This window comes from Cavia porcellus, unplaced genomic scaffold, assembly GCF_034190915.1.
Source record: "Cavia porcellus strain 051 isolate PalLab524CR breed Dunkin Hartley unplaced genomic scaffold, mCavPor4.1 scaffold_27, whole genome shotgun sequence".
Taxonomy (NCBI): Eukaryota; Metazoa; Chordata; class Mammalia; order Rodentia; family Caviidae; genus Cavia; species Cavia porcellus.
In genome coordinates this window covers 52777205-52846183 of record NW_026947510.1, presented here as the reverse complement: position 1 = coordinate 52846183, position 68979 = coordinate 52777205, and the positions used below count along the sequence as shown (strand labels likewise).

The following is a 68979-nucleotide window of genomic DNA, read 5'->3' as shown; positions in this document are numbered from 1 at the left end:
CCCAAACAGAAATTCCAGTATTCATTGTAGGAGTAAAGCCACCTTTGGAGGAGAAGTACTAACAAATGGATTGATAGTCAGTTCCTATCCAAACTAGTTTAACCTCAACATTTGAAGACTCAGGCCCGTCCTGCAAATTTTTTCCAATCCCATTCCAAACCAGTATCCAGTTCTTTTGTCATATTTTCACCCACAGATGTAGATTCAATGGTTAACTTCATTTTCTATTCCTTTAATGAATCTCTCCCCCATAGATTAACAGGTATGGGTGCTATACATGGCAGGAAGGAACCAGTTTGGTAGGCTGACTCTGAATAAGATAAGAGACACACACTTTGTGAAGCCAGTTGTAGTGACCCAAACCCCACTAGTGAGGTTGAAGTTGTTTTTGTAGGCAACAGACAGCCCATTGATAAGTAGACATCACAAGGATGTCAGCACCTGTATCTACCAAGCTCCAAACATCTCTTCCGTTAATATTGAACTATATCTGTAACCTATATCTGTCTTTTAGATGTGTCTTTGAAACCTTTGGTTATTGTTCATGAATATCTATAGCTCAGATCATCAGCCTTAGGTGCAAGCAATATAATTAACTTGAGCTACCATAATCACTTGGCTCAAATACTCAAATATTCATGGACTGAACAGCAACCTGGTTTTCCCTCTTATGATCAGCATCTATTATCCCAGGTAGCACTGTGATATCTTTTAAATTTACATCTGCCTTTCCCACCACCAGTCTGACAGTGCCATCTGGTGGGAATCCCCAAGTTCCTGTAAGTTCATCTCCCACTATGAGGTGACCTTCTGAGCAGCAGGGAGGGAGATCTAGTCCTGCACTCCTTGGAGTTCCACAGGTGAGAGGAGTAATGTCCCTTCTGGGACCCAGGCCTGCTGGCAGGTCTGCACTGGATAATTTGAAGGTGTGGGGGTAGGGGGCTGTACGGAGACTCAAACTCAGGACCTTGCACCTGCCAGACAGACACTAAGTTAAATTCCCAGCCCCCATGTACTGGATAAATTTGGCTGAGGTTCTGACTAGAGCCAAGAGTCGCCCCTGTTATTTGGGGGCCCCATGGCTGGCCTCAACCCCTGTTTCCCACCAGAGGGGTCCCATCTTTATGGTATTTTAGCATCTCTATGATATTTTACCCAAGTGTGTTTCCCTTCTCAAGCAAGGGCATGACCCAGGAGGGGCTGCCTCTGTCCCTCCCCCCCCCATGCTAGTGTTTCCTGGAGGCACCCCATTTTCCCACAGTTGAAACATCTAACACCCTCAGTGTTGGTATCTCCGACTCTCATAGGGAGGTCAACATTGCTTGAGCTAACACAGCATCCCTGTGGCTCTCTGTGCCAACGTCCTTGCAAGTCTTAATATAACTGTCCAAATTCCTCGTAGCCTTAACCACAGCCAAAGCTCACTTGCAATCTTTGTGTAACATTATCTTAAGCAAGCTGGAGAATAAGACATGAGCTGCCCAGGGCACGAGGAACTCGACAAGAAACTGCCTCTTGCAACCGAGCCACAGAGTGAGATTAGGATTCTCTTGGATTTTATAAAATACTGAGGAAGGACTGGCCAATGCCCTCTCCTGGGGAACAGTAAGCCAAGCCTCCCTCAATAAATGGCCAGTTTGTTCAATACCTTACTGGTATTTTGTATTTGTTGAGCTGTATCAGCAAAACCCCCCAGTGCCCAACAGCATTTCAGCCGTGATATGTGCCCTAGCATTATCCTGCCTGCTCCTGGCAGCCTGACCCACTGTGATCTCTTGTGGCTGAACACTAAGATGTAAATATTGGCGAGGTGACAAACAGGATCAAGCCAAATGTCTCACATCAAGGGGAGTCAGATGGTAATTTCCTACGACCAAATCTAAAATTCCCAGAGTAAGTGTTCCCTGAGCTCCATTATTAACCACACTCTGTTTTAATTACTTTAATTACTGGAAATCAAATGCCTGATAATCCACAATAGCTTGATTTTAATTGTTAGGGTCTGGTTGGGTAGCATGGAAAACCACAAAGCTCCAGAACCTCTGGATGTGTAGCTTTGTCTTGGACTCAGCTTTGATACTTAGACATACAAGGCGCCACGCGTAGTTGTTTTGAGAAATCCGTGACACCGGCGTGGAGCCTGGAGATATTCCTCACCGGCCCTCCGATCTCCCGCGGTGCAGGGGGGGGGCGGGAGGCCACTCAGACCTCACCTACTTTTATTTCCCAAGGGATCACATCTCTATCATCCACACCCACCCTGCTGAGTCTTGTTCTCTTTTATTTTGTACAAAGACGCCCTCTGGACTCAATTATAATTTGTGGTTCCCCAACAATCAGCCCTTCCTGGATCGTTCCGATGGGTTCCTGTTATTCCACAAGCATTTCCTCCCTTTCCGGCGCAGCACGGGGATCCTGGGCTCAGGCCGTAGCTCAGCAGCAGAGAACTTGCTTAGACCGTGCGAGGCTCAGGGCTCCGCCTCAGCCCGGAAAACAAAACAGGCAAACAAATAAATGAAAACCAAACAAAAAGCCAGCAACAGCAACCGCAAAACAGCGGGGCTTGCGGTGCCCTTTTTCCATTCCTGCTCCCCTGACACCTAGACCTGCGGGCAGGGTCTATTCTTTGTCCTGGGCATTGCTTCCTCCTGCCACTCTCAGGGCACAGAGCTGGAGTGTGAGCGTGTGTACACTAGCATGTGCACGCGTGCGTGTGTACACACACACACACACACACACACACACACACCCCTCTGTCTCTGTGTCTACCTCTCCTGGAACTCCGAGTTCACCCTTCTCCAGCTCCAGTCTGGTATCACGAATTCTTTCTCCCCTCCTCTCTTCCTGAATTTGTTTTCCTCGCTTCCATAGAGAAGCAGTTGGTTCCCGGGCCCCTCAACGTGGTCAATTATTTGCTTGGCCCTGCTTTGTGACTGGTAATCTGTATCCTGTGAAAAGCAAATCTACCAGCAAGAGTTGATATCTTTTCCAATGTTCTGGTTCTGTTTTGTCTTTTGCCTGAGGGTACAAAGTGCAACCAGCCAAACACCACGTTTTAGAGCTCCTTGGATGGGCAGGTGGGGTGGAGGGTTATAGGGTGGACCTTCGCCTCCTCAGGGTGGGTGTGGTATCCATTTGAAAACCAGTTAGGTTCACGTCTCCCCGTTTGTGTTGTAGGCTTTTCTCATCATTGCTGATTGACTGATTGATTTTTTACTTACTATGTCAGAACTATGAAAGAAGCCCCGCCTACCTGTAGCTTCTTGGGTGCCCCCTCCCCAGATCCAACCCAAGGACAAGAGCCTTAGAGTGTGCTAGGCTGCAAGTGGCCATCCCTCTGCTTCTGCATGGTGAATCACACTGCCACTGCCATGTTGGGGGGGATGGTCACCTAGGAGCTCAGCATGCAAGTCCTAGGGTGTCACACTGCTCTTCCCTCTGTGCCTGCAGAGAAGGGCTGTGCTGGGCCACTCGCGGCCTCATGTGTTGAAATCCCATATTTCCGCAAGGATGAGAAGCCGTGAGAATTCTCAAACATTGCCCCAAGTTAGGAAATACTAAATCTCCGCCCGCTAGCAAGTGGGTGGCACTTTGGTACAATTATACTGTGGGAAACTGCTCCAGAAAGCGCCCATTTTGGGGTCCCTATAATAAATATTTCTCGTGGCTACTTTATTTAAAAGCAACAAAATCAGCGGGCACACCAGTGAGTGTGGCTCGACTCAGAGCTCAGTTATTGCAGCTACTGTTTGGACTCTGCTGTCACCACTGGCGGGCACGTGGCTTCCTCTAGTGACACTCTGGCTCATCCTCTATTGCCCAGCTCTGAACCTGCCAGCTGGCCCAACACACCCACACCCAGTGTACCCCCGGCGGGCCCTGGGATCCTCCAAATTCCCCCCTGCCAGGCTGCACCCTGCCCCTTCCTGCCCCCACCCTCCAGGCTGGCACTTGAAAGACCCCGTTCCAAAGCCACTTTCTAGCTCTTTCTGCTCCTGTTCACCCCAGATTGATTACTCAGCCCCGCCTCCCACCTGTGGGGCCCAGCCCAGGACAGCACCTCTGCTGACCACTGGAAGAGCCTCCCGTGGGGGCTCTTTGGCGTTTTCCCTTCTTGCCTGCTTTTTCGTGACTTTTGGCATAGACCGTGCTCTGGGGAAGGAGAAGAGCTGGCTCTCAGGGAGCTGACCTGCAGGTCTAGGTGGCAGCCAAGGTGGCCAGGGCGGATGAGTTCCTGGCTCATGCCAAGCGCCCTGAGTCAAGGCGGCAGAAGCTGGACATGAATACGGGGCCTGAGAAGGGCAGTCAGGCAGTGAGCAGCATCCCAGAGCTGGCAAGGTGGGGGGCATGCTGGGGTCCCGCGCAATCCTAGGGTGCTCTCCGGCTCTGCTCACAGAGGCCCCAGAGCAGCGCTCGCTGGCCAGGACCGTCCAGCTGGCCCACGGCTCTTGCCTCTAGTGGCCTCTGCTGTCCCTGACAGTTATGCTCCCTGCGTAGGCCACCGCGTGTGTGTGCCCAGCTGTCAGACGAGCAAGAGCAGCGCAGAACCGAGTTCCTGCCCGGCTCCCCTCACCATAGGGCCCCCCAAGGGAAGGCGGAAACAGGCAAACAGACTCAGTTCAACATGTTTTCTTGTTGCCTTTCTTCTAAAACCAACTTGGCAAATAAAAATGTCCCTGTCCTGTACGAGGCTCCTTTTTTGTTGGTCTGCACGTGTCACGTGAGCCCAGAGCCCCTGCCCTGCTCTCAAAACTCTAAGCCTCTCCTCGGCCCCTTTACCCTCCCAGAGCCACTTTCCTAATGGCCTTCCGATGGACCTTCAAGCTTTTCATGGACTGGAAATCAGAAGGGCCACACAGACAGCAGCCGGAGGGCGGGGAGGCTGGCGGGAAGGAGACACCAGCCAGCCACCGGGTACGTTAACCTCCCAGGCCCTGCCCGCCTGGTCTGGGTCCTGGAACTCTGCCGTTTAGCTGATTCTTGTGACTAGTTATAGCACCCGGGTTTTGGCACCCTGGCGATTGTCTGGTTGCTAACATTGTTCTCTACTGAGTGTGCTTGTGTTTCTGTTTGTTTGTCCACAGAGAAGAAAGGCATCTTTTCTTAAAGAGTCCTCGAGTAATGCTTCCAAGAGTATGCATCCAGCCAAACAGTGAATCAGCCCCTGGTTGCTTTATCTCTCATGTGAGAGCAAAGGTGTGGGCATGGATGTGTGTGCATGTGTGTGCACGCATGTGTGTTTGTAGGGGGCTTAGGAGCAGCCCCTGCCCCCAGGAACTATCCCTCTCCTCTCATTTCCTTCTCAGGCTTGTCCTGCAGCAGCTAGAAACCCTTTCATCATCACATCCATCCATCCCATAATTACCCCTTTCTACCCGCTGTCTTCCCGGATGCAGCACCGAATCTATTGCTTATGGGAGCCGCCTAACCTGTGCAGCTTACACTAATTTCCCAGGGCAGTTGCAGTAAGTGGATGCAAAGCACTTAGCATCCTTCCTGGTCCTTGGAGAGTGCTCCGTAGGTAGAGGGGTCACTCAGGCCTTCCAAGAGCACATTCAGGTACACATCGCACTTCCATTGGCCTCGTCCACACCAGCCACGGCCCCATGCCAGGAAGAGGACGTGAGTGAGTTATTTCACCCCGCAGGGGCTCACGGCCCAGCAGGGGAGGCGGGTGCCGAGAGCGTGGACAGTAGCCGGCAGGCCTTTGACTCACAGGGTGGGTCCTCAGCCAGCTCCTGTTCCTGGAGCTTTGTACGAAGCAGATGGTTCCCTCCCCACAGCAGCTCCCGCCTTCACATCACAGAGGAGGAAACCAAGGCACCTGCACACACTCACAGCCAAGGAGGCCGGGGGCTCTGGGCTGCAGTTTGAGTCCCTAATGCTTCCCTTGTGAGGTCTGTCTGTCTGTCTGTCTGTCCTTTCCTTCTGACCAGGCAGCGCTGCCTGTCTGGGGCCGGTGAGGATGGTTACTGGAATTTCCAGGTGAGACAGTCCCCAAGTGCTGGGGCGTGGAGAAGGTGGGTGACCTGGGCCAGGGCAGCAGGGAAACCGCTGGCTACCTCCAGGCGGTGGGGAAGGGAGGCTGTCTCCGCTGGGCCTGGTGCAGAAGACCCGTGAGCGGTGGCTGTGCGTGCTGAGGCAGAGAGGACGGGAGAGGCAGAGAGCTGCAGGGTTCTCAGATCAGGAGGCAGCAGGCCCAGACCAAGCTCAGTGGAGGAGGGTGAGCCACTGGCTTGGGGAGAGAGGGGAGGCCCTCCAGGAGCAGACGGAGGGTGTGTCAGGGACAGGACACTGGAGGACGGACCTTGAGTGGGAAGTAGGGCCAGCAAGGTCCAGGCACCAAGGACTCAGGTGCTGCGAAGTCCTAAGGGTTGGGGCCTTTGGGTGTAGGGCTGAGCAGCCCCTGGGAGTACCACAGTGCAGCCAAGCTGGAGATGGAGCCGCAATGGAGTCTGGGTAGTCCAGCTCCCCACAGGTCAGTATGTTAACACAACTTTGATTTAGCCTTGACATTTTATTTTCCCCCAGACGATGCATTCTCTGTGAATTACAGATAATAAAGCTCAGATAACATAGCCGTGGAGAATCGCCCACCATGGTCTTCAGCTTCTCCTGCCCTGTCACACCCACTCGGTTCTTGGCAGGACCAAGTTTGCTCCCACTTTTCAGATGAGAAGTCTGAGGCCCAGCAGGAAGGCCCTGGGAGGCAGGCCTCCCAAAGCCTGAAGCTAAGCTGATTCCATAGCCTTGGGGCCCAACCACTGCGCAGATGCATTATTCGGTGCCCAGGGGCTCTGGACCATGATCCCCCACAGCAGCACTGACTCAGCAGGGACAGGAAGTGCCCTTCACCCACCCCTCGGGCAGAGGGCCGCTCAGCAAATATTTGCCCAAACTTTCGCCATCCTCACTGCCTGGTGTGGCAATTCCCGGCTGAAATGCTCAGTGGCGGGGGTGGTGGGGCGCTGGCCCAGCTGGGGCCCCTGCGGAGGGTGGTTTACTATTCTGGAAGCTCAGGCTTGAGTGGGGTGGCTCTGGACAGCTCAGGGGCAGCCCTGGGTCCTTGCTGGGGAACTGCTGCCAGGTTAAAGCGAAGCCACAAGCACTCTGCAGGGCACAGTTAGCTCCCCTGCTCCCCTGAACTGTCCACACCTGTCCAGGACCGTCCCGGGGAGTAGTGAGTCACTGCCCCATCAGCCGTGGTCTCCATTTTGGAGGTTCGATGGGCTCTGGGAGGAGCTCCACCCAAACTGCCTGCTTAAATCCCCTTGCTCATGGGCTCTCTAAGAAGCTGGGGAAGCACCCCGCTATCTTCCACGGGCTTGTCACCTGTGTACCCAAATCTGGAAACCCTCACAGGCGAGACCCATCATCAGAAAGACTCACACGCTGAGAATTCTAAGTCCAGTTAGGCCCCTTCCAGCTGTGTGTCCTTAGGCAAATTGCTCAACCTCTCTGAGCTCATGTACGCTCCTGTAAAGACGGTCTGTTGTAAAATAGATCATTTCGCAGTGCTCTCTTTTCTCTGCAGATGTGATAGAGGGACTGGCTTCTCTTGGTTTGAAGGTTTTTCGAAAGCAGGGATACCATTCTGGTTTTTCTTTCTTTCTTCTTTTTTTTTTTTTTTTTGGTACTGGGAATTGAACACAGGACTTTGCACTTGCCAGGCAGGCGCTTACACTGCTGAGCTAAATCCCCAGTGAGGGATACAGTTCTTAGAACAATTCTCGTATGCATTGTTTTCTCTCCCTGTGCCCCAAGTGCAAAAAGCAGGCAAAATGCGAATTAGAAAAACATCCTTTAAAAATAACACCACTTGTCCACTCTGTGCTTAGCACCCGGTTAAACAGTTTCTGTGGATCACCTCGTGTAACCCTCACTGCCCAAGGAGGTACGATTGCACCATGCGGAAGATAGGAAACCGAGGCCCAGAGAGGGTCAGCAGCAAGTCCAGGTCGGGCAGCCCATGTGGCCTGGCCAGGGCGGGACGGCAGGAGGACAAAGGTGTCTCCGGCCGACAGGCGCGGTCTGGGGAGAGGAAGCAGGGTGCACCTGAGGTGCGGAGGGAGAGGGTCCCTAACCTGCTACCCCAGCGGAAGGGGCTCAGGATGAGAGTTAAGGAGCCCCCTCCGCGGTGGGTTCCCCGCCCACACACTCCTGGCTGCTGTGCTTAACTTCCATTCGCCCCTTGAGCAGTGGTTCTCAACTCGGGGTGATTTTGGCTCCTCAGGAGGACACTGGGCCAGGACGGGAGACGCTTCTGGTTGTCATATCTGAGCAGTGCTACTGACATCTAGTGGTAGAGGCCGGAAATGCTAAGGCCCACAGTGTACAGGAAACACCCCCCACCACCTCCACTGATGAGCTCCCAGCCTGATGTCTAGGTGGGGCTGAGGCTGGGTAATCCAGTCCAGGAAAAAGGGAGGCTGTGCGGGTCTCTGGGCCAGACTCTTGTATGACTTCCCTTTCTGAAGTAGACATATTCCCATTTTGTAGATGAGGAGACTGAGGCTCAGAGGGGTTGGCTCTGCCTTTAGGGCTCAGGCTGGTAAACCCAGGATTCTGTGCTGTTGGCTTCTCTTCTCTGTTCCTGAGGACTTAGGGACTGATTTGGCATCAAAGGGCAATGGAAGAGGGATCGAGTCAGGTCAGTGGGGAACCTGGACTGGCTCCCTGCTATGCTCTAATGCCCCCGGGTAAGTCATGGTCCTCTCTAGAAGGAGGAGAAAAGCCAACCAAGGTCCCTTCTAAGGTTTCTCCTGGTAATGGGGAAAGGTGTCCCGGGTCCACGAGGCGGCACGGGGATACAGACACCCGTGTCCACCTCTGCACAGAGGACACGTACAGAGGCAGAGCTGAGCCTGGGGTCCCTCAGCAGGAAGGATGGCGCTCCCTAGGCCTGCCCTGCCTCCACATGTGAGCTCCCAGATTTCGGGCCATATCCTCCTGCAGCTTGGCTACACTCAGCCCTTCCCCGGGACGTCCTGGCAGGGCGTGAGGAGGCTTCCGCAGGCCTCTGCCCGCCTCTGTCTTGCAGGGGACACAGCTGATCTGTGTGGAGGCCGCCAAGTCACAGCAGAATTCATCTAAAAGCCAGAGAGAGACCTGGAGGGTTAAGGGGCGGGCAGAGGACGTGCTAAGGAGCATTCCGGTCAAAGGCAGAGGGAGCTCTGGGCCCCAGCACCACTCAGGAAGTAAGGAAGGAACCCCCAAGACCCAAGGCATCTGAGGACAATCTTTGCCGGGTGTGTGGGAACACCGGCTTCCTAGGAAGACCAGGCAGCCCCACGGCTACAAGGATTCCACGCTGGGATGTTTTATTTCCTCAGTGGTAAGACGGAAGCGAAGCAGGGCCCCAGTTTAGCACCCTGGAGCAGTTCTGTGTCCTGATGTCCCTTCCTGTGCCTGTGTCACCTTTCTCCTGCCTCCTCTGGGAGCCCACGAATCACCAGTTTCTCAGATGCCGCCTGAACTGAATGATAGTAAACAGTCTGTCACACAAAGCAGAGTCAGGGCTACCAGGCTGCACGGTGCTGGTGGCTGAGTGTCACCTGAGCTGGCTGCGTCCGTCCCCAGCCTCAGTGCATCTTCCCTCGACCCTCTGAGATGATGTTCTCAGGCTGGGCACGCATGTACCACTCTACCCAGGAGCCATCATAGACAGGCACGTCGGGCTTGCCACAGAGGTAGGCCCCCAGCACCACCGTGCAGGCCGAGATGCCAGAGCCGCATGTGGCCACCAGGGGCTGGGACAGGTCCACCTTCTTCTGCTGGAACAGGTGTCGGATCTCCTCGGGGCTCTTCACCAGACCCTCCTCTGTCAGGAATTCCGTGAAGGGGATGTTCGCAGCACCAGGGATGTGGCCGGGCTCGATGCCTGGAGCAGAAGAAAGGTACCATGACCCCGTGTTTGTGGCACTGCGATGCCCAGAGATGCCACACAAGCAAACCCTCTGTCCACAGTGCCTTGTCTCATCCTTGCAACCACAAAACTTGGGCACCAGTGAGGGCCAGTCCCATGTCACTGCCGGTGACGCCGAGGGCCGGAACCACCTGAGGCCAGCACATCTAGTGAACTCCAGGCTGATGTCTGAGCTAAACATGAAGATGCCACCAGGCCCCCTGGGACCCAGGTGTTCTGACTGTGTGTCCTGGGGACAGAGGATACGTGCGGCCCCTGCCCAGCTAGGTTTGTGGTAACAGCTGAGAAGCCCTGGCTGGGAAGAGGCCGAGGGTTAAAGCCAGGGCTCTGGGAGTCTGTGCCGCTGACCACCGGCCAGCCTGCCTGGGCAGGAGCTGGGTGTCTCCAGGTGAGCAGGGGTCAGCCGGTGCCGGCTCAGGGCGGAAAGCATCCCAGGCAGAGGGACTCTGACAGGGCAGGGACTGCTCCGAGCTTGAAGAGGAAACAGGGCATCGTGCTGAAGGGCTGGACAGTGGGAATCAGAGGACCAGGGTTGTCTCAGGGGGATGCAGGGAGACTTTAGGGTCTAGTCTGACCCACAAGGAATATCAACTTTCTTTTTCTTTTTTTCCCCCTTCTTTCCTTCATCCTACTGAAGATCAAACTCTATTACTGAGCTACCTCCTCAGGCCTTTTAATTTTTTATTTTAAGATCACATCTTACTAAATTGCACAGGCTGGGTTGGAGCTTGCAATCCTCCTGCCTCAGTCTCCCAGAGTGCTGGGATTACAGGTGTGCACCACCACATCTGACTCGGATGTCATACTTAAAAGACTGTTTGGGTTGGGGGAGGGAGAAGAGAAGCGGGGTAAGGACAGAGAGCTATTAATTAAGGGGGTCACTCCTTTACCTATGAGTCCCAGTGCATTTTGTGTTCACCCCATTAAACAGGTGTTAATCCATTTTCACAGGCCGACTGAACCCTGAAGTGAAACAAACCCTCACTGTTGGTGACTCGAATCAGCCATCTGGACACTAGAGCAAGGGTTTTAGGGCAGCTTCTGCCTCAGTTTCCCTGCATGGTGGGGAGGCAGCCCTGAAGGAGCTGCTCATCTACACTGGCTCCCATCTTCAGATAGACAGGAGTGGGCCATGTGGTCCCCACACACCCAGTGCAGAAACTGTGTTTGGTTCATACATCACAGGGCCACAGCACAGCAGGGGTGAAGGGTGAGCCCTAAGCTAGCCACTTGGGGCTTCCCTGCACCTGGAGCCCCACCAGGAGGTCCCTGACCCGATGGACCCAGGTGGGAAACTGCAGGTGCGCCTGGCCAGGCCTGGGGCTGTGGGGCGGGCACCGTGATGACAGACAGGAGCCCTGGGTACTGGTGACTCAGGCTTACACCTGACGGCCTGGTTTGTCCAGACAGCAGGCTGGTGGGGAGTGGCGGGGTGAGGGAGGGGGCTCAGCTCCTTTCCTGGATAAGCAAGCCAGATGCAGGGAGCTTCATTCAATGTCTCCTAGAAGGGCCATTCCACAGACATTGTTAATGCTATCACTTCCCACCTCTGGGGCACAGCTTATCAGGATGCAAACAGAGCCAAGGCTTTACACTTCACTCTCTGCCACTCCCCTGTCCATGCGGCTTCCGGTTACTGCCCTCTTTGTAAACAGGCAGAGCTTTGGGTCATAGAGGGTGGGTGACCTCTTGCCAGGTACTAATCCCAGGTCTGGTGCACGGCTGCCTGATATTGCTCCGGGCTACACGGCTGCCTGACACTGCTCCGGGCTGTGGGGCTGAGCTGGGGATCAGACTGTGAGCATGGACTGTCCCTGCCCTGAGACCACCTACACATCTATCCCTACTCAGGATCAGGTGTCCCCAAGCACTCTGGAAGCACACAGTTCCCATGTGGTATCTGGGGCCCTAGATGGTAGCCCCTTGGGCCCTTGCAGGCTTAACAGGCAGAATCACTGGTTGCTCTGTGGTTAAGGGTTCATGTTTGAATTCCTGAGATCTTGGACAAGCTGGGCATCCTAGGCTCTTCCCCCTCTGTACAGTTGGTCCCTGTTACCTGTGCCAGCTGGTTCCAGGAACCCCCAAGGATAGCAAAATCCATGGACGCTCAAAATTTGCTATTTGCATCTATTTAACCCCACCCCCTATATCTACATGATCTCTAGTCTACTTTTAATGTGTCAATGGTTGTAAGCAGCTGGGAGTGGGGCACACCTGTGCCCGCAGCACTTTGGGAGGCTACGGCAGGAGGATTGCAAATCTGAGCTCAGTTTAGGCAACTTGTCTCAAAAGGACTGGGAGTAGGCTATATAGCTCAGAGCAAAGAGCAGGGTTCGACTCCCCCTCCTTGTACCACCACAAAACAAAACAAAACAACTGGCTGTTACATTGCATCATTTAGGGAACAGGAACAAGGAAAAGGTTTGCATATCTTCAGTGTAGACAAAATCCCCTGCACCAAACATTTTTGATTTGAGGCTGGTTAAAGCCACAGTCCAGAATCTGCAGGTACGGTGAGCAGGTGGGGAGGAGAGGGGACCTGGTCATTAAAGTCAGCTTTGTGAGGACCCCTCCCCGCCCTCTACCAGGCTTTCCTATGGTTCTTCCTGGGAAACCCAGCACCTAGGCAGAGGGCTCTGCTGGTGGGGGAAGCAACCACCCTGTTTGGTGCCCCCTTCCTTCCCTCTCCGTAACCCCTGCTCCTGAGATACCCCTGCCTCAGCCCAGGCTCCCCTCTCTCTGCCTTCATCACCTCAGGATCTGCGGGCCAGACCTGCTTGGATTTTTGGGATTGTCCCAAACTGAGGGCTGTCCCCATCGTTCTGCACAGACCGCATATAAGCACAGTAGTGAGAGGTGCTGTTTGGGTTTTCACACTTAGAAATGACATCCTGGTTCCCAATGCACTTGGGGTGGTCACCGCCCAAAGCCTGGGAGGGAAGGCACTGGGGGCACCATTGCCCCAGTCAGGAATGCAGTGACTGAGGCTCCAACCCCAACCCGCACCCCACCGCGACCTCCCACTCCTCTCCCCAGCCCAGTACCGTCTTGGGGCTCGGGCTCGGTGCCCTGGAAGCGGCCGGCGGCTCGGGCATCCACCATCTGGAAGCGATGGGTCTCCAGGTTGTCCTTGATGTCCTCATAGGTCTTGACAAAAGTGGGATCCAGCTGGGCGCGGAACTCGGTGGGCACAGGGTGGCTCTTGCCGGAGCTGAGCGGAAGATTCAGGTGCGACCAGTGGCGGAGGCCGCCGTCCAGCAGAGACACGGTGCGGTGGCCGAAGGCGCGGAACATCCACCAGACACGGGGCGCAGAGTAGAGGCCCTGGTCACTGGTGTCGTAGACCACGACGTGCGTGGTGGTGCCCACGCCCAGGTGGCCCGCGTACTCTGAGAAGTGCTCGGCGCTGGGCAGCATGTGGTCGTAGGGCGATGTGCGGTCGCTGCAGTGGTCCAGGTCGAAGAAAGTGGCACCTGGGATGTGGCGCTCTTCGAACTCTCGCCGGGTGTCCCGGCCTAGCTTGGCCATGTACCAGGACGCGTCCAGCAGCTGCAGGGGCTGCCCAGCCCGTGGGGCCCGCAGCGCTTCTGCTACCCACTGCGCTGACACCAGCGCGCGGAAGAGCTGTGCGGGGGCCATGCTGGCCGTGGCGAGGCCGGCCGCAGACCTGCGCACAGGGAAGATGTCAGGACGGGAGAGAGGGAGAGGAGGCTGGTCCCGGGCTTACGGCCAGCACAACAGCCCTGGGCTATGCCAGTGGAGAGGTGGAGGCTGCCAGGGCAAAGTCCTGGAAAGCAGACACCCCCGGGGGTGAGCCCAGGCGGACTTGGGTCACCCAGGCTCCCCCGGCCAGGCCAGTCCTGGAGTCTCAGTCTCTCTCTCTCTCTCTCTCTCTCTCTCTCTCTCTCTCTCTCTCTCTCCCTTCCTACTTACTTACCTATCTACCTATCTATATGTGCATTTGGGGGTCACCCTGGGTCCTAGAGAGGGTCTGGAGGCTCCTCGCAGACTCCAGCTGGCCCTTTAAGGTAAGCAGGGTCAAAGTCTCAGCCCCTCCCTAAAATACAGCCACCAAATCCCTGGTGGAGCTCATTACGTCCATAAGGCACCGGCCCTGCAGCAAGAGTGGCTAGAATTTACTGTCTTTTCTGTGTGCTATTTAATCTGCACCATACCCTAGGACAGTTCTGGACATGGAGGACTGGCAAGTGTGCAACCAGTCCTTTTAAGAGGGTGCGTCTTTCACTGGGAGAACTGAGGCTCCTAGAAGTGCCCAGAGTGGGCCTGGTGGTGCCGAGCTCTAAGCTAGGTGAGCTGATCCAGACGTTCAAAGGGTCAACACCATGTGCATCCTCAGTGGGCCCTGGGAATTTAGAGAAGCCAAGTTTACAACCAGCCTCAGCTTTCTCCTGGGCCATTTTACCAGCAGCAATGTGACCTAGTCTCTCCTTCCCCTCCCCTGCACAAGATGAACCAGCCCTCCACCTCCCAGGATGGGGACTTTGTGATCAGTGAGACCACTTCCGTCCCTGTGGGGGGTGGCTGATACTGCACAGGGCCTCATGCTTGTTAGAGAAAAGGGGCCTTTTACCAGGGCCCCCAGCAGGGCACATGGCTTTGCATCTGTGCCAGGCAGTCCTGCCGGGGAGGGGAGTGAAGGATTAGCTAAGAGCCATGTTGGTGGAGGCCGGGCCACATGCTAGGGCTACAGCCCTGGGCGGTGGGCACTAGACCGCCCCTTTTATGAACCAGGTAACTGGCAGCTCCGGCTCTGCCTTGGTCACACAGCCTGAACTCCTTCCCTAGCTCCACAGTGACCAGGGCTTAATGGGCTGCTGTGTGCCCATTCCCACCACAACTTTCTCACAGCTGGCTTTTAGGAAGCCCAGCGCTGGATTTCACCAGGCCCAAAGGAGCAGGACAGGCCTTCTCTGCACACTCAAGCAATTGAGGAAGTAATTTGATGGGGTGGGGCAGCAGGAACTTTGGCTGGACCTTCGGGGTAAGGAGGCAGTGGGTCAGGGGCAGGCCTATTATCTGTGGGTTACACCACAGCTAGGTAAGCCTGGGGGCTGCAGGCTCCCTCTTGGAGACCCCACTTAGGGGCCACAGCAACTTCTATAGCCCCCATCACCACTCGGGGTCCTCCCTTTTCCCACCCAAGGACCCATTTAGAATGGAAATAGCCCTGATTTGGGGTAACTCTAACCCTGCCACTTAACTGCCCCTGTGATGGTGGGCATGTCAGGGTTCCCGGGCAGTTCATTTCTTAGAATAGTACCTCCAACCTCTCCCTCTTAGAGAGACATTTAAATAATGAATGTAGAGAGGCCACTGGGATGTACGACATGTGGCTGGTTTTACTAATCTTTGAGAATGATTTAATGAAGTCCTGTTATTTCTTGCATTGTTCTTAGGTCACCCTAAGCAAAATAAGAATCTGAGAATTTCAGAGGCTGGAGGTCACCCTGCCCCAGCTCTGCTTGGTCAGCAGTTGTCACAGAGGCTGTGGGCTCTAGAGGGGGAGGGAGGGCAGGTTCTGCCTGTCTCACGGGTGGCAGAGATTAGGAAAAGGACCTGGTCCCTGTGTGCCCGGAGGGCCAGGCTCCCTACACGGGGTTCTCAGGGGTAACATTCTCCAGGATATAAGGGACAGTTCCAGGACATCTCAGAGGGCCACACAACTGCATCAAGTGTGAGTCCACCCTGTGCTGACCAGGTGGTCTTAGGCACACCAGGATGTGTCAAGTGTCCTGTCCCCCCTCCACCCTCCTTCATTATTTCCTCTCCCACTGCTGGGCTCCTAGCTTAGAGGATTCCCTGGAGGAATGCTCACCAATGATTGGACTTTGCAACATTTAACAAGTAACAAGTAACTGTAACATGTGTTTTGGACAAAACCAAGTTATAAAAAGGCAGTGTCAGCTCATTGGGGAAGGGCTACTGTTTCAAATTCAACTGCTGGGCCTGGGGGCACACAACAGTACTCCCAGCATTCTGGAGGCTAAGACAGGAGGTTTGCCGCAAATTCTAGGCCAGCCTGGACTGCATAGTGAGTTCAAGGCCAGCCTGAACTGCGTAGCAAGATCCCATCTCAAAGACCGTGTCTCAAACAAACAAAACAAAACACCACACGCTATATAACTGAACAAAAACGAAAGCAGTTTTAAAGAAGCCAAAGCCTTTCCAGATGAGCCAGGTGAACAAAAGGTTCCCGCCCACTACGTGGGCTTCAGATCCCTCGACCCGCTGTGGGCCTGGCGCCTCACACTGCCTGGTGCTCCCGAGTTGAAGGAAGTTTCTGGTCTACCCGGCAGGACTTTCAGGTTTAATGAACGCTCTCAGAGTGCTGGGCAGGGCGGCCCCGCAGGCGGCAAGCCTTACTGCCATCTCACCTTTCAAGTTCTCCGGGGCCCTCGGGGTCTCCCCTGCCTCTCCAAATGGCTTTACAGGTCCTCCTCCCGCCTTCCTACCCTCTCTGGTGACTCCAGGTCACCCCATCCCACCCCACCCCGCCCACTGCTTGCATTCACCCGCACCCCCAAATGTAGGTGGTCTCCAGCAGCTGCAGAGTCCCCCTGGGGTGAAGTTAGGGGCGCCCTTCTCTCCTGGCCTGTGACCCCTCCTCTGCACGCGTCCCGCGCTGCGTCCCGCCAGCGCCCTCTCTCTGTTGCTAGGCCCAGTGAGACGTGGGCGGCAGCAGTTGGGGCTCCCTGCTCCCCAGCTCAGCTATGGTGCCCCCGCCCCGCGCCCCGCGCCCACAGCAGTCCCTCCCTCCCCCAGCCACCCACCTGCTGCGGGCCAGCGAGAAGCCTTGGGCGCAACCCACAGACTTGGCCACTCCAGCCACTACTGCCCGCGCCTTCCACTGGCCCGGCCCGGGGGACGCCCGAGCCGCGCCGCCCAGTCCCGTTTGTCCCCTGCGCTGCCCGGCGTCCCCTGAGACCCCCCCGGGCCTCTGCGAGGCCCCCACGAGCTGAGCGGCCGCCGGGACGCTGAGCCGCGGTGCGGGGGGGTCAGCTCTGAGTCCTGGCGGATGGCGTGCGGTCCCCCCGCGGGTGGCGGGCGGTGGTGCAGGCCACCGGGACAGCTGCGGCTCGGGCTTCAGGTGTCCCGGCTTCTCCAGCGGGCAGGGCGAGCGCCAGTGAGTGCGGCGGGCCGCCCGGGACGGGGCTGCTGGACGGGCCGGGCCACTGCGGCCTAGGGGAGGGTGCCGGTGGCGACAGCGGGGCGGGGTGCCCGGGAACCCCGAGTCCAACTAGGGCAGTGGGCAGAGAGCTGGGGGCTGCACGCCGTGGCTGTCCAGAGACAGCAGCGGGGCTGGCGAGGGCGCAGGCCGGGGCGCGCTGGACCCCAGCGCAGCCCACCCTTCTGCGCCCCCAGGAAGAAGCATTCCAAGCCCTAGGTCGGTGTTGTCCCCTCCTGTGCACCCGATCGCCGCTCCCTTCCGGCCGGACCCGGAGAGCCGGTACTGTAGCTGTAGTTTAGAGTGCCTGACACCTTCCCCGCCTCCTCTCCAGACCGCGCGCTCCAAAACTTTTGTCCCCTTTCCTCCGCGCGGGGGGCGGGGCCAGGGCGGAGGGCGGGGCCAGGCGGAGGGGCGGGGCCTGCTTAAAGAGTCTGCAGAGCTGCCAGCCGGCTCGCCCCAGACCCGCTGGGTGCTGTTGACGCTGCTGGCTGGGTGAGCGCTTGGGGGAAAACATCGCCTCCTCCCAGCCCAGCTCACCGCACTCTCAGACTTCTTTCCTGGTTCTCACCTGCGCCAGGTTTCACCCGAGCTGCCACCATGGTTCATCAGGTGCTCTACCGGGCTCTGGTCTCCACCAAGTGGCTGGCGGAGTCCCTCCGGAGTGGCAAGCTGGGGCCCAACCTGCGGGTGCTGGACGCATCCTGGTACTCACCGGGCACCCGGGAGGCCCGCAAAGAGTACCAAGAGCGCCATGTGCCCGGCGCCTCCTTCTTTGATATAGAGGAGTGCAGGGACACTGCGTCGCCCTACGAGATGATGCTGCCCAGCGAGGAGCACTTTGGGAACTACGTGGGCCGCTTGGGCATCAGCAACGAGACGCACGTGGTGGTGTACGATGGTGACCACCTGGGCAGCTTCTATGCTCCCCGAGTCTGGTGGATGTTCCGCGTGTTTGGCCACCGCACGGTGTCCGTGCTCAATGGTGGTTTCCGTAACTGGCTGAAGGAGGGACACCCGGTGACATCCGAACCTTCAAACCCAGAGCCTGCTGTTTTCAAAGCTACGCTGGACCGCTCCTTGTTGAAGACCTATGAGCAGGTCCTAGAGAACCTCCAATCTAAAAGGTTCCAGATGGTGGATTCACGGGCCCAAGGCCGGTACCTGGGCACAGAGCCAGAGCCAGATGCAGTAGGTAGGTGTCCTGATGGGTAGGTGGCCCGTGGGGAGGATGGGAAGGGAATGCCTGGTGCCTCCACTGGGTTTTGCCCTCAGTCTTTGCATCTGTAAAATGAGAGGGTGGACCTAAGCCTAAAGGCTATTTCAGCTCTAGTGCGTGAGGACCTATGTATGTGTGACCATGACCATGTACTAACAAGTCACCAACAGTAGCAGAGGTGTCCACCAAAGCACACATCCAGGCTCCAGTTCCCCCATAAGCTCTAGGGCATCCCGTGCTTGAGCTGGTATTTGCATCACTACACAGAAGCCTCCCAAGAGGACCCTGCTTCTCGAGTCTCTAAGAAACGCTTGCATCCCCCAGCAGTTATCATTCCCCAGCTCCTGCCCTCCCCGCTCTCCTGGGACCCAGACTGGTGTTTGCCAAGGGCAGCCTGGTTGATAACCTTTCTGCGCAGCTGCAGTCTGTCTGTAGTTGTCCAAGCTGTTAATAGCAGCTTCCAGCTCATGCCAGACACTTGGCACTGCGTTATCCCATCCAACAAGGTGCAGATGCCAGGATATTAAGCCACTTGCTCAATGGCAGAGGCAGAATCTACACCAGGGACTTCCTTGTTTCGAAACAAGTACTCTTTTATTCCCTCCCCCCAAAACAAGGGCTTTAAACCTAGGTGTACCCACATTCTGTCCCATTCCACCTCCTGGGACTCCAAAGGAGTCTCCTCTGCCAGGCCTCCTGGAGAGATGGCTCTTGAGTCCCCTCTTGTGGAAGGGGAGGTCCGGAAGGGTGCACATTACTTGAAGGGCCTGGGGAGCCTCAGAAGGGGAAGTGCTCCTAATCGGAAGAGAACCTCAGGTTCTGTCCTTCCTGGGCCCAGGGCGCAGGACTAGTGGCTGTCGCTACCTGGATGGCTCTCCCCTAGTCAGAGCCCCTCTGCAGGACCTCACTCCGGTGCAAGGTTTTGCCTAACTTGTTGCAAAATGTGTTTCTTTGTGTGCATCTGAGGGAGAGAACAGAATGCTGGGAAAGCTGTTTTGTAGTCTTAGAGCTGCAGAATCTGTAATAAAGGGGAGATGGAGGCGCAGAGAGACAGGGGCAGTCAAGGCCACACAGACTATTAATGACAGAGCCAGCAGAGCAAGGACTCTGCCCTCCCTGCCCAGCCTTTTCCAGTCCCCTGCTTTCCTTGCCTGGCCTGTTCTCTGCGGGTCTGCCGTAGAAGGTTCAAGTTCATTTGGCACTGTCCAAAGTCTCCTGGCACCGGACACTCACGGCCTCCTCCTGGCCGTGGTTCAGGCGCCTTCTCTTCTTGGGACTCAGGCTGTCCTTGGGGATGAGCTGTGGGATTAGTTCTCTATTTCCCAACTTGCTTGGCAGCCAGCTGACAAGTAAGTGAGGCCAGGCCCAGCTAGAGCACACCCATTGCTTAGAGGGAGAAACTGAGGCTCAGAGAGGAGAAATAACCTGCTCCTGGTGATACCTCCTGAGCCCTGAATTCTGGTCTGAACCGTTCTCTGTGGTCCTGGCCACATTCCTCCAGTTTCCAGAGAACACTGATTCTCACTTCAGCCCAGAGCCTGCTTTGTGCTGTGATCTTAGTCCAGTTGCTCGGCTTTGGCCAGAGTTCTGTCACCCTGCCCACCTGGTCATGTATGCACATATTTATGTGTTTTTAATGCATTTATTTAAACGCGGCAGTGCGTGCAGTTCTGAGGAAGTAAACACTGTCCAGTGTCCGGGCCATCGAGAAGGACGTAGGGGGCCGGTACCTGCCTCCTTCACTCTAAGAGGATTTGCTGCTCCCGAATGAAATGACTGGGGGCACAAAGGCACATATGGCTCTGCAGGGTTTGTGGTCTGCAGTCTGGGGTGGGGTAGAGGAGGCAGCTGTGGGTTTAGTAGTTCAGAGGCAATAGGGTGGGAGGCCTTGGGGACAGGAGCGTCCTGCAGGGAGTGACCTGGAGGAGGAGCTGGGAGCAGGGGACAGCAGGCACTGACCTCTTGGGGACTTGGTGTTGTGCCCCTGGCTGTGCTCCTTTGGTAGCGAGTGCAGGGTGGGAATCAAGGGGACCTCCGTTTGCAGGCCGTTGTGGCATTTATCTGTGACCCAGGGCAGGTCCTTTCCCCTTGACAAAAGGAATCCTGCCGTGTCAGAGTGATGGGGACAAGAACATTGGCAGGAGTTTTTGTGAACACTGATCTTTGCCTGAGGCGGATGGGGGGGCTGACCCCTGATGGCCCTCAAGGGGAGGGCACGGGGCGGGGGTGGGGCTTGGTCCTGTTCTGCAGATGGGGTCAGGAGAAGGAGTTTCCCTTGGCAGGGATACATGGCCAAGCCTTGACCCCAGCTCGGCAGGCTTCAAAGCCCAGCCTGCTCTCCAAGGCCACTGCTGTGGTGGGGTGAGCAGTGGCAAACACTGGGCTGGGGGAAGGGGAAAGATGGTTGCGCCACCGCATTGCTGGTGTTGTTCATGGCACCCGGAAGGCTCCTGCTGGTCCCCCATCACAGGGCCAGGGGCCTGGCAGTCTGGGCTGTGTTCTGTAGCTTCCCTTACAGCGCTGGGTTCCCTAGTGACTTTATGAGGAAAGCCCAAAAGGCCAAGCAGGTTTTCTAGGCCTTGGATGCCCCCACCTCTCCTCAGCCTGTGGAATGTAAACTCACCAGCTTGACTTAATTTTAATATTCCTACACCTGAGCCATGGAGGAACAAGAGGTCAATTCATCCGCTCTCCTGCCTCAGCTTCCTTTTCTGTGGAGGCTTAGGGTGGCACAGAACCTTCGGAGCCTGACCCACTGGATTTCATAACTCTTGCTGTGCATCCTGGGGCAAGTTACCTCCCCTCGCTGAGCCTGGGTTCCCCACCCGGGATGGGAGGATAAAGAATGTCTGCAGCTTTGTGAGGACTGCAGAAGACACAGCTCCCAAGGACCCCCACTGACTGCTGGGGTGCCTGGTGCCAGAGTTGGCTAGAATGGGGGCACGGGGGTGGGCAGGAGGGGCTGCCAGGGGTGTGAAGGGGAAGACGGGTGTGGAAGGAGAGCGGTGGCAGGTGCTGCTTTCAGCTGCTGGACCATTTCTTCCTGCTGGCCGCTCTCCAGGACTCCGGCCAGGCTGAGCTGGGACTGCCCACCCCAACTGGCTGCTCATTGAAGTTACCCAGGCAGGCCCCAGCCCCGACCAGGACAGCGAGCCCGGCTCCCCGGCTGCAGCTCCAGTGCCACAGAAGCCCTGACTTCTCTCTCTGCAAAGCATTCAAATATTTGTGCTCCTAACCATGCTTTAACCCGGCCCCCTGGTACCCTGATTGCTGACCGCGTAAAGTTGGGTTTCTTTAGAAGGTTCTGGAAATTGGCCATCAGCTGCTCTGCACAGCAGGCCGAGTGCTCACTTGCGCTCAGGATAAAGTCTCCAAACAAAAAAGCTGAGGTTTAAACAGGAAGATACCGCTGCAATTTACGACTCAAACATCTGTTCAATCCGAGGGGCCCTTGTGGAATGTTCTTTGGAACTTGGGGCACACTCTGGCTTGAGTGCTCCTGTGGTGTGCCTGGGGTCACTTAGGGGCCTTTACTGCAGTGGGTACACATCCTCGTGTGCCTGTGAGGTTTGAGGGGTGCTCCCTCCCTGTTAAGCAGGCGGGTACACTGAGGCTCAGAGGGGCAGGGCCTGCCTGGCTCCATGCTGCTGGGGCAGCTCCAGGGTGCCTTGCCCCCCCGCCCCCCCACAGGTCCTTTCCCTCTGGTTCCTGTCACCTGGTCTTCTCTGCCCTGTCCTGTCCCACCACCTAGGCTTAATGTGGTGGTGGGATTGGGGGAGGGTAGCAGAGCCCAGAAAGATGGAGGCAAACCTGAGCCAGTGCCCTTCCAGTGCCCAGTGTCTGTGGGTACAGTGTGCCTGGCCATGTGGGGCACCTGGCCAAGGCCTGCACCCCGTGGGTGGCGCCAGCTCTGGCTGGGGCCATGCCCTCTGGTCCTCTTGCCAGCTTTTCTGAAGTCGATGTTAGCAGAGGGCCTCGCTGGGTCAGCCTAGGCCCAACCGGCTTGTGTCCAAGTCTCAGAGACCCTCAGGGGGACCTGAAGGGACCACACTCCTGTCCCTGCCCTGAGAGATGTGGCAATGGGGGGGGGCGGTCTGTGTTTTCCTTGTATCACTTTCTCCTTGCTCAGGAGTATATTCTTATTTCCCTGCCAGGGAAACTGAGGCTCAGAGAGGTGACATGACTTGACTAAGGTTACCCACTGGCAGAGCTAGGATTTGATAATATGTCTAACAGCAGGTCACACATACTTTCTACAACTGTGTACCTAACAGGAAAGCCAGGGGACTGGGTGTCCTCCTCTTTGTGGCCTTGGGTGAGCCATTTCTTTTTGTCAAGCTCTTTTTGCAAGATGGGGTGACATTATATTGGAATTGTGATGAAATTAGCATCTGTCTGCTTTGCTGAGTTCTAATCTCCCAGGCTCTGTCTGTCTCTCACCATGGTGTCCTCAGCCATCGCCACAGCACAGAGCACCTATGGCAGTTTGTCCCATTTGCTGTTTCCCATAATGCCATGAGACATGGCTAGACCACTGTGTCCATTTTACAGATGGCAAAACTGAGGCACAGAGAGGTAGGATGATTTGCCCAAGGTAAAGCTAGTGCAAAGGTTAGCTAGTTGGCTGAGCCAATGCTTATACATGGCCCTGTCCTCTTGAGCAGTATGATTTCAGACATCCCTCCTTCAAGACAGGCTTTAGGGGAGGGATGCAGGCATCTTAAATCACGGGCATCAACTATGGGGTGGGGAGGGGCAGCTGATAATAAGCTGAGTGCCAGAAAGAACAAATATGTTTCTTCTATTTGCAAAGCTCCTGTGCTGGCTGTGGCTTCCAGGTCCTATCGGTCCCCACCCTCCTCCTTCCCTCTCTAACCCTGGACTCTGTCCCTCCCCAGGACTGGGCTCGGGTCACATCCGGGGCTCGTTGAACATGCCCTTCATGGACTTCCTGACCAAGGATGGCTTCGAGAAGAGCCCTGAGGAGTTGCGCGCCATGTTCCAGGCCAAGCAGGTGGACCTCACGCAGCCCCTCATCGCCACCTGCCGCAAGGGCGTCACCGCCTGCCACATCGCCCTGGCTGCCTACCTCTGTGGCAAGCCTGACGTGGCCGTCTATGACGGCTCCTGGTCGGAGTGGTTCCGCCGGGCACCCCCGGAAACCCGTGTGTCCCAGGGGAAGGGCGGGAAGGCCTGAGCAGCCCTGTCCTCTGTGCACTGTGACACCCGCCCCGGTTTAGTGACCTGGCCTGAGCTGTGGCCTCCTTAGGCACAGGAGACTGATGCACTTTTTAGGGTTTCTATGCAGAGCTTGCCGATCCCCAAAACACTGGAATAAAGTGCCTTTTCTGGGGAGTGCGCCTGCCTGCCTCTTCTTCTGCACTGGCCCCCCGCATCTCTCCCCTTCGCTTTCCTTAGATTCCACCTAGGAAAGAAGCTCCCGGCACCTCGCCGGGACAGCCACCCCGAGGACACTGCTGTCTCCCCGCTTTGGCACAGGCCGCCTCCTCCTGCCCCCTGTGAGGTGCCTGGGGGCCCTGAAGGTACCAGGAAGCCAAACTGGTGACCCAGGGCTAATGGGTGCCACCTTCCCGCCCAGCCCCCAGGTGAGGGACAGCTCCTTAGAAAGCAGTGTCCAAAGAGCTGTCCTCTGCTTTAGAGGACACAGTGCTGAGGTCCTGACAGTGCAGGCAAAGGGGTGCCTCTGCCTTAGGCCCCCTTCCTGGCTCAGATAAGACCTGGGGAGGGTGGAGGGAAGGGCGTGGGAACACTAGGCCCAACAGTGTCTGCACCCCCAGAGGCTGTGTTTCCTGTCTCCCACAAACAGGCTCCTGGAACCCTCCTTCAGGGTGGCCGGACCTGTTATGTGTTTCATCTACTGGGGGTTCCTGGCTCCCCGCTCGTCAGTTCCCCGACGCCCCAGGGAGCACATCAGGGCTGCAGGAATACAGCCCTGAAGCTGGGATGTGGGCAAGAGGTGCTCCAGAACTGTGGGGAGACTGGCTTGGGCCGCAGGGCCAGGCTGGGGCATCCGCGGAGGCTGATGCGGGAGCTGCGGTGACAGCTCTTGGCTGCCTGGGTGCCTGGCCCCGCAGCTCCATGCGGCCCTTCCCGTGCCAGCCCAGGTCCCTTCTGGTGCCTTGGTGGGCCTATGAGCAGCTGCTGGGCGTGACGACACCTCTGTCCCCTGTCCTTCCTGAGGCTGAGTTGCCCGATCAGCACGCTTAGGAAGCACCTGCCAGGAGACAGGTGCAGGACCAGGTGCCAGGGACTGGGCAGGGGACCACACAGTCCTGCCCCCTTCTCACAGCCATAAGAGGCGTGTGCTGAGCGTGGCAGGAGGTGACGCAGAGCAGCACTGGGAAAGGGAAGGCACCAGGGTGTGAGGAAGGGCTAGGATGTTTCCAGAAGCATGCAACGTCCTGGCGGAGGTGGAGCAGAAAGCCCCGCAGGTGTCTGCGGAAAGGAGGCTGCGGCAGAGGGACCAGCTGTGCCTCGGCCCAGAGGCCAGTGCGCTTGGTGTCCAAGAAATGACTGAGGCAGCACAGCTGGGGCCCAGGGAGCACTGGTGGACAGGAAGGAGCCAGGGTCAGAGGAGAGAACGGGGACGGGTGGGGTCTCGTGGCTTTGGTAGACTCAGTGCATGTTGGGGGCCCATACTGCAAGGAATCGAAGTTGGCTTCTGGGTGACCAGCAGGATACGGAGACCCTCAGTCCAACAGACCGTGAGGACTGTGACCTGCCAGTGACCACGTGAGTTTGGAGGCATATTTGTCCCCTGGGGAGCCTCAGATGAGACTGCAGCCCGGCCAATACCTTGACTGTGACCTTCTAAAACCCTAAAGCAGAGAATGCAGCAGCTGTGCGCAAACCCCTGCCCCCCAGAAGCCGGGGTCACCATGACGGTTAACTGGCAGGCTTGTGGGAGGATCACTGGACAGTGACACATAATTCATTCAGGGGACAAAAGGAAAAAGGAGACGGGTGATGAGGGGACCAGGACCAGGCCTGGGGGAGAGGTGGATGGAAGAATTGAAGCCTGGCGACCGTGGGGGGTTTGTGGGCGGGTGCCTCGTGCCATGAGCTTGGCGGTGTTTGTGACATCTCTCTGGGCCAGGGACAGTGCTGGGCAGTTCACAGACATGACACCGCTCACCTGTTCCCATTCTCACCCCTGCCCCTGTCATGCTGAGGGATGTGGAGCCAGCCAGCATGAGTGCCAATGCCCGGTGCTTCCTCTCCCAGTCTGCAGAAAAGGAATCAGTGTACTGCGTTCCCTCCACCTGCAGCCCTGTGATTCAGGGGCTGGGAGGACACTTGCTGGCCCGTCCTACTTTCATTTCACTGTGCTGGTCTCTGATCCCTGTGCATCAGCCCTGATAGTGAGGGTCTCACTCCTCCGCTCTCCCCCTGACCTATAGATCTGCTCTTAAACACATCCACATCTTTGAGAGTCTAGTCTGTTCTAAACTGCTGAGCTCCTATGCATCCTCCAAGATCCTGCCCAAATGGCCCATTTATGAACAGTGCTCTTTTTCCCTAGACAGTCTTTATAATCCCTCAAATTTCCTTTGCGTGTGGTGGCATCTGAGCCCTCTATGTCTGGAATACAACCTGGCACTTAGTGGACCTCAGTGGATATTTTTGAGTGGGTGAGAGAGTAAATGACAGGGGAAGACACCCTCAGTTCCCCGAGTCTTCCCTTTGTCCTGGGCCATCTCCCCTCAGGATGAGTCCACCAGCCCTTTGAGGTAACAGAGCCCTGTGAATAGTGGTTACCATGGCAACTCCAATCAACAGCAGGGGAAGGGTGCTCCCTAGCAACCACCCATTGCTGCCTCCAGTCATTGGGCAGCTCCAGATTGTGCTCCTGGACTTCAGCACCTCCTGAAGAGGTTCCCGCGCTTTCTGTCGTTATGAAAGTCATAGAGAAGGTGAGGCAGGGTCCTGGAGGTGATGAGGACCCCCCAGGACCTGGGACCTCACCCGCTTTCTCCCCACTCAGGGTGGCTTGTGAGAGACACGTGCTGGGCTGCAGCTGGACCCACCACCCCGCCTTGACAGAGGTCTTTTGAGATCTTTCTCCCAAGTCAGAAACGACAGTGAGTCCACCCTTCCGACAGACTGGCTTTGGGACAGAGAGGGAGCTCTGTGGTCAAGGGGTGGCCAGGGGCAGGGATGAGCCCGGAGAAAGCCAACTTGGACTTAGCTAACCTGCGGGTGTTTGGCTTTTAGTGGCCCCTGTGCCAACCCCACCCCCCTATTTGATTCCCGTTTTTGGGTTTTCAGACAGGCTCTCACTCTGCAGTTTTCGGGCCGGCAGGCAGCCCAGGCTGACCTCCAGCTCCTCCTGCCTAGGTCCGCGCCCACCACTCACCCCTACTTTTCTGACCCGCACTTTCACCATCGCAGTTACTCTGCACACCTCACCAGGTCCGCAGGGAGCCTTGCTTGTCCCTCTGCCAGCTGAGGGAGCGCCTGACCTGGGCATTGTATTGGTCACGCCCTCGGCTAGGTAAGAAGTCACGCTGGAAGGCCACCGCTTAAAATGGCATCACTCATCGTTTCCTGATCCCGAGGGTCTGGGACGATTCTGGGACTCCCCTCAGGATCCCTCCTGGGCTGCAGTCCTGGGGATGCCTGGGGTTTCCAGCTCATGGGCCAACAGGAAAAAAATCCCCTTCCGGGGTAGCTCACACAGCAGGACTCGGCTGCTCACATGCTGGTGGCCACGGCCCCCTTCCCTTTTTGTCACGTGGGCTTCTCTGCAGGGACCCCGGGTCCCATTGGAGTGCAGAGCAAGCAGCATCTCGAGACAGTGTGCGGAGACAGCAGTCTCTCTCATGTAGTTTGGTGGTGACTTTGCTTAACTGGGCCTGTGCTGCTGGTGAGAAGCAAATCTCCAGGTCAGCGCACACCCAGGGGAAGGAATTACACTGTGACACCGGGGACATTAGGGACGGTCAGTGCCCGCCACTGTGCATCCTCTGGCCCCCAGTATTCTACATCCTCCCATGTGCAATGCATACCCATACACTCTTGGGATCTCTGAGGTTCCATCTGATGACGGTGCTCATTACGCTTGAGAATCCAAGAGATAAATGCTCAGGGGAGCTTAGGGGCCCCGTGCTGCCCGCAGGAGACCTTCCTGTCCTGAGCTGGTGGCTTGGGTGTCTTCCCCCAGCCACACTCAGGGGCCATGTGAGGCGTGGCTTTCAACAGTGATGAAGGAAGAGACCTGAAGGGTCTCCCATATCCGCAGCTTTTGAACTCCAGCCCGGCAGATGCCAGGTCTCTGTCACTGTCAGCTCTGCCCTGGGGGATTTTGCATCTATGCTGAGTGTCTTTTCTTTATATCTGATTTTGTCCCATGTCTGTTTCTCATGCTGCTGGCAGTACTTTTGCTAATACAGTTTCCTCAAAAGCTGTGATGCATGGCATTCACCCCGCTGGATGGAAGCCATGCCCCTCTGTATTGGGGTGCCCTTACATTGTCAGAGGCCCCCAGATTCCCCTGGGATGGATGTGAGGTGCAGCCTTAGTCTCCTTCAAGGACCTGTGTGTGGCTGTAAACCCCCGTCCTTTGCTCTTTCTAAGGGTTAAAGGTTGTCCTGTTACCTAACTCGAGGTGGGAAGCTCATGAGCCCAAAAAAACAAAACCCAGGGCACAAGTGTCGTGGTCAAAGAAAGCAGGCTTCCCTGAGGTGCAAGCATCCTGGAAGGAGCTCACATTTGCACGGCTCATGTTCCACTCTCCCAGTCTCTGGAGAGGTGGAGATATTTGACACGAGGACCTGCCAGGGGCTTCCTTCGGAAATCAGCCTTTCCCAGGAGCTGGAGTCCGGCCGGGAGGGTGGCGAGCTCTTATCTCCGGGGTGGACATTCCTGTTTGGCATCAGGTTTGTGGTCAACAGCTGCTTCCTGGAGTCCATGCAAGAAAAACAAGCAGGGTCACAGGAGTGCAGAGTGGAGGCCGTAGTCAGAGATGGGACAGAGGACAGGCAGGAAACCAGGGGAGCCACCGAGGACGGCAGCCTGCCACACTCATGTCCTGGGGGTGGCCTGACAAGATCCACACAGATGACAGGAAAGCTGTGTTTGCACATCAAGGACCAACACATGGAGGGTCCAGTTCCAGGGTCACACAGAGGCGGGATTCACCAGATCTTCAGGACACGGGCCTGAGTCCCTCGTGTGTAGCTGGCCCGAGGCCACTACCCTCAGCTCCACGTGGTCCCCTTGTAGTGCAGCTGCCCCTCAGGCTGAGCGACCAAGGGGAGCCAAGGCCAGTGCCACTAATCTCATCCCAGAGGGGTGCTCCATCACTTTCACTATAGTAAGCCACTGGGTCCAGCCACGTTCAAGGGCCTGCACAGGCGAGAGCAGCACGGAGCAGGCTCTCTGGGCAACGCATCAGAATCTGCATGACCCCTGGATTATTAATAATAAAGAGTTATTTTTGGTGCTGGAAATTGAGCTGAGGGCTTCTCGAATACTAAGCAATGCTCTGTCTCCAGCTCCAAATAATTATAATGCCAAAATTAATAGATTTGTTTTGCTGGGAAAGTTTTTAAGGGAATAAAATTGACCTGGTTTTTACCTGCTATCAACTTACTGGCAATTCTCAAAGATCCCTTCCAGTGTTCTCCTATTACAAAGACTGCTAGCTGGAAGGGACTGGTTTTATTTTGTTCATACTCTGACATGGGGGAAAAATCAGGAGAAAAGCCAGGCACGGCGGCTCCTGCTCCCAGCACCTGGGAGGCTGAGCTGTGCGAATTGCTTGGAATTCAAGGTTACATTAGCTTGTAGTGATTGCAAGGCCAGCCTTAAATGCAGAGTGAGACCTAGTCTCAAAAGATCAAAGCAAAACCCATAACACCAATCAACCAACCGAACAAATAAAAATCCCGTATGTTATAAAGTAAGGGAACACAAAGATTCTCCTAGGAAAAAGGAACTCAAATTTGAAATCTGCAGAGGGGCTCCCCAGGTCCTGCTCTGAGGCTCCCTTCCCAGCCCCGGGATGAGTAGCCGCAGTGGACAGCAGCCTATTTTCAGGAAGGCCAAGGTTATCGGGGAGGAGGGCGAGCTGCCCCTGGCCCTGGTGCAGGCTGTGGAGACCATAACCATTTAGAGAAGGGCAGCCCGGGGGGCCTGGTGATGGGTGGAGGGTTCCAGCCATGGCTGAGGGCACAGCAGTGGAGAACGGGCAGGGGCAGGGCGGTGGACCTCTGTGGCCTCCCTGTGGGCTGGGCTTGTCCTGGTCCAGGAGGGCCTGTCATCTGAGAGGGGACAGAAGTGCATCCTTTGTCTACAGGACTGAGCTTGGCATCACCTGTCTCAGCAAGAGGCAATGGAGCCGGGCCATCGAGAAGGTAGGCCAGGGCGGCTGGGATACAGCCGGGAAAGGGGACAGGACCTGAGGACGGGGACGTATCCCCGTATCCTGTCACCCTGAGGAAAAGATCCCCTCCCATTCTTCCAGGCCTGGGGGCTCAGACCCCACACAGTCCCCGGGGCTCAGGTGCTTCCTGTCACCAAGAAGGAGTCACTCCTCATGTTCCCAGCAGGGCAGCCCCAAGGGACAGCAGAGTGTGCACCCTGGTTGCAGGGTTTGGGGTGGCCGCAGGGCCCACGGCCCATCGTGGGAGGCACAAGGTGCTGGCCCAGACTGGCGGAGGGAAGGAGCTGGCTCTGGTGGACGCTGGCAGACACGGCTGGGGTGGGCTGGCTTGGGGAAGGGTCCCTGGTGGGTGAAGGTGTCAGAGCTGCAGGTCCGGTGGGGGCACGGCAGTCCACTGAGGCAGGGACCACTCCTTCTGGAAACTTCTTCCACTGCCTGGAGCAACCCTGGGACTTTATCTTTAGATTTCTGGCTTTCAGCAGATCTGAGACAGCTGCTCTGGGAGGGGCCCAGTGATCTGTATCATCCTCACTAGGAGGAGGGAGGATGATGTTCCTTCCTTCCTTCCTTCCTTCCTTCCTTCCTTCCTTCCTTCCTTCTTTCCCTGTTCCCTGCCTGCGTGTATTCATTCAACAAGCATTGTGCTCCCAGAGGACAGGGATTGTACCCAGCCCCTGGCTTGAAGTAGGTGTTTACTCAGGGGTGAACTGGTGACCATCTTGGCTCTCTGAGCGGAGGATGCAGGACACACTGGGGTCGCTGAAATGCTCCTAACTTCAAATGGTGGCAGTGGACGAGCAGGGGTCCCAGGATCGTGTGGCCATAGAGCAGTCACTGGGAGCTCAGGCCAGGCCCTGCCCCAGCGGCGCTGAGCCCTGAATCTGTGGAGGGGCATCGAGGGGAACCCACCCTGCGATGGGCTTCAGTTTCCCCAGGAGCAGGCCAAGGGCAGAGGGAGGCCAGGCAGGTGCTGAGCATGCTCGCTCTCTGCCGTCGGCCTGCTCCCCTTTGAGAAGGGGGCCCTGGACCTCCTGCTGGCCTCTGGATCCCCACAGACCCCTTCTGCAGAGCCCAGCGGGAGAGACAGAATCCACTTGGCCTTGGAAAGGTTTTCCCTCCGCCTTTTGTAGGTGACAGGGGACAAAGGACAAAGGCTGAGCAGGAGAGCACAGAGCCTCCCCTGTGCCCAGCACCCTGCAGTGACCTCTGGTCAGTGCCTCTCGGTGACAGCACAGCGGGGGCCTGGATCTGTGCTCACAGCTGCCTTTTTTTTTTTTTTGAAAAATTAAACTGGACCAAGCAGCAGGTCCAGAAACCAGAGCCAGGAACAGCAGTGATGCTGGACTGGGAAGGGAAGTTCAGCTTCCATCGCTACGGGACGGAGGCCCCAGGCTCTGGCTCAGTTTTTTAACAGCAACACATGGGCTCTGACCTCATTTGCAGACAGAAGTGAAGCAAAATGAGGCATCTTTTAAGAGCAGGATCAGAGGACCCTTCAGGAGTGGTTGGGAGGGATGCTCACCCAACAGTTTACAACTGTGACCCTGGACGAAGGTGGCCGCAGGCTGAGTGGCCTCTGTTTTTTGCACAGAGATAGAATGTGCAAGCTGCTTAGTGTTATGTCACACATCTGTCCTGGCCAGGTGGAGCACACTTGTAATTCTAGCACTTTGTGAGCCTGAGATAAGAGGATTGTGAGTTTAACTTGAACCTGGACGCTTTAGCAAGATCCTGTTTCAAAAAATAGAGCTGAGGACGGTGGTGCGTGCCTGTGATCCCAGCACTCAGGAGGCTGAGGCAGGAGGATCACTATGAGTTCAAGCCTACATAAATGAGTTCAGTGTCAGTGTGGCATACACAGTGAGACCCTGTGTCAATACATACATACATACATGATACATACATGCATACATAAGGCTGAGGATGCCACTCAGTGTGAAGGCTCTGGGTTCGATTTCCAAGACCCCAACACCAAACAAAAAACACGCCCTAAGTCATTGTGCAGTGGCTGTAAGATGTACCATTTCTGGGGTGTCTCGAAGAGAAGACACTGCTGTTGGACCACAAGACTGGGCCTTAAGGCTGGCAGGCTGGGGCTGTGGCGCTGAGTGTCAGAAGCAGAGTGAGCAGCCCGGCTGTTGACCTCACTTCCCTGTCTGTCTCCTGTCTCACTGTGTGTCCTCCTGGTGCTGGCTCCCTGTCTGTCTGTCCCTGTCTGTCATTCCCCGCTCTACCCGCCTTGCTGCGCCCTCCCTGGCTCCACCTCCTGCATCTCTCTGAGAGTCTCCCCCTCTCCCTCCTTCTGTGCCTCTCTCTCCCGTGTCCAGGAGCAACCCCTTTGACCAGGAGCCCCCGGAGGAGCAGCAGGGACACAGACACCTCCAAGTTCAAACACAAGACCCTGGCCTCCTCCAGCTCCGGAGGCAGCTCTGGAGGACAGGGTTACCGAGAGGAAGCCCGGCCTCCGCCCCCAAGCCCTGCCAGCAGGGATTCTCTAGGGCCTGGGGCTCTGAAGAAGAGGGGCTCCAGGGCCTCCTTGAGGGAGAGTCGCACTTCCCTCCACGAGGGGCCTCCGCAGGACAAAAGCCCCAACGAGAGGACCCAGGAGCTGAGAGGTTTGCCTCCCAGCCAGAAGGACAGCATCATTCCTGACAACATTCGCCACAAATTTGGGAGCAAAGTGGTAGACCAGCTGGTCTCCGAGGAGCAGGTGTCTGTGCAGGGGCCCGGAGGCTAAGGGTGGTGGAGGGGCCCTTGTGAGATGTGAGGCTACAGAAGAGATTTGGATCAGTCCCTGTGATAACAGCATCAGGATGCGGTACTCAGTGACACCCCCTGTGCGCCAGGGACCCTGCGTTGCTTAAATCCCTGCCCTGTAACCACACACTCCATCTTTCCAGCAGCCCTATGAGGAAAGTCGTATTATTATCCCTGTTTTACGTGGATAAAGAACAAAAGGCTAACATGGTTTAAGCTAACCAAGTTCATTCAGTGGTGTGGGACAAGAATCCAAACAGGGTGGGAAGTTTGGTGCTTTCACCAAGATCGCTTTGCAGTACAAACCTTTTGTTTGAATTGGATGCTTTCGATTTGAATGTATTTCCCAAGATAGGCGACACTCCATGGACAGATAACATTTGTTGGGAATCAGAAGACGTAAGTTTGAATCCTGGTTCTGACCCTGAATTCTGGGTGACTTTGGATAAGTTACTCTCTCTCCTGGATGTCAGTATCTACATCTATAAAATGAAGCAGAGAGATTAGACAGATTCATGGCACACAGACTACAACTGGCCCATCTTGCTTGTGTGGCAGACATAACTAATTGATAATGACATTCTTTCCCACATGATGTACCATTTCTGGCAGCCAGTTCTAGTCAATTGAAACTGGAGATAAAATTCAGCTTCCATTTCTGATCAAATGCAAAGCATCTTTCTTGTTCTGGCGTTCTGAGACATATCTGAGCCAGCATTTCAATCCTCATAGCAACTACATGGTACTGTTAGCCAGACAGGAGTTAGCATTTTGTAAAACATGGTAAAACCAAGGCCCGAAGCCAGGAGCTGTTATACAGCAGAACTGGAGCTCAAACCCAGATTTCCTGCTTCCTAGGCCTGAGCTTGACTTCTCGGGCCTTGTTTTTCCTATCACTACAAGGAAGGATTTGGCTTTGGTGAATGCTAAGAACTTTGATTCGTGTGAGGCTGTGGTTGTGGGGAGCAAACCAGGGCTCTTGCTCCCCCATGACTGATGGGGCAGGTGAGCCTGGCCTCTGCTGCAGGACCAGTTTCCTAGGTTATAAAGTGGTGGGAATAGTGTCACGCTGTGAAGGCCGTCCTGTGCAGCGGGGGCCTTTAGGATCATCGTCCACGCAGGAGGGAAGAGGCACAGGGCGGGGCACAGAGGGGCTGCAGCCGGTGGACGGGTGAAGGGTGGGGTGGGGTCAGAGAGAGAGGGGACTTAGGGGCCGCGGTGGGACTTACCCCACCTTTCCACCCTTTGCTACTTGTCCCCACTCTCCACCAGGCTCAAAGGGTCATCAGTGAAGTCTTGGAGGAAAAGAAAAAGAGAAGCTTGTGGTCCAGTGGAACCCGGAGTCCTGTGAAAATCTCCTCCATCTTTTCAGACTACTATGACCTGGGTTACAACATGAGGTCAAACTTATTTCAAGGTCAGACAGAGGGCAACAGCCGGGGTCTCCAGGGCACTGAGTGGTGGAGGGGGAGAGCCTTTGGGGTATCCATCCTCTAAGCAATCTGGGGCCCCAAGGCATAGTGCCAAGGACACCCACTTCGTGTCCCCAAGGGCATCCTCCATGCCCCCAAGGGCCGGTCCGGCATGGGTGCTGGTCATGCCCAAGCCCGGCCAGTCTGTCCTCGATGTGTGGATGACACAGCCAGGAGGTAGCTGCTTCTGGAAGCTTCTGGACACTTCTAGCTTCTTAATCTGCCAGTGGGGGGCCCAGCCTCTCTGGCCTGACATTGGAAATACTGGGTTTCTTGAGCTCAAAGCTCAGCTCAGTCCCTCCTTGGCTGGGTGTCCTTTACTTCTGAGCCTCAGCGGCCTTCCGAGGGCGCTGGGACACTGATAACACCTGATGACCCCTGGGATGTGGGCAGGAGTCTCTGAAGACATGGAGGCACTCGGCCTGTGGCACTAGAGAGCCCTCAGTAGCTGCCAGGCCATTATGTCCCTTACCTAGAGCTGGGGAAAAGGCAGGATGTCGGGAGGCCATGTTGTCTAGAAGTTTCCTTTGGGTCTGAGTGGCCTAACCTGGCTGGGGGCAGGTGGTGGCAGCAGCCAGAAGGTCCATTTTACAGGTGGATTTGAGGTCCACTACCTGAGACTTGTTAGTAACCTGAAGGGGGTCTGGGACTGAGATCTAAGGTCTCCTTCTGATCCGTGGTCTGTCCTCAGCACCAGACCCAGTCACCTCCCCACCGTGACACGACAGACCACCAGAAGGAGGGCTTTGCACAGTGCTCACACAGGGGCCAGCACACGGGGCGTCCCTTGGGCCCATGCTCCCATGTGGCCTTGCCATAGATGCTCAGTCTTCCGTGGGCCTGCTCCTCCCGAGCTGCAGGGCCTGGCCGACCTCCCTCGCCTGGCTGGGCTCCCGGTCACCCGAGGAACCAGACAGCCACTGGAAGCCTTTCTGAGTTTTTCTTTGAGTTTGGAGAAGATCAGTGCTGGGGGAGAGTGAGAACACAGCTCACATTGTCCCGTCCTGGGCCTCATGATCCCATCTCCCCCCACTTTCAGGGTGATCACCTACAGTTCTCACCTACAGTTCTTACAGGGCCTCCCAGCACCCGCCCCGTCACCCAGCCTTGCCAGGAAAACGGTGCCCAGAGTGCGCTGGCCGGCTCACACCTGCTCACAGGGTCTATTGTCCCATTTCCTAGACCTGATTGGCATTTAAATGCTATTCTAAGACTGCCGCAGTAGCAGTGTTTACACACCAGAAGCGGGCAAACACTGGGACAGGGCTTTGCCCGGGGGGAGTGGCACACAGCTGTCACCAGCCTGTCCACGTGAGTCCCTCTCAGGCTCCACCTGCCTGGCCTGGCCTGGGCACTGGCTATCAAGGCAGGCGTGGCCACATGGACCTGTGGGAGGGGAAGTCAGGGGAAGCAGGCAAGGTCTGAAGACCCCAGGGTGGCTTGTGAGAGACACGTGCTGGGCTGCAGCTGGACCCACCACCCAGCTGCGCTGGGTGCTGTGAGCAGAAAGAGCCTGCCAGGCTTGGGGAAAGGACCCTCCAGGTGCTGTGTTGGAACAGATATATGCAAAGGACCTGGGGCAGAATGGGAAGCCAGTGGAGAGCGGACTACGGAAATCCCGAAGTGATAGGCCAGGTGGCTTGGTGGTGTTGGTCAGTTTGTTATTACTGTAACAAATGCCCAGGAGGATCAGCTTATACAGACAAAAAGGTTATTCTGACTTGCGGTTGTGGGGGTTTCATTGCTTTGGGCCCGAGGGAGGCATCGCATCATGGTGGGGAGAGAGGCAAGAAGGCTGCTCACCTCACGACCTGGGAGTGACAGAGAGAGAGAAGCTGGGCTCCCTCAGTCCCCTTTGAGGGAATAGGACAGTGGTCTTAAACCGCCCACTCCCATTCGTCTGGGTATTAGACGCAGCTGGATATCGCGTTGGGCAACAGCTCCCACCCCATCACCAGGCGACCTCTTGGGTTTCTAGTCTCTCACACTTCCCTGTACGTTTTAGAATCTGTTCCTCCATGTCCCCGAAAACCCTGCTGCAATTAGATTGGATGCACATTAAATCTACGGCACAGTGTAGGGACGGTTATCAGCTTTGTGATGGTACATTTGACAATTGATAAATATGATATATAATTCCACTGATTTAATGCTTCTTTCAACGTCTGTCAGTAACAATCTACAATTTTTTTCTACAGATCAATTGTTAAATTTATTTTCTCTAAAGGTCATTTGTTAAATTTATTCAGGAAAATAAATACACTTGCCACTGATTATAAATGGTATCATTTTAAAAATTACATTTTCTGGGGCTGGGATCCCAGTGGTAGAAAGCATGCCTAGCGTGTACTCAATCCCATCACCAAATCTAAATTAAGTTAAATTATACTATTTTCTAATTTTGCTTCTGCTAGTATATTTATAAGCTATTATTTTTTAATTAACAATTTTAAATTATTATTTTTAAATTGCTTTGAAGCCAGAGAGCATGTGCTTCATTCTCATCTATTTTAATTTTCTTATTTTGAGACAAATTCTTCCAAGTTTCCCAGGCTGGGCTCAGATTCTCCATCCTCCTGCCTCAGCCTCTCAAGTAACTGAGATTGCATGTATGTGCCATTGCACGCTGCACGGTTTTCATTTTTGTATATTAGGTTTATATCCAGAAACCTTGCTCAGGTCGCCTCAGTTCTAAGCACGGGCGTGTGGCCCTTTTCTGCACACTAAGAGCGACCTTCACCTACAGCAAGGAAGAGATGCCGGCCACGGCTCTGAGCCCCTCCTCACAGTTTACACAAGAGCCTCGTGTGGGTGCCCTACCATTCCCATTCTTTTTTTTCAGATAGAAAAAAAAAAAAAATAGAGGCATAGACAAGTTAAATACTTTGCCAAAGGTCACACTGGTAGGAGCAGGCACAGGTGGAATTTGAACCTTGGCAGCCGAGTTCATGCTCTCAGCTGCCAGGTTCTCCTGCCTCTGCCTCGGCACCTGCCTTGTGCAGCTTGATGGTGCAGCTGAGCGGGAAGAGCAGGTGTCTTTCTACCTCCCCTGATTGTTACCATTGCATACAATCGTTCATTTGTCATAGCCCTGAATGCACTTTTTGGAAGAGGGCCATTCAGAACTGAACCCAGGGCCTTTGCACTAGCTGCATATGCATTTCAGCCCTTTTTATTTTAAGACAGGCTCTTGCAAAGTAATACACTGTTTTTACAGAGAAGTTTGAAAGATACATTTTATTGCATTGTGGAGCCTTCCCTTTATTTCTGAGTTTGTCTCTGAACTTTTTAAAAAAATATGAATGGATGTTGATTGATTCACTATTGTCCTGCAGCTTCTCAGGATTTTCCCTTTGATCTGTTAGTGCAGTAATAAATCATATTTATGAGCTGAGTTCCTAAAACTAAAGCAAACTTGTACTCCTGCATGTAAATCAGGGTAGATGTGCAGGACCTGTTTGAATTGTGAAAACTACCACCCCCACAGAAGTGTGCACAAAACCCACTGTGCCACCGACCGCATGGTCCTGGCCCACACTCCAGCCCCCCAGGGTGAGGGTGGTGGCAGGGGTGGTGGGGTCCCAGGGGGACCTTGGAGGCTCCTCCTGGACTTTTGGCCACATCTGCTTCCTTCCCAGATGTGACTTTTGACTTGATTTTGCCTGGTGATTAATGCCATACTTGTCCCTGTCAAAAAATATGTGCTTTATTATAAAATTGAGCACAGTAAAAAGAGGGCTCTCAGAAGCCTGCTAACAGTGTGCTTTGAGCGCCTGTGCGTGCCTGGCGTTGTAATTGGTGCAGAGGTAAAGAGAGGGTGTGGGAGGCGGACACAGGAATGGGAGCGCCCTAGGAGCCTAGATGGGCCCACAGTCTGTCGGGCAGATGAATAGTTATTACGGATAAGGGAGAGCAGTGAGTGTGTTCGGCAGGGGGCCCCAGGTCCTGTGGTTTCACTGCGCCAGGGTGAATTACAGAGAGGGGAGGAGGGAAGGGAAGAGAGCGGGAGGAAGCGAGCAAGCTCTGGATGAGTCCTGCACCAGGCCGGCCAAAGGCAGCCGGACAGGCCTGCTCACCAGCGTCACTGCAGTGTTTCTTTAGCGTGAGATCCCTGGGTGGGAACCCTGAAGTGAACGGTCCAGGGACCAGCTTGGGGAGCTCACGGGCCAGGTGGCTTGGGGCAAAGGCTTGGAGGCCAGCCCTGGGGTTCTGGGGGAGGGGAGGTCAGGCAGGGCCCTGGGCTGCCTCTTCACTGAGCCGGCAGGATGTGGCACAGAGCAGAGACCTTTGTTTATAAAACACTTGGCTGTTGGGTGGAGACCAGACAGAGCCCTGAGGTGAGAGTGGAAGCCTGAGACCTCCCAGGAGCCCAGGCGCTCCGGGGTGAGAGAAATGGCTGAGTTTGCACACCTGCAGGAGGCGGAGCAGATGCCTTTCTTGATGGTTTTGGGAGCTTGGAGGGGTGGTGGAGGGGTGTTGGGGGGAGAAGTCAAAGATGACCCCAGGGTGCGAGGGACAGAGCAGGCGGGGCAGGTGCGGAACTGGGTGGAGGCGTGTGTGCCACCCGGCACAGGGACAAGGAACCAACTTAGAGCCCCTGAGCTGCTGCTTGAATCCCAGCTCTGCCCAGGGCCGGTTCCTCTGCCTCTTTTACCTGTTTCCTCTTTTGTAAAACGTGGTTAATAACCAAAGTTGCCCTATCGGTATTATTTTAACAGAATTATGTAATAATGTATAGTGGCTAGATCTCGGCACTAAGAGAGCAAACACAGGAAATTCCGAGTGGCAGTGTGGGGAAGGAACCATTGGAGCGGGGATCCAGAGGCCACGGGACACTCTAGTCCTGGGCCTGCGTGGGGCTGTTCAGTCCTGTCCCTTGCTATGCTGCAACGCCCAGGTTCCGGGGCTGGCTGCGGAGGCTGCGGCCCTGGGGTTCACAGGGGTTTCGTGTGAGGTTGGTTTCACTGTGAAGATGGGCATTTCCTCCGGTTGTGTGGAGCTCTGTCTGTGGGTCCCTATGTGCATGCATGAGTTTTTTGTCCTGCCGTCAAGGGCCCAGGCTCCCTGCTGTTTTGATGGCCTGGTGCTCCCCAGTACCTCCCCACTGCGGCCCATTGGGCTCTAGAAGCTCTGGGGGTGCGGTTAACCTGGCCTCGGGTTGATCTGTTTTTCACTGCCCACTCCGGCCTGCAGACCCTGGGTGCCCACCGCGTGTGTGTAGAGGGATCGCTGGCCACGTGCGTGTGCTCTGCAACTCAGGCCACAGCCTGCTGCCCTTACGCCCTCCAGCCTGCAGTGCTATCTACCAGATCCCCAAGGGACCCGTGAAGCCCCTCTATTTAGATGCAACGTGACAGGGAAGTGGGTACCTCCATCCTGGGAAGGATGACTCAGAACTCTCAGAAAAAGAAACGCCTTTAGGATTATCCTAGCCGTTTCCCTCAAATCCAGCCATTTCCAGCCGAGTCGGGCTGAGTTCCCTGGCAGGTTTTGGCCACTTCTTCCCACATCCACCCAAGAGGCTGCTTCTCAGCTGCTTTGATGTCTGATCTCCATCAAAACAGAGGACTCTGGTCCCAACTTGTAACTTAATGTGTTGCATAAGCATTTCAAGCCATAAATACCGACCTCTAAAAATGGCTTTTTCTGGCTCGATAGCATCGTCCTCAGAGGACACAGCTGTCATGACTTTAGTCCTTTGAAGCTGGCGAGATTGCTCTGTGACCAGCTGGTGGGCAGTTTTGTGGATGACTCACGTGTGCCTGAAATGACTCCTCGGATGCTGGACTTGGTGTCAGTCAAATAGAACAGGCTTGTTAATTATGTCTCTATAGAGCTTGCTGCCACTCCTTGTTAAGATTCCTTCTGGATCTATTAATTACTAAAAGATGGCTTTCTTTCTATTTTTTAATTTCTTGGTGTGATTACTGGGAATCAAACTCAGGACCTCACGAGTGCAGGGCGGCAATGTGCCACTGAGCTTTACGCCAGCAAAGACGGATCTTGAAATCTGCTATCGCAGCAGATGTGTCTGTGTCTTTTATTTCTGATGATTTCGCCTCATCTATTTTGAGACTCTTTCTCAGTGCGGCAAACTGAGAATTATCTCGGCACCTTAATTAACTGAGCCGAGATTTATGTCTCCCGGTGTCTCTGCTCTGTGGTCTGTTTTATCTGCTATAAATACAGCGAGTCCAGACTGCTTGTGGTTAGTATTTACTGGGTCTGTCTTTTTCTAGCTTTCCGCATTTATCTTCTCTTCCTATCTTTTTTAAAGTATGCCTTAAATAATTTTTACCTGGAAAACGTCAGGCATACACTGATAATCTGTTGCTGGATCAGTAGGCTTAGTCCATTTAGGTTTATCTGAGTTACTGACATATTGGATATATTTCCATGATCTTGTGTTTTTTTCTATCTTTCTTTCGTCTCCTTTTTTTGGATTTGCTTGAGTTTTTTTTTATACATTTTTTTTTTTTTTTCAGAATTGAGGATGCAGCCTGGGGCTTTTGTATGCTAATAAGCACGGACTTTTCCATTGTAGCAACCCAGCTCAGCTCAATCTGTGTGCTTTTTTATTTTCCTCTTTCTTCTTTCTTCTTTCTTTCTTCCTTCCTTCCTTCCTTCCTTCCTTCCTTCCTTCCTTCCAGACAATGTCTTGATTTGTGATTCAGGCTGGCCTTGAACTCACTATGTAGCCCAGGCAGGCCTCAAACCCACAGGATCCTCCCGTCTCTGCCTGCTTAGTGCTGGGGTCATAGGTGTGCCCCGCTATGGCCAGGTTTTCCTGCTCGCTTCATGGCTACCTTGGGCATTTTAATGTGCAGAGTTAAATTCTCAAGTTAATCGTGGTATTCAAGTTTTCCTGCAGTTTGTGTTGGAGGTTTATCTTTCCTTTCTTCATCTCTCTCGTGCTTGTATGCTGTTATTTTATAAAGTTATCCACGCAAAGTAGTTTAAGTTTATCCCGGGGCCATAGGATCTGAGTCAGAGGCCTAGATCATCACGAACTGTGTGATTTGGGACAAGTGCCTTAACCTGTCTGTGCTTTAGTGATTTTATCAGGAAAAACTGGGAAGAAGTTAAAGGTTATCATCTTCACTATTTGGCCTCATAATTTACACACGGGCACTGCTGTCCTAATGAATACCTGGCTAGATTTGCTCCTTTGACCTTTCTGTGTCTGCCATTTCTCTCATGCCACAGTCTTTCTTCCCGGGACATTTCTTTTCTTCCTGAACTATGATGGTCATAAGGTCACTGTAGTGAGGTTTTGTTTTTGATCAGTTTTAGGCTCTTAAAAACACATTTTTGGGTCAATCCTAGGGGATGGTTGTAAGCCAGGCACGGTGGAGCACTCCTGTCATCCCAGCACTTGGGAGGCTGAGGCAGGAGAATCACCACGAGTTTGAGGCCAGCATGGACTACACAGTGAGACCCTGTCTAAAAAAATTGTATTATAGACAGATCTAGAATAATGATTATTTTCTATTAGTACACTGATATTCATCTACTTTTTAACTTTACTTTGATGGTTAACAAATCAATTATTATTTACTAGTGAACCGCCTTTTATCTCTCTCTGTCTTATTTTAAAGATACTGGGGGGGGGGCTGGGGATTTAGCTCAGTGGCATAAGCGCTTGCCTTGCAAGCAGGCAGTCATGAGTTCAATCCCTGGTACTGATAAAAACGAAAAAGACAAAAAAAAAAAAAAAAAAAGATATTGGGATTGAACTCAGGGCTTCTCTTGTGCTAGACTGATCTATATTCTCCAGCTCCTCTAACACTTTTCAAATTTTATTTCTGAGATAGCATCTTAAACTTGTTGTCTGGAACTCGCTTGCAATCCTCCTGCCTCAGCCTCCTGGGTAGCTAGGATTACAGGTGCATGCTCCAGTAAAGGCCTCTGTCTACTTCTAAGAGTTCCTTGTTTCTGCTGTTCTAAATTGCACCTGGGTGCATCTAGCCTAGGAGTTCCTGTCCTGTGATGTAGCTTGGTGACAGCGTGCTCAGGCATGAGGCCCTGAGTTCAACCCCAGCATCACGACCCTCGGCCCCTCCACTGTATCATTTAAATTCTTGATGTCCTTCAGAATTTGGTCCACTCTGCTGTGATTCTGATGATTCTTTGTCACAGTAACTTATTTCTTTTGTTTGTGCTTAAATCTGGGGCACTGAGATAAATTTTCTGAAGATACAAACACTGTCCCACCCAGATGCTCAGACAAATGCTTCATCGTTCAATTTTTGCCACATTGCAAGGAAATCTGATGATGAAGAAACTAAAACTCAGAGAGGTTGGAAACTTACCAGAGTCCACGCTGCCCATAAATATCTGATCTGGGATTTGAATCCAGACCTACTGTACCCTGAAACCCTCTTCAGCCCTTCTCTCCCTCCATAGAGGAAACTATAGCCTGTTACAATCCATCAAGCACCCCAACTCCACTGACTTGGGCCTCTGGGGGGTTTCTTCCTGGTGTCCCACAGGACCACCCCAAGAGACCAAGAGCCTCATGAAAGCTTCCTACACGGCAGAGGTGCTGGAGAAATCGGTGCGGGACTTGGAACATTGGCACGGGAGGAAGACAGATGACCTGGGTAGGTGTGGCTGTAGGTGATGGGAGGTGCATCTGCTCCTCCGAGGGCAGAGTGTGGTAGCTCTGAGGCCCAGACAGAAGCCAGAGCTGGAGGGGGAGCCCTGGTGGGCTTGGAGAGCTGCGGGTTACCTCTGGGGTCTAGGCCCTTCTGAGGCTGCTGGGTGACCTGTGCTGGTTCCTCTTCCACTCTGTAGGACGGTGGCACCAGAAAAATGCCATGAACATGAATTTGCAGAAAGCACTGGAGGAGAAACTTGCAGAAAAGAGCAAATCCAGGGCCTCAAAGTATTAGCTACGGCACAGAAGAGACACCCTCTGCTCAAAGAATGTGCTAACAATAAAGAGACAGAAAGCACAAATCAGAGTCCTGCTCCTCTGCTCCATGACTTGCTCCGTGCTGGAATGAGGACCAGGGAGGGGGTGCTGTTGGAGAGATCTTGGGGAGCAGACAAAGCCCTGAAGGACCAGATGATCCCTAGATTTCTCTACACTCCATTCTCTGTCATCAGAAAGAATGCACAGGGTCAGGCTAGTAAAAATACCGTTCTCCCTCTAGATCTTGGTGGAGGTGTCTCTGTACAGGGGACAGTGCTGGACCGTGCTCTGCCACACTGTCTCTAGAACACTCCAATTATTTCCAGATAGCCTTTTCCCCACCATGAGTCCTTGGACTTAGAGGGATTGGCTGCACACATGCCTTGTAGTCTGTGGGTGGATTTGATTGGTTCATGGCAATTCTCCCCACCTGTCCCCCACACAAGTGATTGGTTCGGCAATGGGCATGTGATGCAGTGTGGGCCAATGACATGTAGGGAAAAGTGTGTGGTGCCTTCTGGGAAATTCTTTTCTGTGCTGGGCTGCTGGGCCCTTGAAGAAGCCTTAGGACCAGAGGTACTAAGGAAAATGCTGCACAAGCCCACCAGCTGCACCATGAACTTGGCAGAAGCTGCCCACTTCTTGGCATCTTATACCATGAGCCTGGGCATCTCCTTGTTTGAGCAGTCAAAACATCTTTTGTTAATGATGATCCCTGGTAGCAGGGGAGGGACTTGGGGGCTGGAACCCCAGGGAAGAATCCACCAGAGAAGGGGTTCCAGGGCAACTGGGCTTACCAGTTGATACTGGAGTTTTTCACCTGGTGGGTTTCTAAGCCAGTGCTGCTCACTGACTTGGCCTCTGAAGACATTCTATCCATGAGCATTTTTTATTTGCTGTGTCCTCAACCTCATTGAAGACTAATGGCTTAAAGGTTTGCTTCCGATGGTGCAAACAGGAAGGGCTCAGCAGGTCTGGCTCATTCCTGCTCTCTGTGTCATCTGTGACGCGCGTGCTTGGTGCCTCAGCTGGGGTGGGTCCTACAGCTTGGGTAGATACCTTCCAGGTGGCGTGGGTAACACACTTGGGCTGTGTACCTTGCAGCCAGCATGGGTGCTGCAGGTTGGGCTCTCCGGGCAGTGTTATTCTCCCAGGGCTGGCTTGGGGATCTTCACGGTGTGGTGAGAGGGTTCTAAGAAGGGGCATTTCAAAGTGACAAGATTCAGCTTGTAAGGATTTTACCCAGCTTTACTTTTCAATTGTTAACGTCTCTGTGGGCAAAGAGCACTGTGGTTCAAACCCAGACTTTGTGAGAGGAGACCTCTGGAGGGCATTGCTAATGGGCAGAAGGGGCTCGATGGAGACTGCCTGAAGAGTCTACCATGGACAGCATCTTGCTTTGGAAAAATCAGAGCAAAGGAAAGAAACAAAAATCACTTCCCAGAGAAGAGAAGCCGTGTTCCCAAATTTTTCCCAAACACTCTCCTTCCATGACTTCAAGATGGGATCGGGCCTGGATGCAATGCAGGGAAGAAAGTATGACCAGGTATTTACTGAGTAAGTGTGTGACAGGTCAAGGTGTCGACTTCTTTCTGGGGTACCTACCTTCTGCAAGAAACTATTCTGGGTGCTGGGAGAGCAGAACTTTATATCTTTCTCAAGCAGATACTCTGTGCCCAGCACAAGACACATTTGAGTCACCCACGATTCGTGGCTCAAGCACGCTGTACACTGTTGGGACACAGAAATGAGCACGTACCAGATGCTTTACACACACAGCCGTATTTCATCTTGATGTCATCTTCAAAGCTGTTACTGTCCCCTTTATTAAGGGGAGGACAAGTTTGCACAAGCCAACTAAATTGCAGAGAACTGCACCAGTAAGAAGCTGGGATCCAAGCCCAGCAATCTGTGACAAAGTCCACTTTGCCAGGTGAATCTACTGAAATACATGCTGATGGTCAAGGGTTCAGCCTGTTTGCTGAGGCAGGGACAGCAGTATGAACTTGGTGCAGCCTTTGTCCCCGGGACTTTACCAGTGCAGAGAAGCAATTCGGAAAAAGGCGGCTGTGAAGTTCTCCCACCTGTGTGGCTCACAGGACACCCATCTGCCCAGGACGCTGGGACTGAGCGAATGAGACATGCACTGGTCCTCGGAGACTTCTGTCTCCTGGGGACAGAGCTGACTCAGAAGAAAAGGTTTATGCATGAAGTGGGAAGTGACATGGGGCCAACGGAGAACCGGAGGAGCACAGGTGTCACCAGGGATGTGCTAGAGCCCTGGTTAGATCACAGGCTGCATGGAGGAGGCACCTCCTGGAATCAATGCTGGACCTGAGCAGGTGCATTCAGGGCTGGGAAGGACACAGCATTCCAGACGGAGGGTGCAGCGTGAGCAAAACCCAGCAGCTCTGTGAGGAATGACCAAGAATTACGGTGTTTAAAAGTAAGTTATTCCTGTAAAAAAAAACAAAAAACAAAAAAACACCGCCATTAAATACTCAAAATACCCCCTTCCCTAAATTGCGTGATAATCCGTCATTCCTCTTTGAAGCAGCTCCTGAAGTCATCTTTGGTGTGTTTATGAGGGGCAATTCAAAACTAGGGTGCATGCGGCTGCTGAGGGCCATCGGAGGAAAAGCAGGCCCATGGAAACCCTACCGCGTGCCCTCGTCCTCCTCATTCGCCAGACCTGGCACCAGGCGACTTCTGGCTTTTCCTCGAAGTCAAAATGACTGTGAAAGGTCAACACTGATTTCAGACATCAAGGCAGCCATGACAGTGTACCTCGGTATCCTCTGAAGAGGGGGCTCCCAGACCTGCTCCGGAAAGTGGGGAGTGTGTTGAAAGTGACGAGGAGGATTTTGAGGGGGATTCGTGGCCATGTATCTTTTACTGTAATATTTTTAAACACTTGCTGTAGTTTTGATCATACCTAATATTTGGGGAGCTCAGACCCCCAGATTGGGAGGGAGTCAGGGAGACACAGTCTGGGCCCAGGTCGGGCAGGAATCTGTCAGTCATGAGAGATTCAGTCTTTCTTTCCCCAAGCTTACATCTGGCTGAACACAAAAAATTATTCCGGCTGGAGAAGCCACACATGTAAAACTGAAAATATGCTCAACATTCTCAGTAACCAGAAATGCGAATTAAAACACATAACTCATCAGGCAGGCAAAAATTAAAATGCAAATGTGGGTGAGAATTAAGGAAGTGAAGACTCTCACGCATTCTGTGAATTAACATGCAAAGAGCAACCAGGGAATATTTAGTGAAGTTGAAATCATGTACTATAACCAAGAATTTCCAGCTCTGCCCAGCCGCGGAGACTCACGCATGCGCAGAAGGAGCCCCATGCAGGAAGCTCCTCTGCAGAGTCGTCCATAATGTAAACCGGTGCACGTGTCTTTCAGCTGCACGGTGGACAATCCTGATAATCCGGGGCAAGGGGAAGCAAGGGGCCCCGTCTGTGGATATTATCACGGAGCTGTCTCACGCAGCACAGTGGGTGGGGATGCTGATGGGCAGAGTGGACCCCACAGCAGGAAATGTACTGATTATGTCACCTTCCAAGCACACATGCGCACATATGACTGGTTTGTTGTTTGCTGTATTTATAAGAATACAGAAAAAAAGAATGTGGGAGCCAGGTGTGGTGGTGCAGGTTTGTAAACCCAGCTACTCAAGGGGCTGAGGCAAGAGGATCACAAGTTCAAGATCAGCCTGGGAAATTCAGTGAGGCCCTGTCTCAAAATTAAAAGGGGCCAGGGACGTAGCTTAATGCAAAGGAGGTGGTGCCATCCCCGGTACCACACACACACACACACACACACACACACACACACACACCACACAAGTGTGGAAGGCAGCTTGGAACAATATTGCTGAAATCCATCTTCTAATTACATTTAGCTTGGCACTTACCAGAGGCAGCCTTGCAAGAGAGAGCTGCCAAGTAGCATTCTGACCAACGACTTAGCGGGAAAAATGACCCAGTGACAGTATGGGTGAACTGATTTAAAGACTTGTCGGGGAGTCACAGAGGATCATCGTCCCTCGCTGTAAGGGTCGCCTGGGAAAATGCTATGCCTCTGGGACTACTCAGCCAGGCATGGGGGTGGAATCAGTGTTGATTCTCTTCCTTTACCTGGGCCTCGTTTCCTGTAGATGTTTCCATGCTGAGAGATGTGGTGTGAAGAATTACCCTGTTGTCGAAAGAATTTGAGTTTAACACTATGTGGAATTCATTCATTCAGGACTTATCAGAACTTTAAATATCCTCCAGTTCATCTCGTCACCCCAAACTATTACGCCCGGTTTTCAGTTTCCTCCTGGGCCAGCACAGACAGAGCAAACTGTGGCAACGGCTGTGTTTATAGTAATTTTTTCAAGCTGCAGGTTCCGAAGTCTCTGGAAATGAGTTATGGTGAAGACTTACATAAAACAGACAAGCAGTTTGGCTTACGGGAAATCCAGGAAGGTCAACACTCTCTTAAGAACTAAGACAAAGACTTCTCTGGACAGCCAGTATTTATTGGGTTTCCAAAAAGGAGGGGGGATAGCTGAGGTAAAGGTGGCCAACTTCACTGGCTTGGGACGTGTAGACCAGAGACTTTTCCCCGCCATAAATTCTGCCAATTAAGAGAGCCATTCTTTTTCTAAGGTTGACATTTACAGCAGGAGCCAAGTGGCTGCAGCTGCAGTCTTAGCTTAAGCACAGGAATGAGAGCCAGGTGTCCTCAGCTGTGGCTTTCTCTTGCCCTCCAAGGTGTCACAGTGTCACAGAACAATACGCATCTCTGCTGTGGCCGCTGGTATGGAGTTACACTTCACTGCATGCCAGCCATCCCGCACTCTGAGCAAGTCACCTCGCCTGGGACAGACTCGTGCATAGACACAGTCAGCCAATTGATTACCTTTAAGTCCTGCTCACAGCCGCTTGATAACAGCAGCCTGTACTGAGCACAGGGAAGGGTAGGCTGGGTTTGGGGGACGTCCTGATGCGATAGAGTGGATGTAGACTGTCTCCCAGGGCCATGTGTTAAAGGCTGCTCCTGGGGCGGCTTGAAGGGTTTTGTGGGACCCCAGTCTCTTCCTCTTGCTTCTTTGCTGCCTGGCCATGAGGTGGGCACTTTGTTTCCTTCTGCTGCAGGTCTCCCAGTGACATCTGAGCATCCACCAGAAGCTCACAGCACGGGTCACCTGGTCATGAACTGGAACTTCAAAAACTGTGACCCAAGATGAAACTTTTCTCTTTCCAAGTTACTTGCCTCAAGTATTTCCTTACAGCAATGCAAGGCTGATTAACACAGATGTAGCCAGGACGCCCTTAGTGGGAAATGAAACAGGCTCTGACCGCAGAGTCAATCCACTACCCATCAAAACTAGGAAAGAAATGCACCTGTCTTGAACATATACAGACTTTTCCCTTGTCGCTGTCCTTGAAACAATAAATGTAACAATGGGTTTTATGTGATGGCTATGCATTTGATAAAAGAACCACAAGCTTGGCACCTGCAGGGAAGGGAGGCTGGACCCATTTCCCGAGGATGGGAGGGCTCACTGTCACCAGAGAAGCTGCGCCCACACAGGACGAAGGGTTTGCACCGCAGGCATCAGGCGGAGGCAGAGCCCTGCCCTGAGGAGCTGTCCAATGCAATGGCGGAAGTTGGCCCTGGACTCTCCCGGTCCAGATAACTTTCCAGGGCTCCAGAGTTTCTGTGCACTTGCTCTGTGCTGAGAGCTATGGGGGGGGGGGACTGGGATGAGAGCTCTGAGGTTAGGAGGTGACCCTGGGGACACTCATGAGGTCCGTGGGGGAAGTGAAAGGGTCAGAACTGCGGGCGTGGCCTGGAGGCTGGGAATCAGCACCCGGGGAATGGGGATTGGCAGGAGTTTAGAGCTCCTGGAAGCTGGCAGCCTTGCCCCACATCCTGGCCCTGTGTGATCAGTGTCTCTGGAGCTGGGGTCCCGTGTAGCCTCCACAGGGTAGAACATTCTGGGCCTCCTGGGGGAGGGTGCTGGTGAGTGGGGCCCTGGGGAGGTCAGAAGGGAAGCACCCAGCAGCGGCAGCCCATGCCCTCCACCTGGTCCCCACAGTGTACCTGCTCCGGCCACATCTAAGCCTCCAGCTCTGCCCCTGGGGAACCGATTCCTATTGATTTAAGATTTTTCTTCCTACTTCTGTTAAGCAACTGTTATAGACACCCACTCTTTTGGACCAGGCTTCTGCACTGGGCCCCTGACCCAACCAGATTAAAATAAAATGGAGTTCCTTAGGCTAAAGTTTCAGTCACCAAATGGAGACTAAGCAGTTTATCTGACCTTTCAAGAAACCAGGCGAGGGGAGAGGTAACTATCACATTTCCCCAACAAGCCAGTTTCAGCTGGCTGAGGTTCCCTCTACCTTAAGCCTTTCACAAAGTAGCAAGGAAGCCGGTGTTAATCCATTATTTTCCTCTTGTTCTGTTTCCTGATCCTCACCTTACAGGAAAGGATCTTCAGAACGACCCCTTTTAGTTTAGTTTTGTTTCTGTGTTCTTCAGCTGTTCCATGTCTACAAAATCAACCTCTTCTGCCTGGCTCGTTGAAGCATTTACCCTATTTTTATGGAATGAAGTGCTGCCTGTTCAGGAATTGGAAATAAAGTCAATTAAAAATTTTAATTAGCTGGGTGTGGTGGTAAATGCCTGTAATCCTAGCACTCAGGAGGCTGAGGCGGAAGGATCACAAATTTGAGGCCAACCAGCCTGGGTTACATAGCAAGACTCTGTTTCAAAACTCCAAAATCTTTAAAGATCTTTAAACTAAGTGAATGTAATTTTATCCTTTGACCCATGGTAAGTGCTGGAGCTGGGTTATGCTCCTAACCCTGAAGTCCATGTCCTTAACCCCTAGGCACATTGCTCTGAGGAAGGATAATTATGGTTTTCTCAGGAATTCAGGGGTCAGGGAGAAGCTTCTAGAATGTTTGTATAAAGAGGGCAGAGGAGGAAGTTCATGTTTGCTGCTAATCTTTAAATTCTCCCTGCTGGTGAAGAGCCAGAAGCCTTTAAAAGCAGACAAAAGAGCAGGGCAAGCTGCACACACATGGGGAAAGATTTGGCTAAGAGTCAGGTGATGTGCATGGTCATATTTTCAGGTGGCCTCTCGTGTCCAGGATCTCAGACTGTGGACTGGAAGTCACAGCACCATTGAGCTCCCTCCCTGCAGGACATTGAGGGCAAAGGCTAAGAAGGTCTTTGGAAACATCCCTTGACAGTCCCTCAACAAATGGAGAAACTGAGGCACATGCAGAGAGAGAAATGAATTGTCGAGGTTCGGAGGACATAAGAGGAAGGACTGGGATTGGACCCCAGGCCTTGAGGACCCTCCCAGCAGGCAGAACCAGGCTCCAGTCTCGGGATTCTTCCTCTGGTGGCAATTCAGTTGCCAAACAGTCTTGAGGTGCTGATACTGGGTTTGGGCTGTAGTAGTCACCTTCCAAAAGTGGTTTCTAGGTTCTTTCTGCCCTCAACAAAGCATTGGTCCAGACAAGTGCAAAAGGCAGAGAGGGTTTGCATGTATTAAAGGTACGGAAAGGAACATGCTCTGCAGAGTGATTTTGGGTCAACTAAAGGCAGGAAAAGTGATAGATTCTACGGTAAGAGTGGACCACCAAAAAAGAACACAGGGGCCAGGAACGCATAGCAGGGGCTTGGATACCTCTCACTCCTCAGGCTGACCTCAGGTCTAAGCCATGCTGTCAAAAACCTGCTCAAGTTCTCAAGAGAACAATTAAAGACAGTGCTCTCCGGTCCAAGTGCGGGGCTCAGTCTGCCGGTGTGTGCTGTACGTGTGATTGGCAGGTCATGCCCCCTTTCATGGCCGGCTAGCCACACCCTCATCTCCAGCCTCAGTGTCAGGCAAATGAGTTAAGGGTCCTCCCTGATGATGTCAGAGCCTGTACCACAGGGCTGCTGTTGGGGTGCATGCATCAAGGGGTCCTGACAGCTATTGCACCTGCAGCTGTGCCTGGCTCAGAGCAGGTGTGGATATGCAATTTAGCCAAAGTGCCTGTGCTCTCCAAGGATCATTAATGAAGAAAGACAGACAGACAGGAAGACCCTTTTCAGCAGGAGCAGAAAAGCTGAGAGGAGATAGAAGGACATTGATAGCATCAGGAATGGACTCAGGTGGAGACTGGGCACGGCCAGGGCACCTCTATAAGTTGCAGACAACGTTCCCTTCAAGAACACACCCTGGGGACAGAGTCATAACTGCTGGGAACAAGCCTAGAGACCCAGATTTTGAGGTTCCCTAGCAGCAGAGTCTAAACAAAGGACTCCCGGGTAGAGCTGATGCCAGCAGGGGGCGGAGAGAAGAACAGAAAGAAGGTGATGATATATATGTTACTAAGCAACTGGACTCAGTTTCCCCAGGAGCTCTGTGAAGCAGCATGGCGCCATACCCAAGAGGGCACTGGAGAAGAGTGGCTCCTAGGTGCCACCTCCCTGACAGCAGCTCAGCTCGGTGTCCCCATGGGAGCTAAGGTGGCGTCTGTTGGACTGGGTGACACCCCAGAATGGCACAGGTGGAAGGGAAGGCGTCAGAGAGGAACGTGGCCACCCAGAGAAGGGGCGACGATGAACTTTTACCCAGTAATTAATGCTGAAGGGCAACTTCTATAATTTAAGTCTATTAATTGGCCTTATTGTCAGTGGTAGAGCTTGGTACCACCTCATGCCTTAAAATACAATAAGTTCTCATGAGGAGAACTGGCAGAGGAGGTTGATTTACAGAGAGAAAAAGCAGGTGAAAGTCGCTTTCCTTGTGAGGCCAGACAGGGAGACAGAACAACAGAAAAACCATGGGTGTAGCCTCAGGCCACTTCTGGCTTCCTTTGTCTGTGTGAAAAATTTAAGGCAGAGGGAACTTCACTGATAAGCCACCTGAAACCAGCTTGCTGCGGAAATGTGATGCCTTATCTCTCTAATCCTGATTCATTGCAGGTTCATGTAAACAGCTTGGTTGTAGCTTGGTGAGGTTGAAATTTAGCACCAGTGATTGGTATTTTGATTTTTAGCCTGACCCACTGGGCCTAGTACAGGAACGTAATCCAAAACAGCGGCCCCTTGTCCTTTTGTGTTATTTCTGTTTTGTCTGGGGTAGGGCCCTGGATAGGGTCCCACTATGCTGCTCAGGCTGGCTTCACCCTCCTGGACACAGGGAGTCTTCTATTTCAGTCTCCTGAGTGGTCTGGGAGGAGCTGGGTCTACAGGAGCACACAATAATGTGTGGTTTATCATTTTTATTTAAAAATTGGACCTGGGATTTAGCTCAGTGGTGTAAGTGCCTGTCTGGCAAGTGAGAGGTTGTGAGTTTGATCCTTGGTACCAAAAATTTAATTAATTAATAAATAATAATAAAGCAGTGGAGGAAGGAGCTGAGCTCTGTTTTGATTTGCACAGGCATTTAAAGGCAGGATAAACATGTCAAGGGAGAGAGCAGGAACTCAAGGGGAAATAGGACTGGCTGGCGCGTATCGAGGTGCCTGGCCCTCATGTCTGCTTGCTGGCCATTATCGAGGTTGGGATCTTGTCCTCCCAGAGACGGGGAGACAGCGAGGTCCTGTGCTTCCTGATGGTTCCATTTCAAAGGACTGGCTTTCAGGTCCTGTGAGTTGTAGGAGACCCATATCTGCCTCTGGGGACAGAGGGAGGAGTCACCACTGTGAGTTCCTGTCAGGAAAGGCTCTAAGAACACCAGGTCAGTGGCCCGTGGTGTGGCGTTGGCTGGAACACACAGTAAATCCCTGCAGAGTGTTGGCTTTGCCAGGCAGGTGTTCTAACAGGCTGGAGCTGTCGTGCTAGAGCCTCGTCTTGTCTGAGTACAGAGGTTTGGACAGAGTGAGTCTGTTCTGTGCCAAGAGTGACCCCTTGCCATTCCTCAGCTGCCCAGGTCCTGGGCACCACGTGGAACACAGAAACCCGAGGTCTCACACACGTATACACAAGCACCCACAATACATTGAACGTGCACGTAAACTGTAACCTAAACAAATGTACAGGCACACATGCACACACGCATGTGTATCAACGTGTGCAGCACATACACATGCACAGGGAAGATACACAGAAGCATTGCTGGCTCACATCCACATGCGAGGTTGCAAACGAGGTTGGGTCCGCAGCTATGCAACTTCTGCCAGTGTGGAGCCCTCGTGCTCGGAAGCTCCTCCCCCCGCTAGATTTAATTTCTACTTTTGCAATTTCAATTTCAATTCTTGAGCATTCTTGAGAATTTTGAAACAAGTGGCCCCACACTTTCATTTTGCAGTGGGCTTTGCACGCGCAGACGCACGCATCCGCCTTCTCTGTCTCATTCTGCCTTCCTCGTCCCAGGTTGACCTCACACCGGAAGGTCTGAACCTTAGCCCTGAATCCCCGGCTGCCAGAACTGCAAACCCTAATAGAAGGGCGGCCTCGGAACAGGGGCCGCAGGTAATGTCTGTCGCAGACCTCTGGGTGGCAGCACCACCCCGAGCCAAGCCTTGGCGGAAGCCGGGAGGGAGGTGGGCGGAGCCGGCAGGAAATGGCTGTTTTTGAGTTACTGATAGCATCTACTTTTTTCCCAGAAATTGTGGCAATTTCCCGAAGCTGCAGTCTCGAGGGAATTAGGTAATCCAATTTACTGTAAATCTTTGCAGTGTTGGGGGCTGCAACCAGGGCCCCTCACATGCTAGGCCTGTGCTCTACCACTGAGTTACACTCCCAGCCCCGAAGTCACTTAAAATAATTTTGTTTCTTTTTCTAAAACTCTAATGACCAAGGCAACTCATTTTATTGTGAAACTCAGTACGCATACAAAAGGTGAAGTCACCCATAACGTGGCCACCCTTGGTCCTTTTTATTAAAGGATATGAAAGCAAGTGGCCGTACTGCCTCGCCTCCCACAGGCTTGACATTTTTCTGTACTTAAGCACCTGCACATATTTCTTATGTACTCTCAGAACCACAGAAGACAGAGGTTTTATTTCCTTCTACACAGGCACGTGGCAACACAGGCTCTGTTTTTTCCCTAACGATGACCCAGGCATGTGTTCCCAGTGACATGTGTAGACCTGCCTCGGCTTTCAATCTGGAATCTAGTATTTCACAGTGTGGCTTGTGCAGCCCTTAGGTGACCAGTGAATTGAACAGTCTGTATTTGATGGCTGTGGGCAGGGAGCAGTTTTATATCTCCCATCCATTCACCTAATAATATTTATCTCAGACGGGCATAAGGAAAAGCCATCTGCCGGTCTTTTTTCCTTTTGTCCTTTCTCGTTCCCATTACTTCTTTGGTTTTTGCTGCCATCTGTCCAAGTTCCAGCCCTGGGACACTCTGGAGACTCCGCTTAGCAATGGGAGGGTCTAGGTCTGTTATCTTTAAAGAGGTACAGCTACAAGCTAGAACTCATCTGGTTGTACAGGGCTGTCTGTGTCAAGTGAGAATCACTCCAGTGTCCTTCACGGTTCCCTCCAGGATGGCAAAGATTTCCCAGGCCCCCTACAGCGTGGTCTGGCTTGGTTGCTCAGTGAAGCGCCCTTGAGTAAGGTTTGAAGGCTGTTGTCGCTGGTTTGTTTGCACAAATGTGCTTGCAGCATCACTTCTGGGTGTGTCCATGAGGCTGCTGCTAGAGGAGACTGCAGAGTGAAGATCTACCTTTACTGTGAGCCGGTACCCGACAGGACCAGCTGGCTTGCAACCCTGAAAGAAAACAAAAAGACAGAGAATAGAATAATTTTCTTTCCTTTCTCCTGCCTGGATTTGGGACACTCACTTCTGGTCCTGACTCCAGGACTTTAAACAGTGGCTTTCCATATTCCTGGGTCTTGAACTGAGAATTGCACTGTTGACGTCCTAGGACCCGGGGCCTTGGACTTTTACTGAACCATGTTACTGGCATTGCAGGGACTCTGGCTTGCAGAGAGCCTCTTGCGAGGACTTAGCTTTCATCATCAAGCAAGCCAGTGTCCTACCTCTATCCCTCACCCTCCCGTTCACTCTGTCTTGAGAACCCTGACTAATACAAGGGGCTACTTTTTCCATCTCACTCATGGCTTCTCTGGCTTTTGTTTTTCATGCTCTTACAGTATGTTTTGGTTCGAATATAAGAATACAGAATCGTATTTTTCATTTTATCAGATCTCCGTCCTCGGTGCCCTCATTGCCAATAGGAATGGGACTTAGTAGTTCCAGGCTGCCTGGCCCTTAACCCAGCACTGTGACTGCTTGCAGTCAAATGTCTGTGGAAGGCAAGACCTTGGGCACCAAGTAGCTGTGGTGATAAAATTTGGTAGAATGAGCTGGATTCTTGTGATAATGCCTGTGGTGGACAACTTTTCTGATGCTGGGACAGAATGTCTCACCTACATAATTTAAAGGAAGAATTTTTTGTATTTTTTATTTTATTATTACATAATTTATTTGTCTCATGGCTTCAGCCCATGCTTGGCTGGCTCCAAGGCTGGAACACCGTGGTGGGAGCGTGTGGGGAAGCCAGACCACAGAGGGAGAGCACCTGGGGGAGATAAACCCTCCCGGAGCACACCCCAGGGCCACCTCCAGCTGGGCTGCACCTCCCAACAGCCCCGTAATCCAGTTGCCTCATCAGGAGTCTCTTAATTTAGTCAAATGGACAATTTTGCTGAACTGACACAATATCTGATGACTTGGAGTTTTAGCAAAAAAAGAGGCAAATTTAGAGTTTTCAGTTTACAGCTTAAGGCAAGAAGAGAAAACCAAAGAATTTCTAGATCACTCTGGAAATAATGTCTTATTTCTTATAGTCACAGAGATAAAATTTCTACCAAGCAAACTCCGAATCTGAGTTTGTGAAAATATAAAATACAATACAAACGGAATGGAGGGCCTTGTTAGGTCCATTATGTCAAAGTTAAAGGGTTAATTGGGAAAAAGAAAGACCATAAGACTGGGAATAGGGACACTGGGCAAACTCGGATGAATCTCCATGTGTTGAGTCCCCAAGTTCTGCTGTCATCAGTAGGAGTTTGTGCTCCCCTGTCTTTACCTGGAAATTTGAATCAGTGCACCAGAGCCACAGTCTTGAGGCCGTGTTGGTCCCACCGGAGCCCTTTCCCGCCTTTCAGCTCAAAGACAGGTCTGGGATGAGACACTAAAACTGCTTGTGTTGGTAAAACTCGGAATAAGAGTGAATTTTTGAGCTGTCAGCCCAGGGTAGAAGGAATATAACGTTGGGTCACACTCAATTCCTTACCCTGGAAGCGCTCGCCAGTCAGTGGGTCCATTGGTCGGACTGTGCAGCTGGGAGGGTTTTCAGAATCTGCTCCAAGCCTAAGCCCCGTGGCCCACTGAATAACGTCATATCTCGATGCTCAAGTCTGCACTTGTAAATTACAGAGGCGCAAACCCTCAGCCTTCAGGAGGTAAGTGCAAGGGAGTGAATTTATTATGTGACCTGTTCCACCTGCCCCAAGGGTGACACACAGGATGCCGCCTTCACCCAACCATTTAAAAACACTTTGGTGTTTGTACCAAAATAGTGAGCACTACCAAAAAGCTTGGCTGCAAGTGGTCATCTTGGGGTAGGGAGCTGCACTGCTGTGCAGAGATGCATCTGCCGACGGACAAACATGTAATGAGCCTGACGATTGCCCGCTCAGCTCTGAGCCCATCATCCCCAGGACAAGCTCAGAACCAGAACGATGCAAGCCTTGCAAACCGATCAGAGCAGCTGGGTGTTTCCGCCCCACAGACTCAGCGGAGACATTAAGACAGGTGCAATTTACTGCTGGGAGAAACAGCCATTGAGTGAGGGTCCTTGTGGCACTGTAACTCCTGTCCTTGTTAGTCTCTGTGATTTTCTGTCCAACAGCCCACACATCTAGAAGTCTTTGACAGTGTGATCATTTCTGCCTCATGAGAGATGCCAGCGCCTGGTGAAGGGCTCTGTTAGTGGCTTTCCCTCGCAGGAGGCAATGACAGTGGGAGATGCCACCTTTGAAAGGGGCTCCTGGGATTCCCTGGGCCAGGTGGGACCAAGGATGGTGGGAAGCCTGAGGAATGGACCTCATCGGGTGGGTGTGGTTACCATGATGGGAAGCAGAACAGAGCAGGAAAGGACAGTGTGGCTCCAGGGACCTTTCACAGACCCTGATTGGCCTCAGTGTCCTGGGGACTTAGTTGGTGGAGCAGCCTATTACAGTTCTATTCTGAATAAGGACAAACACTATGAAGTCTAGGGAACCTCCGTGTGACTCGAGTGGCTGTAACAGGGAGCCGAGATCTGTGTCCAGAGTCCAGTGCCTGTCTCCAGTGCTTAGAGCTGAGCTGGTGTGCAAACCTAGAGTCCTTGAGGGGGCCCTGCTTACACGGTGAGTGCTGCTCCTAACCTTCTCCAAGAGGACAGGGCACCATAAGGGAAAACCACCAGAAGTTCATAAGATCATTGGCCAAAGGGTAAGGGTCATCAAGGAGGAAATACGTGATTTTTCTCAACTCTGTTAAATCTGTAGCCCAGCTGACTGACGTAGCCCAAGACAGATTAATAAGAGAAAGAAAAGGAAATACATGATAACGTGCAACACAGATCACTTGTGTGCTGCACTTTAAGTTAGGAGTCTACCGGAAACGATATTTCAATGAAGAAGTGTTGTTTGCTTGTTTTTTGAGAAAGCTCTTGCAGTATTGCCCAGACTGGTCTTGTGTCTGTAGACTTGAGTGATTCTCCTTGTAAACAGCTGAGATTACAAGTGTGCGCTTGAAGCCGGCTCAGAACTATATTTTAGAGAAGTGACGAGGGCCAGAGATGGGAAAACTCAAAGGCAAATTTATGAGAAAGAAGTTTGCTTGCAGGCTTCTCCGGCCCCACCGTGACTGAGCTGATTGATGAGCAAGCTAGACTTTAGGTAGAAAAGAAGGGTTAGGAGACAGGCAGAAAGACATTGTGTCTTTGTGACTCTGTCCTGCTTTCAAGCAAACAGAGAAGGCAGACAGTTCTCCTGCATCTTGGTGGCCTTCAGCTCAACAGTCCCTTGTATTTGGGAGAGGAACCCCTTGGTTTCCTTGGTAGACCCAGAACTGGCCTTACTCCACTGGCCAGTGGTTTGTTCTGATCACTGCCACTCTGGGCTTGCCTGGTTGAGTGATCTCAGTTCTCAAGGGGGGAAAGCTTCCCATGGGAAGAGCTGGACAAGGCTGCTTTGTCCTGGAAGCCGAGACTCCACCTAGTCACATGGACCTTCTCCTGCCACTAAAGGAACAGGCAGGAAGAAGGGAGGTGCCATGCTGCGGGAGTGACTCTGCCCCATCAAGGGGACAGAAGGTTATTATTCAGTGGGGAAGGGAAGAAGCTCTCGGATCTAGGGGGCTGGGTCAGTGCAGCATTCCTGAGGTTTCCCGTATCCCAGTGGAGAGGTCAGGAGCAAGAGTTCCCAGAATCCCTCTCCCCTGAGGTCCAGCTTGCGTGGTTACTAATGTGGGTATTCTGTGGCATGTGGAGGGCACATGAGAGGGCAAAGGCTTTGTTCCCTGGAAGCAGATGCAGCCACGAACAGACATAGACGTGAGTCATGACTTCCTGAAACGCCCAGCCCAGCTCCTCGGTGCTCACGGCTGGCGTCTGGGTTGTAGTGCGCTCAGTCTTTGCTTCCTCTGCCCTTCTAGGATGCTGTCACCCCAGAGTCCCGCATTCAACCCCTCACATTGGTGTGTGTAAAACAGTGTGCTTTCCTGACTGAACCTGGTAAACTTGCTTATACCAAGCACCTATTCTAGGGTAACCTTGATCTGCTTTTATGCTAAAAATAATTATTGAACAGCTAAAAGCCTCTTTCCTACCAGGAGTGGGGTGGCCAAGGAAGCAGGTGAGAGATGTCCCATTCTGTGTCTTTATTGGCTATTTGAGATTCTTCTCTGAATGTCCTGCTTCTATTCTTTTACTCAATATTTTTTCTTTCAATTTGATTTGACTTCTCTGTTTTGTTAAGGGAACTCTTTGAGTGGTAAAGTGATCCTTCAGGGGCCACATCTGTTTTGCAGTTTTCGGAAGAGCAAGTGCCCCTCCCCCAAGACACACACACCACATTCCAAAGGGGAGAAAAAAATTTATTTTCTTCTCTGCACTGCTGGGGATTGAACCCCGGGCCTTATACATCTGGGGTGAGCACTCTATCACTGAGCTGCATCCTCGTATTTTTTTTGTTGTTGTTATTAGACAAAGTCTTGCTAAGGTGTCCAGGCTGGACTAGAGCTTAGCACCCTCCTGCCTCGGCCACCCAAGCAGCGGTTTCTCTGTTTGTCACCACACAGCTGGCTTTGAGCAAGCCAAGACTCTGAGGCCCACTTCCCAAGCCGCCCCTGGTCACAGCCACCAGTTAAGGGAAGAGAATTCGCAGCTCTTCCTTACTACTGTATCAGAAGTTTTGCAGTTTGGGGTTTTTGACTAGTTTTCTAACTATTTATAAAGTTGACATTTTATTCCCCAATTGACTCATTTCTTAAAGTTTTTCTTCTGTTGGACAAAATCCAGAAGGGGAGCAGAAGCCAGTGGTGTGATTTGAGGTGCAAACTCTGGGCACAAACATTCCGTCCTAGTTGACTGTTTCTTGGCTTTGTTTCGACTGAATGCTTAGTATTCACCCTGGTGAGACATTTAAAAATTGTGTGATGGCAAAGCTGTCAGTATTTTCTACTGGTAATTTTGAGTCTTATTCAACAGGTACTATTTCAACGTCTATAACCTACAGGCCATGTGACATGGTATAGGGAGGCCCAGGGACATAAGTAGTCAAAGAATTGACCAAGACCGGAGTAAAGCAAGAGACCTTCCACACTGTCAGGAACTGTGGGAGAGCTTTAGGGACACTCACGCTGTCAAAGGAGAGGGAGGAGCCTTAATGAGGGATTTTGAGATTCATGAAGCTTTAATCAAGATCAGAGAACATGGGACAGAAGGTTTGGGAGGATGGGCTACAGTCTTTGTTTTCTCTGAAGCTGGTGTAGGTGTTATTCTTGTGATAGGCTGTGGTGTCCAGGGTATGGAGTAACGGGCTGCCGGGATAATGTACGGGTCACACTTGTCAGGGAAGGAATGTTGACAGCTATTTGCCGTGGGTTTTTGTAATAGCTCATTTAAACAGAGTGAGTAACTATGTTATGGAATCAAATGAAGTCCCAAATCATCCATATCTGGTTGTTTAGCATCTACACTATATACAAACACAGTACCTGGTTCTGGGGATCTAAAAATGACAAACAAAACCAGAAAAGAGTCTCTTGTGTTATCAGTTGTACACACACTGGGGAGGGTTAGCAGGCCATTCCTTCTCAGGGCATCATGCAAATGGCTTTTGCCTTTTTGAGACAAGGTCTCACTATGCAGTTTAGGCTGGCCTTGAACTCACTTTGTAGCCCAGGCTGCTCTAAAATTTGCACCAATCGTCCTGCCTCAGCCTCCCAAGAGCTGAGATTACAGGAGTGCGCCACCACACCCGGTTTAAATCTTTAGATTTTTAACCAATTTGAACATTATTTATACTAATGATGTTAGGTAGGGAATCTAACTTCCAAATGAGAGCTAATTATCTTATAAAGTTTAAGTAGCCTTTTTGCCGTTTGAAATGGCATCCTTGCCTTCCAGTAAATTCCACATCTACTCAGCTTCCTTCAGCATCTCGCGGGAATGCCGCATTCTACAACGGTTCCGTGACCCAGGCCTCCTGTGCCCTCCCTGGACTGTGGGCCAGCCCTGTGATGTGTTTCCAACCAACAGAATGGATGGAAAAGGAGGGCTGGGGATGTCCCTTCTGGGATGAGAAAGGACGAGACCGTGACTCTCTTGCCCCCTTCGTTCTGTGCTAACCATGGAGGCCCCAGCTGCCGTGTTGTCCACTGCCCAGGGGGACACCTGCACGGGCTGCCGTGGCAGCCTTTAGGCTGGGTAATTTATACACAGCAGACAGGTATTGCTCACTGCTTTGGAATCAGAGGAAGCCGACAATCTCAAGGTGCCAACCGTCTCAGTACTGGTGAGCGTGTGTTCCTTCTAAATGTGACAGGGGCAGGCACAACCCCTTCCAGCCACTTTGTTAAGAATCCAGCTGAGCACATGTGTCCTCACCCAGGGACCTCGGATAACAAGTCTGGTTTTAAGCCAGGCACCAGCCAGACATCTGCTACTGTTTGTACTCGTCTGCTGGAAGCTGAGATTCTCCAACCTCCCGGACCATCCTAGACTCTGGCTTCACCCCGGCTCTCCCTGACACGGTGCCAACACTGTCTGCACGACTCTTCTGGGACCCCAGGGACCCTCACAATAACCAGAGGAGGAGGCTGCCAGGACCCCATGACGTCCACTCACAAGGTTCTCTTATCACTTGGGACGATCGTGTAATTTCATTTCTTCTAATTTTTCTTATATATACAGACAGCAAGCTGATGGGATTCCAGGGACCCAGGGATGTTAGCCACTGCGTGAGGAAACTTTGCACTAAGATATGGTGGACATGATGCATTCCTTACTCGCTAGAGATAAATAAATTTTTCTTGGAAGGGACAGGAAATTTCTCACATTTGGTTTAAGAAAATCAGGCCATGGCAAACTAGCTGTTAATCCTCCTCTTCCCATGAAAAGAGGAAAACTATTGCTTTTGGTATTATGAGGACTTGGGTTTCGTATTGGGAATAATCCTGGAGTGTTAATGGATTAAAAACTAGCAGTCAACTTAACGCCAGCTGGACTACATCAGCATGGCACTGAGCGAAGATGCTCCACCTGAGGAAAGTTGCCAGCACAGAGAGCTGGAGAAGGAGAAGGCGTTAATGAATTGTTGCGTTGAGGCGCTGTGGGTTCTCCTATGAGTTGCTATTTGAGCCGTTGGTTCTCCTGGAGAAGTTCTGGTCCTCACACCGAGCATTGCTTCCTGGCTCTGGAGGGGAAGACGTGTGCTGCTTGGTCTCCAGTATGAACTTGTCACACTGGTTTCCTGGCATGTCCTCGACTGTGCTTGTCGTTGGAGGAGCTCGGGGCCTCCATGTCGCTGAGGATGGCTGTGGTGCCTTTCAGGACAGCCCTGGTCTTTGTTGTATGTGTGAATTCTCAGCTCCAGCATAGAACCCTCAACCTACCAGCACAGCTCTTCACCCCGCTGGCATATACTTTCTAGCTTCCACTGCTGAGTTTTGGGCCTTCCTGGCACGGATCCCTAAAGAGACTGGTGTGAGTCCTTCTTGTAGGCTCTAGACCTCCAGCTGGACTCGTGGGAGGCGTTGTCATGTCCTCTGGCTCTTCATCTGGACTCATGTGGGACACTGCTGTGGGATCCAGGCCCTTGGCTAAATATTCTGTGTCTTTAGTATTGTGGATAGATTTTCTGCATTTCTTTGTGTTAACTCTAGGTGACCATCATAAAAATAATATTATAAACTCCATGTCCTGATTCTGATTGTTCTCTGTGCAACCCTGACTACAACATGAGGGGATCCCATAAAGACCCAGCAATGTGGCACATTAGTACCTAGAAAGGTGCCACTAAGATTCTTCTTGTTCCAGATGAGAAAACATTTTGCATTTGTGCTCAGGATATTAGTGCACTTAATTGTGACGTGTAGATCATATCTACAATTTTATTCTCCAAAGTGTTTCATATACTTTCATGTTGTCCTTGCCAACATTGGTTTTTAAAAATCAAACAAAGACATACAATGAATAAATGAAAAAGTAGATATTGCCATAGGGTAGAGCAAAAGAATAGATCTATAAGAAAGTATTAATGTGCAATTTTAATGCCAGTAATTTGGAAAATCTACATGCAATGCACAATTAACCTGTAAAATATAATTTAATAAGATCAATTCAAGAGGAAATAGAAATGCTAATGAAAAACAAAAAAAATAGGAATCTCTCTGATGTTGGTTTTAATCTGATGCTCAGTTTAATACTCAGTGCAGAAGCCTGCCTAGGGGTAGACAGGAACCCAGCTCCTGAGAGAGTCCTTGCCTTGGGCTCGGACCCTTGAGAGGTGAATGCCAACTAGTTTTAGAAACCAACAAGACTCCTTTTAAATAGCAAACTGCTAAAAGGCAGAGTAATCATAGAAAGGCTTATTTAATAATTAAATACTTATAAATGCATTAGTCCTCCAGAGCTTTACTTCAGAGCAAGCTCTTTTAAATGTTTAAGCTCATTTAAATTTTTAAGGCCTTACAAGGCGAATTACTTTTAAGTAACAGATAATCCCCACTCATTTCAGTGATACTAGTGAAAGGTCAAAGAGGTAAGAGCTTTCTGTTTTGTTCAGTGCAGCTGTCAGAACCCTAAATTGTGGGGATAAAGCACACCAGGTTCTCTTTAGAAAGGAATCCTTGGGCTAGAGGGGCGATGGTTATTTCTGGGATGGAGGTTTGCTTAGGAAGGGGTTTGCAGGCTGGAGCTGGAAGCTATCTGCAGACCTCAAAGTCAAGCCTATTTTGTTTTATGTGAACTCAAACTATCTCCCAGTGGAAAAAAATGAGACCCTCTGATGATGATAAACACGTTCACTTAGGCTTCATTACACATATTGAGATTTCCTGGATAATTTAGTTGCTTCAAATGCCCATGAAGCATCATTTAAGCTAAATTATATAATTCATGAAAATAGATGGTGGCTCAGAAATCACGTCAGTGCACATAAATGATGCAAGAGTAAACTTGGCTGGTTTCTTAAAGATACACGATCCACAGAGCTGATAACTCTCAGTGATGGTTACAGTGCTGAGAGAGGTGTCCTGAACTTGGAGGACATCATGTTCAGTGATGCAGAAAGGCAAATCCCACACGTCCTGCTCTGTGTGGAACTAAGCAAGTCATCGCACAGAGGTGGAGAGGAGCATGGTGGCTACGGAAAGGTAGGGGGTGCAGGCTGTGATTATCAGTTACCAAAACACAGAGCAGAGGGAAGAGTTCTCGTGTCCGATAGTCGAGGAGAATGAATACAGTTTGCAATAATTTATTTCAAAATGGCTATCAGGGCTAGTAAAAAATCACAAAATGTTTCAATTTTCAAAGAACAAATACATGGAAAAAGACTCTCCCTTGCCTTGAACACACGCCCCACTGTTCCTACGGCTTTCTGAAGCAGTTCGTGAGTGTCTCATGAGGTGAGATTTAAAAATACAGTAGAACAAAACCCCACAGTGAATGCTTGTTGAAAGCCAGCCTACCAAGAGGCTCGTAAAAACATTATTCGCTGGATCTGGCACCTTTCAGCTTTGGGTTCTTCCCCAAAGTGACGATGACCATCGAAGGTAAATGTTTTCAATTGATTCAGGACATCAAGGCAGCCACGACTGTGCCAATCTAATAGGATTTCCAGGGCTGCTTCAGAAAGTACAAGAATGACGGGTAAGTGTGTCCAAAGCGACGGGGAAGATTTCAGGGAGTAAAGAGAAAGTCTCGGTGTTCTGGGTAACACCATCGTAGGTGCAGCGTACAGAAAAGTTAACCAGGACATTAGAAATGAGAGGAAAATCTCACCATGCGCTGAAGTAAAATCAAATGGAGCAAAATTCTACATAATTAAACAGAAACACTAAATCTGCTGGAAGAGAGAACAGGCAGACCACCTGGAGACACAGGTGCAGGCAAAGATTTAATGAACAGAACCAAATCACAAGGGAACTACTACAAAGACTCGGCTGGGATTTCATCGCATTACAAAGCTTTTTACCATGAAAGAAGTAATCAATAGAGTGGAAAGGAAACTCAGAGTGGGAAAAAATTTTAGCCAGCTGTCCCTCAGTCAAAGGACTAATATCTAGAGCATCTAAAGTATTGAAAAAAGTTAGACAAGACCCAATCCAAAAAATGGGCATCTGAGATGAATACACATTTAGCATAAGAAACACAAATGGCAAATAAATGTATGAAAATGTTCAACATCACGGGTCTTTTGAGGGATGCAAATTAAAACAATCCTGAGATTCCTTCTCGCTCCAGAAAGAATGGCAGTTACTGAGAAATCAGATAATAAGAAATGCCAGCAGTGCTGTGGGAAAAATAAATCATTCTCCACTGTTGGTGGGAGTGTAGACTGGTGCAACCACCCTGGAAAGCAGTGTGGAGATTCCTCCAAAAACTAGGATGTGAGGTCCCATTTATCCCAGCAATTCTCCTGCAAGGTATCTTCCTGCAAGAGTTAAAAATATCATACCACAGCGATACACACACACCCATATTTATAGCAGCACAGTTTGGAATAGTAAATCTTGGAAACAACCTAATACCCATCAACTGAGAAATGTACAGAAAGGATGTGGTGGTGGAGACACTCACGAACTGCTTCAGAAAGCCGTAGGAACAGTGGGGTGTGTGTTCAAGGGCGATGGGAGTCAGCGTCCCATCGCCTAGGGAAGAGTCACGAGATTCTCTAAGAATCCTGCTTTCTATGTGATTCGCTTCCCCATTTGTTCCTAATGTAATCAATTTTACCTAAACCACTGATCTTATTGGCTAACCATAGTTCTGTCCCACCTCATGCCCATCTGCCTTGTGAGTTCCCAGTCTGCCCCCACCTCGAACCCATCTCGCCCCATGATTTTATTCTGTAAAAGTCCCTGGAAAAGACAGAGTCCTTAGCAACCTGCTCAGGACCCCTTCCATCTCTCTTCAGACAGAAGCTTCCTTTCTCTCAATAAATACATTCTTCACCTCTGTTGTTCCTAAAACTCATTCTTCGATTTTAGAGAACACGAACTCGTACAGTGTAGTAAGTTGGGCGTTTCATTCCCCTATATCAAAATGTACCAATAAACTTAATAAAGAAAGGGAGAAAAAAGGTTATTACAATGTGGAGAAGATGTGATCCTATGTTTAGAGAACCTGTAAGTTTCAAATAAAAATCACTCAACAGATTAATTCATCAGGAAAGAACTGGGTATAAATTCATTACACAACTCCCCTGAGCTTTGCCTCTATTAGTAAGAATCAATGAAATCAACTGAGATAGGGAGAGATTAGCAAAAAAGAGAGAGAGAAAAAGAAAGAGAAACAGAAAAGAGAAAGAGACAGATAGGCACCAGAAAGATGGAGAGAGTAACCCTGAAATATCTTTAAAATGTGCAAGTGAATCTAAAAGAAAACCAGGAAGAAACTTTTCAACTGTGCGGAGGTAAAATTCCCCGAATGGAAGTCCACAGCTCCTGCTCAAAAGCATCAATATTATAAACTGGTGAAATCTTCACACATTATAATACCAAGAAAAACCCCAAGAGGACCTTCTTATGACTTGATACATTGATTGCAAAGATAATTGGAAGGGTAACAGTATGAAAACGTTTGTTAGGTAAAGTATTGAAATGAGGGAGGATTCTATACATCAAAATTCACCAAAAGAAAAAGGATGGGGTCACCAGGGAAGGAGAGAAATATTTCAGTGGAACAAATAGGAGCTATTTTAAGTTGTTGCTCCCTGTATGTGGAGCCGACGATCACACGGTGCACAAAGCATCAGCGCTTCCTTCTTGTGGAGAGAGGAAATTTGTCTTGTTTTTCCTTTCATTTCCATTCCATTCCATCCCTTTTCTTTTCTTCTGCCCACACTCTTTCATTCTCCTTGTTAACTCCTGCCTTTTTTCCTTAAGCAGGCTACCAGAGGTTCTGTTGCAGAATTCAAGAGGTCAGACAGACCCAGGGGGCCTAACAGGAGGATTTCCAGGATTTTAGACGCACTGTTGACCCAGCTGTGATAACTCAGACCCCAGTATAAAATGCAAGGAAGCAAGAAATTAAAATTTGGGAAGCAAAGGCTTTATTTCCAGGCCTGGTGACACAGCCTCCCACCTGACAGCTAAAACTCAGGGCTTTTGTTTTGTAAATCCACAAAAGCTGCTGGTCACACAACGTAAGGAGGGAGAGGGGGGTGTGGCACACTACAAAGCAGAAACGGGGATTGCAAATCTCCCTGCATACAAGCAAGTTTAGATAAGAAGAAGTCTTGTTTTCCTTAGCAAAGAATAGAGAAGTCTAACAGCAATTAACAACCTTAGTTACCTTACTTTAGCACCACAACTGTTATTTGTAGAGGGCAACAATGGTTAACATATCAATTAGGTAAGATTTTACAATTCTTTACACAGGAGAGCATTGATTAACGTATCAATTAGGTCACCCAAAGGGAACAGGAAAACACAGACAGTAAGGCCAAGTTACAGGTATTGCTATGATGCAAATATAACAAAGCTATTTTTGTGAAGAATGTACAATCTAATACAATCTAATGCAATTAACACAATTTGTGACGGGCCACCGGGTAGGGAAGGGGGTTGTCAGGAGCTATTACCTCAGGCCTTTGTTTTATGGCCTTTTGGGAAGTTAAAACTTAACCTAGTTAGATGTGAAGGGAGAAGGGGAGGGGAAGCAGCAGGTGGGCTTATACAGAACAGGCTTCGGCACGATAGTTAGGGGGGACTTAGGTTATAACACCAGCCAAAGTGCTAGCCGTAGAACAATGGGAAGGTTCTAGTTTTATAATTTTGGCTGAAGGGGTTGGTCTTTTACAAATGGGAGCCAGACAAGTGAGAGTTCAGAAGAAAGACCTAACCCTAACCCTGACCCTAACCCTAACCCTAACCCTGACCCTAACCCTAACCCTAACCCTGACCCTAACCCTAAGCAATGAAACCAATTCCTATTGGAGAAGGCAGAGCCTTGTGAATCCCGTGAGAACAACAGGACAGAAAGCTGTTTGCAGGACAGAGCTGCCAATCTTATCTGGACCTGAACAAGAAGTTGTAGCTGGGGTGGGGTGGGGGAACCCCAGGGGGATTGCTTTTTAAGTTCTGATTCAATTTCCTGTCCCTTGCTTATCTCTAATAGGAAAGAATTGCGTGAGTGATGTTCCCGTTTCTTTGTTCACAGCTGTTCCCTGAACTGATGTGCTTGGCTCCTCCCTGCTTATTGCTTGTAGGAGGTGCACACTTCTCTTAAAGGTTAGAGACCTGGGCGGCGGCAGCAGCAGCATCCCAAGGAGATGAAAGAACGTTGCAATGGGGCCCCACAGGGCCCCGAGGACTCCTCAGTCTGGCTGCTGCGGGAGCTCCCTGGGTCCCAACGAGGCATTGACGCTGTATGAAGGACAGCTGGGTTAAACCTGGCTAAGACAGGCTAGGGCTTGGAGAATATCACCTTCCAGCAGGAGAGTGCAGTGTGGGCTTTCTGGCTGGGGCCAGGAGAGTAATGTATGGGAAGGAAAGAGACATTCTTTGATGAGTCTCTGTCTTGTGGCGTTGTACAGCTTTTGGGAATGAGATGGAGTCCACTGTCCCTCAGCCTGAGGAGCGGAGGCCTTCTCAGCCCTGCCCAGGCACTCAGGAAAGCAGAGCTACCCCGTGACCTCCAGCCCCCTCTGAGAAGGCTTCATCCTGGCCCATGTATGGCCTCCCTGCCTCTGGTCGCATGGGGGTGGGGTACTTGTGTGCTAGTGACAGTGGCTCATTCTGATGCCAGGGCCACTTCCCTGGGCTAGGTCAGCTTCTAAAGCCTCTGCCTCACTGTGCACATTGGGTCACTTTCTGTGCCTGTTCCTCCCCACGGGTCCAACCCCTGCCTTGGTGGCCCAAAGCTGAGTGACATCTCGCTGCCATCAAGTAGCTCCCAGAACAACTTGTCACGATGGAGGGCATGCTGGACAGGGTATGCTGGACAGGGTGTGCTGGACAGGCCACCCAGAACAAAATACACATGTCTATGAGTGGGGGCTGGGCCAGCTTCCTGGAGTCCCATGAGCCCTGGAACCCTGAAAATCTGAAAATGGACGCTGTGGGCCTGGGAGATAAGGGGGTGGAGGTTGGACCAGAATGGACCTTAACCTTGCATTCATCAGGAATGAGCCACCATGAGACTCCTTGGTTTCCACCTGTCACCCCCAGTGGCATGAATCTGTATCTCGTGATCAAATCTACCAGGTCCCCCAAGCCCTGTGGAGACAAAGACTGGCTGAGGATGAAACTTTTAAGGTCCTTGTGTGGAACGAGATGCCCACACACAAGGGGGGCACTGTCCCTGCCCTTGATTGAAAGGGACAGGTCTGTTCGGATGGGTTACATAAGCATCC

General features: G+C 52.1%; 3 protein-coding genes and 1 long non-coding RNA gene across 6 annotated transcripts in view; 3 read left to right on the top strand and 1 right to left on the bottom strand.

Moving 5' to 3' along the window:
* LOC134473596 (uncharacterized) overlaps positions 1-143 on the top strand; it is a 6663-nt gene extending 6520 nt beyond the window's left edge. Inside the window, exon 4 of the long non-coding RNA XR_010043907.1 lies at positions 1-143. This exon is cut by the window's left edge and continues 801 nt beyond it. This is a non-coding gene — a long non-coding RNA (uncharacterized LOC134473596).
* A 9152-nt stretch (positions 144-9295) lies between these two features.
* On the bottom strand, positions 9296-16901 carry Mpst (mercaptopyruvate sulfurtransferase). 2 transcript variants are annotated; one of them, XM_003470357.5, is made up of 3 exons: positions 16717-16901; positions 12970-13592; positions 9296-9880 (listed from the first exon to the last, which is right to left on the bottom strand). In XM_003470357.5, the coding sequence occupies exons 2-3, from the start codon at positions 13562-13564 to the stop codon at positions 9582-9584; spliced, it is 894 nt and encodes a 297-aa protein (XP_003470405.1). In that variant the 5' UTR covers positions 13565-13592; positions 16717-16901; the 3' UTR covers positions 9296-9581. The 2 variants fall into 2 exon arrangements, with proteins under 2 accessions (XP_003470405.1, XP_063094543.1); XM_063238473.1 differs by lacking the exon at positions 16717-16901 and adding an exon at positions 13863-14271.
* A 149-nt stretch (positions 16902-17050) lies between these two features.
* Positions 17051-23685, top strand: Tst (thiosulfate sulfurtransferase). Its single transcript, XM_003470465.5, has 4 exons — positions 17051-17069; positions 17309-17393; positions 17692-18306; positions 23229-23685. Exons 3-4 carry the CDS (start codon positions 17712-17714, stop codon positions 23525-23527), a joined length of 894 nt encoding a protein of 297 aa, XP_003470513.3. The 5' UTR covers positions 17051-17069; positions 17309-17393; positions 17692-17711; the 3' UTR covers positions 23528-23685.
* A 2468-nt stretch (positions 23686-26153) lies between these two features.
* Positions 26154-42927, top strand: Cimip4 (ciliary microtubule inner protein 4). 2 transcript variants are annotated; one of them, XM_063238470.1, is made up of 7 exons: positions 26154-26264; positions 26336-26432; positions 29651-29708; positions 32065-32447; positions 33767-33911; positions 42459-42569; positions 42763-42927. In XM_063238470.1, the coding sequence occupies exons 3-7, from the start codon at positions 29687-29689 to the stop codon at positions 42858-42860; spliced, it is 759 nt and encodes a 252-aa protein (XP_063094540.1). In that variant the 5' UTR covers positions 26154-26264; positions 26336-26432; positions 29651-29686; the 3' UTR covers positions 42861-42927. The 2 variants fall into 2 exon arrangements, with proteins under 2 accessions (XP_063094540.1, XP_063094541.1); XM_063238471.1 differs by lacking the exons at positions 26154-26264; positions 26336-26432 and adding an exon at positions 26734-26845.
* The last annotated feature ends 26052 nt before the right edge of the window (positions 42928-68979 follow it).

What these genes read in the sequence shown, in the direction of transcription:
- Mpst (XM_003470357.5), bottom strand. Translation starts at nt 13,564, where the DNA reads ATGGCCCCCGCACAGCTCTTCCGCGCGCTGGTGTCAGCGCAGTGGGTA. An exon ending in CGAGCCCGAGCCCCAAGACG is followed by an intron (nt 9,881 to 12,969) that starts GTACTGGGCTGG and finishes CTTCTGCTCCAG; the next exon opens with GCATCGAGCCCGGCCACATC.
- Tst (XM_003470465.5), top strand. Translation starts at nt 17,712, where the DNA reads ATGGTTCATCAGGTGCTCTACCGGGCTCTGGTCTCCACCAAGTGGCTG. An exon ending in GCCAGAGCCAGATGCAGTAG is followed by an intron (nt 18,307 to 23,228) that starts GTAGGTGTCCTG and finishes GTCCCTCCCCAG; the next exon opens with GACTGGGCTCGGGTCACATC.
- Cimip4 (XM_063238470.1), top strand. Translation starts at nt 29,687, where the DNA reads ATGGAGCCGGGCCATCGAGAAG. An exon ending in GGAGCCGGGCCATCGAGAAG is followed by an intron (nt 29,709 to 32,064) that starts GTAGGCCAGGGC and finishes TCCCGTGTCCAG; the next exon opens with GAGCAACCCCTTTGACCAGG. An exon ending in GAGGAAGACAGATGACCTGG is followed by an intron (nt 42,570 to 42,762) that starts GTAGGTGTGGCT and finishes TCCACTCTGTAG; the next exon opens with GACGGTGGCACCAGAAAAAT.